Genomic DNA, 72,089 nt, shown 5'->3' with positions numbered 1-72,089 from the left:
CCTTCGATGTGGTCGCTGCGCAACACATTCATACTTTTGGCATAATGTTACTGCCGAATAGGGATGGGTGTTTTGAAGCGCACCACAGTTCCGGAGCTGGCTCCGTACAAACAGCCCCGGAGCCGGCGACGAATCAAAGGCTCCGGATCAACGGCTCTGGACTAACGTTCATTGTATGATAGCCTAAAAAACGAATCTATCTTCTCGCAAGTGTAGAAGCTAACACCCGATGTGATTGTGTGATTGTTGAACAATGTTCAACACTTATCAATTTTTTTATAGATTCCTTTCAACATTATTTACTCACCTATTTATGGATCTTCCCGATTGATACTTTATTCAAAATGATTTTTTTGGTGCAATCTGTAAAAACCGGCTTCAGAGCCATGAGTGCGGAGTCGTTGGTGCGGAGCCGGTTCCAAAGCAGCTGGAGTGGAGTCAGCTTCCGAGCCGTACGGTACGGAGCCGACTCCATTGGATTGGAGTGGAGGAGGTTCCGAAGTTGTCTGAAGCCGGTCGGAGCCGGTTTTTAATAAACATAATGAGCATATTTTAACTTTTGAACTGAACTTTTGAACTTTTTCTGAGAACTTTTGAAAGAAACGTAAGTAAAACTTAGAAAAGACTAATCATCCACATAAAACATGCGGCCTGGCCAGTATGGTGGTGGAGTTAGAACATATTTTTGATAGAAAAAAATTTCGATAGGATTTTCAAAATTCTAATTTTACTACGATGTGTTATAAAACATTATTATGAACCTTTAAGACAGTTTTCATTCAAATCTTACTAGAAATTCAAAAGATATACTCTTTTAACCACAAAAAACATCATTGTTTCATACAAAATGTATGGCCTACCCGGGTAGGCGGTTGTCCGATTACGTAAAGTTTTTTGGTCGTACACAAGACGGTTAACCAAGAAGATACAGACAAAAATCCTTAACAGCTCCATTTTGCCCCGCTTTTCCCCTACCACACAATTTTGTGGTACCGCGCTATTACAGGGTTTCGAGTCATATAATGGAATAGTTCAACCAGTTAAGGGAATGTTTCAGCCGGGTAGTGGAATCGTACAAGCATTTTGCCCCGTTTTCTCCTACCAGCGGCGAATGTAACGATAGGCGGAATAGCTGGTCACCTTTGGCCCCGTCGATTTGGGGGCCCCGTAGATCGATAGTCAATAGTAAGGGGAAATGTGGCAAAATCGATATGTGGGGAAAAAAGGGCACCCTCTATTTAAGTATTCACTACAAAGATACTTTCCTATACTCAAAATGTATTCATTAGACTGTTCTTTGAACACCATGTAAGTTTCATAACCCTTACATAACAAATAACCAAGTAAAATGCAAAATAAGATTTCGTAGCATATTGATGTAATTTTTGCCACTTCGAAAATAAGTTTAAACCAGTATCACAGGAAAGCGTTGAAGTTTTACATGACATATTTTTAAAGATATTGTATTTCTACAAAATCTGTCTGAAGAAAGGCTATTGAATGCGTATTTTACTAATATAACAAAAAATACAAAATTGCTTCACGTGGCGCAAAATGGGCAGTTACGCTTGGGGCAAAATCCCGACAGTATCAGTCTGTTTGCCGACGACGCAAAATTTTTAACGCCTATTCACAACACAGGTGATTGTACTTTCCTGCAAGACTGCATCGACATTTTCTGTTCGTGGTGCAAGCGTAATGGACTGACTATCTGCATCAAGAAATGCTACTGTGTGTCTTTTAGTCTATGCAGGAGCCCAGTGACTGGGACCTACTTCATGGACGGCACTGCAGTTAATCGACAGAATCATGCCAAAGACCTGGGCGTTCTGCTTGACTCTAATTTGAACTTTAAACAGCATATCGATGACGTTGTAGCCAGAGGAAATCAATTACTTGGCGTGGTTATCCGGACAACTAATGAATTCCGCAACCCCATGTGCATCAAAGATATCTACAACTGTATCGTTCGTTCGGTTCTGGAATATTCGTGCGTAGTCTGGAGCCCAACTACCGCTTCTTCAATTGCTCGACTTGAGGCGATTCAACGTAAGCTCACGAGATATGCCCTACGCCTACTTCCCTGGCAGGATCGCAATAATCTTCCTCGGTATGCTGCGCGGTGCCGTCTTCTAGGCCTTGAACCTCTTTCGGTTAGAAGACGCAATGCACAGTGCTCTTTCATCGCTGGATTGCTAAATGGCTCTATCGACTCATCGCCTTTGTTGCATCGAGTCGATATCTATGCACCATCCCGAACACTTAGGTCTAGAGAAACTCTACGGCTCGCTCAACCCCGTTCCAGTGCTGGTCGGTCTGACCCTATGTTCCGCATGTCGGCTGTCTTCAACACTGTCTCGGATTGCTTCGACTTCGACTTCTCAACTCAGTGCTTCAAGGAACGTCTCCTGCTTTTGCCGTGGCCGCAGTGAATTGCGATGCAAATCTTGTTTTTGCTATGTTTTTTTTTTTTAAATTGAACTGTTACATCTTAATTAGGCCATACGGCCCGTTAAAGATTAAATAAATAATAATAATAATAAAATGGGCAAATGCTTTTGACATACGGCGCTTGGTGAGGCTATGGTGTTGTATTAGTCGCCTCAATAATGATAACAGGCCCAGCTTCAAAAGATTCGGATTTGTAGATTTAAACGTGTAAAAACTGTTTTAATTTTGATAACATGTATTTGGTAGAATTTACAGGGCTTTCCAGACCAGCAAAACAAAAGATAGAACGAAAATACATTTCACGAAACGTGCGCAAAAACATAGACCATTACCTAAGCGCAGATGTTGTGGCCCATATTGCCCCAGTGTTTTAACGTTTCACAGTTTGTTTACATATGCCCATTTTACCTCAGGGCTATGTCCATTTTACCCCGTGTGTCAAAATCTTCTTCTTTTTTGGCTCAACAACCGTTGTCGGTCAAGGCCTGCCTAGCACTTGTGGGCTTGGCTTTCAGTGACTTTTTGATTTCCCCCCATAGCAGGATAGTCAGTCCTACGTATGGCGATACGGTCTATTTGGGGCTTGAACCCATGACGGGAATGTTGTTAAATCATACGAGTTGACGACTGTATCATTAGTTCGTATCATGCGTGTCAAAATAGCTTCTCGTGAAACATCATCTTTTATTTTACACTGTTGTCATGTTTAAGATTCTATTTGGTAATTTTAATCCATAAATAAATGGTGGAAGCATACAGTTATGAAATAAAAACTATGTTTTGTGGTATATTCAAAGGAATATTCAGTGAACTGTGAACAGTGAACGCTTTCCCTTAAGTAAGTATTCTCATCACTAGTATGAATTTGTGTGTTATCTTTCAGTCAGCGAATTCTATTTCGTTTTCTTGTAGTGGTTGGTATCATTTTAAACGAGATGATTTCAGTGTTATTTTCAATATATTGTTACACAACAAGCAATAAAATTTAACTATAATACAACATTTGAAAGAAAAGAAAAAGGCATAAGCATCCTCTCAAAACATCCGGCAAGGCCGGTTAGGGTGTTGTAGTTACAGCACATTTTTGATTGAAAAAAATATTGATAGAATTTTTAACGATATGTTTACTACGATTTGTTATAAAACATTATTATGATCCTATAAGACAATTTTCATTCAAATCTAACGAGTAATTCAAAAGATATACGCTTTTAACCACGAAAAACATCATTCTTCCTTACAAAATGTATGGCCTACCCGGATAGGCGGTAGTACTTGTGAAGGGTATATAAACTTAAATAATTTAAAAAAAAAATATTTAAGAACTTTTGATATTTTTTAGGTTTTGCACATGGGTAGAAAACATCTTTTCTGCCCAATGTTATTTTGGAATAAAGATGCGAAACTTACCCGGGTAGGCGGTTGTACACATGACGGTTATAGTTTCCAAGGTATTTTAATTGAGTGTTTGCTTAGCTTGTTCATTACATTTGTCGTTCATAGTTACGGGACACCTATAGAAAATACAGGCACAATATTTAAAAAAAGTTATCATGCTACAAATAAGCATTACACTACTAACAAGTGTGGTGTCGATTTTACCCCCATTGGCCACACAAGTGACATTTTATGCTATATAGTTAAAAACTTATTTTATATTTAACGCTCCAAATAAAGCTTGAGTGGCTTTATCAGTTTCTTAAAGTCAGAAAAATTAACGACGGCCACGAGCTCGCGTCTGAGAACAAGTTTTGAGGGCTTGATAATGTTTTCTCAGTTTGAGAACGCCCCGAGGCCCCGTTGCCTAAGACTTCTTTAACCCAGTTGGAACATAACCTACCCGCAAATTTCCATGAAATGTGTTCTAATCGCCTTGTTATTGCCGGCGAATCGAAGGCGATTAGCAGTAGTGATGGGTAAAGTTGGCAAAAATCCGGAGTCGACTCCGATCCGACTCCGTTAAATTCGTAATCGACTCCGGAAGGTAGGTCCGCGCTGCAATATCCGGAGTCGTTCGGAATCGTCCGGAGTCGTACGGAGTCGCCCGGAGTCGCCCGGAGTCGTCCGGAGTCGGAGTCATCCGGAGTCATCCGGAGTCGTTTGGAGTCATCCGGAGTCGTCCGGAGTCGCCCGGAGTCGGAGTCGTCCGGAGTCGTTCGGAGTCGTTCGGAGTCGTTCGGAGTCGTTCGGAGTCGTTCGGAGTCGTCCGGAGTCGTTCGGAGTCGGGTCGTCGGGAGTCGTTCGGAGTCGTTCGGAGTCGTTCGAAGTCGTTCGGAGTCGTTCGGAGTCGTCCGGAGTCGCCCGGAGTCGCCCGGAGTCGCCCGGAGTCGCCCGGAGTCGGAGTCATCCGGAGTCATCCGGAGTCGTTCGGAGTCATCCGGAGTCGTCCGGAGTCGCCCGGAGTCGGAGCCGTTCGGAGTCGTTCGGAGTCGTCCGGAGTCGTTCGGAGTCGGAGTCGTCCGGAGTCGTTCGGAGTCGTTCGGAGTCGTTCGGAGTCGTTCGGAGTCGTCCGGAGTCGCCCGGAGTCGCCCGGAGTCGGAATCGTTCGGAGTCGGGATATTAACCCGCACAACAAAATCGAGCAGTTTTTGAGCTCGCTTTCTAGCTCGCTTTCCGCCGAAACCGATCGAGAAAGCGAGCAGAAATGTCCGAAGAACCGATCGAAGCTCTTGATCGGTTGAAGCGTTTACGGTATTTCGAGAGAGCGCGCTGTATGTGTATGTCTCTTTTTGACAAAAAAGCTCCGGTACGCGACCGTGTTGGCGAAAAATGATAATGGGCGAAAAATAGTTCACACCCACGTTCTCTTTCTTCTCTCTTTTCCCTTTCACCTCGCTTTATCGTTATTGGTTTTTGCTCTCTAGCTATATTGAGCGAGTGGCTGACAAGTTTTCGATCGCTTTGCGCAGCGGGAAGATGGCGGCAAGCTATCTCTTTTCGTTTAATTCAAAATTTAAAAAATTTCGATGAGAACCCGTAACAGTCGTAAAAGTTTCGGTTGAAATCCTTATTTGCCCTCTAAGGCCTTAAATGCCTTCAAACCCGTTTAATGCTAGTAGAGTTCGAGGGTAGGGGGTAGGGGGGTAGTAGGGTTCGGAGGGTAGGGTACAACAAAATAGAGCAGTTTTTGAGCTCGCTTTCTAGCACGCTTTCCGCCGAAACCGATCGAGAAAGCGAGCAGAAATGTCCGAAGAACCGATCGAAGCTCTTGATCGATTGAAGCGTTTACGGTCGTTCGAGAGAGCGCGCTCTATGTGTTTGCCTCTTTCTGCCAAAAAAGCTCCGGTACGTGACCGCAAACATAATTATGGCTGAAAAATATTTCACACCCACGTTCTCATTCACCCCTCCTTCCCCTTACACCACGCATTATCGTTACAGGTTCTTGCTCTCTAGCTACATTGAGCGAGTGGCTGACAAGTTTTCGATCGCTTTGCGCAGCGGGCGGTTTCTGCGTTCCCGGCGAATCCGCGTAACTCGAAAATCCGCGTAAGTCGAATTTAACGTTTTTTGACAAAAATATTATTGATTACTCAGAGTTTTTGATTTAATTTAGTGCTTTTATACTCTGTATCATTTTTTTGATATGATTTGTGTAGAAATTTCTAATATTGGGGGCCTTCACGATTCAAGTTAGTTTTTTTTTGTATGGAGTTTGACAGTTGGAGGCTGAAATCATGTAAGCACTCCATACAAAACCACACAAAAAACTAGCTTGTAATTTTCAGTCTAGATTATTCTAGCCACTAAGCTAGAATTAGATTCAAGTACCAGCTCGAAAACACGGTGTTGTTTACATTTATCCCAAGGTGCATTAAAGAGGTAGTAGAATCTGGAATCAAAGTGTATGTAGTCTAGGTGGTCTCATAGCATTTTTTATATTCAATTTTGAACATCACTTTTTGATACGATGGGTGAGAACTTTTGTTCAAACAAGCTTTCTTGAGGCTTGACGAATACTCAAGATACTCTTTACATTTTCATTCAGAAGCAGAAGGGATAAAAATTAGCCTTCTAAATTCATACACCTTGGGATAAGCCCACCTGTATATTATACTCACTTAGATAGCTGCTCGAAAACTGCTATACAATTCTAACAGCTGACAGGCTGAAATTTTAGCCTACGAACTTCATTTCTGGCTTTTAAGCGGTTTCAATTTGTTAGCAAAAACGATAATTAAACCGAACTTGAAGGAAATTGTACTGATTTGACATTTAATCTGTCAAATTTAGAAAACCGCGTATCTCCAAATCCGCGTATGTCGAAAACCGTGTATCTGGGGACAGACTGTATTTGGAAATTCAAATTCTAAATCTTCCTAATTGGTGATCCATACATCAATTTCATTAAATTATAAATTATCATAAAAACTGTACAGAGGGCTTCTTTTATTATCCTCTAAAAAGGTGATGTGAAATGAGAATCAAAAATAAACTTTCAAATAAAAATACCGGGAGAAACTGTTAAAATTTTTCATGGTAGCAAAAGCGTCAAAATTCGAAGCGTACGAGTTTGAATACCCAGTAGTGCAGTTTTGTTGGTACATTCAAATCCTCAGGACATGCTGAACTTCTGTAGTGTGCGTGCATTGTTTTCGTACTGAAAGTGCAATAGTGTGCGTTTGGTTGCTTCGGGCTGCATCATGGTGTTCGTGCAAACAATGGACATACACAGCATTACCAGTTAGATTCAACAGCACAATAATGGCGGGCAAACGGCCAACCGAGTCTGGCTCGTGCTATTATAACCCAACAGCAACGTATGTGTCGGATGTCAAGTTTTTTTTACGAAGATTGAATTAGGTTTTTTTTATTTTGTTTTGTTTTGAAGTTATCCTCTTTAAACCCGGAACAACAAAAAAACATTTGAAAAAATTAGCAAACATATTAATAATTTTCTTTCTCTGCTATAATCCGAACACTTGAGTATAACCCACTCATGACCGTATGGTGTATACGAAAGAAAAAGAAGCCCATGTTGGCTAAGATTCGTATAGAAAGGGAATAAAAAATCTTCAATGGCTCTCATGCAATTCGGAACATTTTCAATACCCAGCAGTTGCAGTCTACAGATTGAAAATAGCGAAAAGAAGAAACGATGGAACCAGGTCGGGTCGGGCCTAGGGGAATGTGTATGTGTGCGTACGTCTATGTTGGCCAGAGAAAAAAGCCAACATTGCCGCTTCTTTGGCATCTCCTGTCGACTGCTTCTTTTTCTACACCACTTTACCAAATAACTGCCCCCCGACAGTGCGCGAGGTAAGGGACCTAAACCAAACCCAAACCCCACAAGCTGCCGCTATCGAGAGACCAACGCGACCAATAATAATAGCAGCACCAATAACAGTACTAACAGCAGCACTAGCCAACAACACAGACTGAAGAGAGCAGAAGGAGAAAAAAACACATTGGCGACGAAGCAATGGTGATGACGATCTTCCAACCGTTCCAAGAACCCCACACAACCGTTCGTCCTTGCTCATAAACCTCTCTCTTTGTGTGCTTCTTTTTTGTTGCTTTTCGTCGCATCCATCCCCACCTTCGTACAGCAGCACCGGATGGCATGGCACGGCATCGTCGTCATCCTCTCTAACCTCATCCGTGCGCTTTTCGCTGTAGCTCCCTTGTTCGACTTGTGTTTGTGTAGACGAAAATGGAGGAAAGGCAACGACGGTGATAGCGGCAGTCGCAGACACATGCAGGCAAGAAGGGTAGAAATAGAGGGCACTCCCGCCACTCTCCATATACCATAATATGTTGAGCCGAACACTGCGCCCTGATTGGTTGTGCTTGTGCGTACTAAAACATTTACTCCACGTGGAGTCTAGTCGGGTCGGTTTTTCGGTCGGTCGCTGTGGTACGCGCTATAGTTCGGTTGAACTGAAAAATGTTTACCTCACGGTTCTCGCTAACGCGCACCTACTGCCTTCCCTTTACCCTTCATCACACGCTATAACCAAAACCGAACAAGGGGAAGCCGCAGGAAACCCAAACCCGAACCGATTTCACTGACACGGCCATCGTTGTCGACTGTCGGAGTTTGAGCACCGCCAACCTTCCTCTCCCCACCGTACCACTTCACCCCTTTCCACTTCTTGAGCGCGTACATAGCCATTTCACACAACAGCCATTTGCCAAGAAACCTGTCTACTTCTCTCTCCCACCCTCTATAACTCATCTCTCCCTCTCTCACTCTCTCCCTATCTCTCTCTCTCTCTCTCTCTCTCTCTCTCTCTCTCTCTCTCTCTCTCTCTCGCATACATACTATTTTCATTCCCTTCATGAATTACTTCACCCTCACGGTTCAAAAACGGTTTCTGCGCGTCGTGTGTTTTCCTGCTTCTTTTGCCGCTTCAAGCAATCGACAAACGACATCCCATTTGGGGAGAACAGCCAACGTTCTCGAACTTGAAATCGGTTTGTCGCTTTTTTTTCTTCCTACTGTCGCTTTCGTTACGTTTCTATACGATGTGTTCAGTGCTTCGATCAAGGGAAGAGCTATTGAAATCGGCAGATAAAAAGTCAAAGGCAAGAGTGTATTATGTGAATTTTAAGCAAAACGGAGCAATATTAATGTGACGGCAAAATACACGTGCTTTACTCGCACGCGAACTCCGCTCGTTATTCGTTACATCTGCTGCAAAGATCCAATTTTCCCAACTGAATCGTATTCGTTATTCATCATGGACCCGAACGCCGGAAATCCTACTTTAAGTCCCTCTTTGGTTTCCTTGAACACCCACACGCGTACGTTGCTATCGATTCACGGCCTCGATACCTTCAAACCCTCTCGATTCCGGTCTTATGATTGGCGTTGTTTCTCTTTCTTCGGCTGATGCTTTTTCCGCATTGCTACATGTTTTCCCGCTTACTCCGCTTCCAATCAACAATTTTTTCCATGCAATCCTTTGGTTCTAACCATCGCTACTGCAAAAGGGTCAGGCGGTAGGGGTAGGGGCCGGCGCCGTTTCTCTTTCCAAAACCATTCAAACTAAACCAAAAAAAAATCCCTCACGTTTGCTTTTCTTACCACCTCGGCGAAAATTTACCTCTACTGTACAAACACTTTTGCGCATACATAAACACACATGCAAGCTGGCAAACACACTCATTTTTTCATTGTAGTTATTGTTTTTTTTTCTTCCCGCTTTAATCGACTAGATTGTAACAAAAATCATGAAATGAGACGTGAGACGAAACATCGAATGCACCTAAATGCAGAATCCAAAATATGTGTATTCACGCAACAGCAGTATCAGCTATATCTTCTTGTTTCTGATACTCTTCTTTTGGCGTTATTACCGGTGTTCTTCATTTCCTTCAACAGATTTACATTGGCCAAACTAAATTGCAGTAAAAAGTCAAAGAAGATTACCACTGTCTTAATCTTTTCGACCTTGATTACCGTGTTATATGTACATACTCATTGAATACACTTGGTACATTTACGAACGCGCAATGCAGCTATTTTAATTGCGATTTGAACATAACTGCTCGACACTCGACATTCATTTTATCTTCCGCACCGCAAGGGAACAGAAAAGATATGTAAGGGAAAATTTATTGGTATGAAAAATTCAAGATGATTTGAAATTCATTTTCGTAAATTTAGTCGAAGCCCATTATATTACGTTTAGATCGAGTTATATTTGAGGATACTGTTTTATTATATTGTTTTTGTTGGCTTCTAATCAATCGTAAACTAACTAATTCTACGCAATAATATATGCAAAAGATTATAATAAGAAAGGGAAAGTGAACCTACAGTGTAGTCTCACTAAGGTGAATTTTCAAGGGACCTAGAAGCTTAGAGAGAAGTTCATTTTAGGGTAAATAAATCAACTCTTTGATGTCGCGTATCCAAACAACAACGAAATGTTTTAAAAAATTTGGTCATTCAAAATTCACCATCGGTACTCTAGCCATCCAACACGCATATATAATGTAGAGAAACTCGTCTTAGGAAGAATTCATCTTGAAGAGACAAAAATTTACAGAATATGACTGGACTATCGCAATGTTAATTTTAAAGAAACAATTTGTCTTTAAGAGACTACACCATTGGGAGATTTTATTATAGTTGTAAAAAAAATGTATACTTAGCAGTGATAGGATCTATTTTTATACATAAACTGAATAATCGCCTGGATTTCTCTTTCTAAGCGCAGTCTTGCTTACCATGCGTGATAAATTTGTCAATCTTAACATTGTTGTGAAGTTTTCTGCTTCTTTTTTGTATATTTGTTATATAACGAAAGTTTCCCGGAAGATACTGCCTTCTTAGATTCTTCTAATCAGAGGTTTATCCACCGCAGGCTCAACCAACGTGCTCTTGATTTCATCATCTCCGTGACACCTTTCCTCTCTTCCTTTCGCAGTCAAGCGTGTTCACGTGTTTGGTCGTTTAATCGCCCTCTGCCATGCCTCATGATTTCCTGCCTGTTTCTTGTTGCTAGCGTGAAGTAAGTGAAGAGTGCCGTAACGAGTCCACGATTCTTCCCCTGCGCCGTTTTAATGGTTCTAATAATAAATTGTAGGCCCTCTCATTTCTCTTTTTTACCTAATGTAGATGATAGCCTACAACATACGTCTAAGAGAACAGAAACATTTATTTTTTCTCAATTCTAACATCCAAATGAGGAAAGATTTTGTTGGAATATTTAATCGGTATTTAAATGTTATCTTCAAATAATTTACACATACGCTCTCCCAGGACTGATTACAAGCACAAATTATACCGTGGGGACTGGTATAAGATGGTCTAGAAAAAGCATAGATCAGTAAGATGAAGTAGCGAGGCTTATGTTTGATGAGCGAATATTATGTCGGGATGTTTTACCTTTCCCATTTTTGTGCTATTTCATTTCAAATTTTTAGCATAATACTTTAGAAATATTTTTGTTTAGACCTTTGTAATTATTTGTTAGCTGTTTTACTTTTAAGCTTGTTCAAATGACGGAAATAAAGTAAAATCGAGAGTAAATTCGAGAGCTCTAATAGCGATAATGCGACTGTACAAAAAATCTATCATGCGATACTATAGCTCATAGCTGGGCATGGGAAGCTGGGTCCATTCTCGGGCTTGAACTCAGGACGGTCATGTAAAGTATATTGAAAGCTTTTAAGTTAGCATACCTTTTAGATTAATGCTCTATAGCTAGCTGACGGTTAGATCAGTGTTGTTAATTGTCGACATTTTTTTATGATATTCGCAGTAAGCGGGTCAATCAAAATCAAAATCATTTTTTGATCATGATATTCATGGTTACCATGACACGACTTTCCAAAAGCGACAATCATTTGTGCAATAACAATCAATGCTTTTGCGATGATATGATTGCAAAAAATGTAGAATGAATGTCATTTGACAATTTTTCATGAGACGCCAGAACTGCTTAATTGTGCGTTTATCGATACTTAGCCATTAGACCAGTTGATATTTTCACTCAGTCAACTATGAAAATGGTGTTATCTTACAGAAGTATAGAAATTCACGCGAAAACACGAAAAAGGACCCATTTTCGATGAAGATCTAGTTCACTTGAGGTACGGCAAAATCAAAAAGTCAAATGATTGTAGCAGTAAAAAATATCATCGTGTCAAATGATATTTTTTTCCGTGATTGTCGAATGAATGCTTGGATCTAGAATGCGATGCTTTAAAAAGTATCATTTTGTAAAATTTTATGTCGACGACTATTACCGTTCGCAACACTGGGTTAGATTATAAATATACGTATGTATGAAAAATTATTTCATGGCCAGTTGAGCAAGTTTTCAGAATACTTGTTGTATGGAAAAACAAATACAATACAGTCAATAGTTGAACAATTTAATAGTTGAACGCTTTTTGTCATGCTTTTTAGTTCAACGCTCGAAAGCTACCTGACAGTTCAATTAAAAAATATGCGTTTGTATGGTAAATCGGTTCTTAAAAAAAACAAATCACAAAAATCTCATAGTTTACCGAAAAAAATCAGAATTTTTTTGTATGGAAAAAACATGTCAACTAAAAAGCGCATACAGATGGTCCCCGAGCTGTACGGTTAATTGGAACAAAAAAGATCACAAAATACACCTGTATGAGAAACTCGTCTTAGGAAGAATTCATCTTGAATTCTTAATTTAATTTCCGCGTAAGTCGAATCTTGCGATTTTCAGACTGAATATCACTAATTTTCGTGTTAATTTGCAAAGTAAGGGGTGGTTTTAGCCACTTATATATTTATTTGATACGATTTTAAACCTTTTGAAATGGTTTCAATTTTTTTTTATAAAATCTATAAAAAATCTATCAAACAAATTCTTTAAAAATAATGTTTCATACATTTCATGACTCGGGACATGCAATCGTAGTTGGACAAAATGCTGTGAAATTCAAGCGCAAATCGTACCCTTGATTAAAGCATTATTTGAAGCATAAATTGCAAAACTATATATGCTAAACCAATTTTTTTGTAAAGCAACAGTAATTGTTATGCCTATTTTTTCTAAAAATTTGCGTACATTAGTGATTGTGTGGATAATCAGATACATCTGCAGGAATAATTCAACTCCAACTTGAGTCACAGTAACCAGCTATGGAGCATAGACGTAATGCTCATGATGTATCGTACACACTATGTACGTACACACGCGATATCACTACTACATTCAACAAGAGCGTTTCTGCCGGATGCGTACACATACAAGCGATTATTTGGAAGCTTGCCGTGGCCGAAGCAGGTAGCATCGCTCCCTATTCCGTGAATTTTGTGGAAACGTTAGTGTCGTAGATCCACTTTAGCAATTTTTTCGGTCCATCTGACTTATGGTCGGTAAAAATCAAGATAATCTCTACAAAGCATTTTTCTACAGCGTTTGCGTATCATTACGTAGAACTTCGTGATCGTGTTTCTTTGTGTTGTGTTGCCGTTTTGTTTGACCTGCCGAGAAAGATTGGTATTTATCTTCAAAGTTAATACCAACTTTCTTTTGCGAATGTTGCGGCATGGAAAAACGTAGTCTCAATGAGATTTAAGTATGTGCAGATTGCGTAGATTAGGTCAGTGCGAGTGGAATAAGTGATTACCGTGCCGACGGCGTATGTAAATCCAACAAAAAGAAGTATCGTTTCCCCAACTTGTTTTATTTGGTCAAAATGATGCGTGATTCGTACGGTGATCTGTACTTTCAACATTGGCGAATCTTGAAAGTAGGCTGGGTTTTTTTTTGTGTGATGTGGTTTCATTTTACAGTGACGTGTTACTGTGACTGAAAGTTCCGCCGTTGGTTGTTAAAAAAAAGTAAATATTTGTGAGTATTGATCTTATGCTAGCCATCTAGTGATGGATAAATGATTGGCAATTTAGTATGTGTTACTTTTTTCGTTGGAATAATGTGAATGTGTGAAGGAGTATGTGTGTGAACTTGAGTTGGTGCTATGCGTTTGAATTTATCCTATGATGGCCAAGATGTGTGATATGGTTGATACTTTTTTACGAGTCACTAGCAGTTTATTACCCCTCATTGGGAAAGTTCATCTTGAAGTGATGGTCCTAGGATGATAGTGCGCAGTGCATAATTTGTTTAATTTCGTTTACCAGTAATAGAATAATCGTTATGGTCAAACCACTGTTGCTGTGCAGGAAAAATAGATAAAGAGAAAATGGTGGCGCCCTTTGCGAGCACATATGAAACAACCGGCAACATCTCGTCATATCCGAAAAATAGCATATTACTTGAGCTGGAGTAAATGAGACAAAGCTTGAATCACGCACTTGGGCAAGAACGCTCAAGGATAGCGGATTTCCCGCTTTATTTGACCGTGAATTACTCCACCACCGAACGAGAATGGAATGTGAAATCGGCTGATAATTGAATTTGGTGTTTTGTGTACAAAAGATTTTGATTCCCTCTTATTCAGCTTTGTGAAACGGGTATCCCTTTTAGTCGGAGTGTGTGTTTGCCTCGTTCTTTTCCGTAATAATTTTCAGTGTGCGTTTGGAGTTTGGGTAGCGTTTGTAGCGTGTTGTTTTGGGTAGCGATGGCATAACAGAAAAAGGAGTGAAAGTAATGTTTAATAGAAGGTGGGAACGAACAATCCGACACAAATTGGATTAGTCGGTTGTCTGTATGTAGTGTCATGTGTATATGCAACATGTTTAGTCTAGGAATGCTGTGTTTAAATTTATGAAAATCATCATAAGATGCTAAAATTGCTATCAGTGTACAGGTATCCGCCGAGATACGACTGTATTTGGAACCGAAAAAATGTTCCAAAGCAAGGCGTAAGTCGAAATAGTCGTATGTCGAATATCTGTGAATATAAAGTTTATAACCGAAATGGAAAAGTCGGAATCTATGAAATCGTGTGTTTTATTTAAAATGATGTACGATAATGTATTAATTTTCCGCCAAAAGCCGAGCTAGATCATGTAGATATTCAAGACCGGGGATTGTGGTGTCTGTGGAAATGTGTGTGTATCGATTATCAGCATAAAAATTAAAAAAAAAAACATCAATTTCGTCTCCATGAAAACTTTTAACTGTCAAAATCAAAATCGGCGTATCTGCGAATCGTCGTAACTCGAGGGGATCGTAACTCGGGGGATGCTTGTAATTCCTTCCCGCAGAACTGTTCCTTAGTGTGACATTACTATTGTGATCCTCAATGAATTAGTTTTTGCTTATAACATATTTTAAACATTTCAATAAATAAAACTTCTGTATGTTTTGGTAAAATATTTACATTATTTATACCTTGCTTTCCTAATTAATTACAAATGCAGGGTTTACCGAGTCAATTTCCATTGTCTAAAACATGTTTCATTGCTTGCTACATGTTTTTCAACTAGTGGTGGGAGCTCGGAATCGGACCTACCCGATTCCGATTCCGTGTTCGGAATCAACTCCGGAGCCGATTCCGATGCTAGAATCGATTCCGATTCCGGAGTCGATTCCGGAGTTGGTTTCGGAGCCGATTCCGGAGTTGAATCCGGAGCTGATTCCGGAGCCGACACTGGAATCGATTCCGGAATTGATCCAGGATCGGAATCGGCTCCGGAATCAGAACATGACTCCAGAAATGGAATGGTTTGAATTGAAATAAGAAGTGTTGGAAGTGAAATAAGCCCGCGAATTTCGATGTGAATAGATCATTTACAAGTAAATTTTGATTCTTTGTCGTTATCAACACATAGCATCATTGACTCAAACGTCTATTCCTATGAAGATGCCCAAACCGACTCCGTTTCGAAGCCAATTCTGATTTCGGAGTCAATTCCGATGTTGGAACCGATTTTGATTCCGGAGCCAATTCCGGAACCGATTCCGGAGCTGATTCTGATTCCGTAGCCGATTCCTGAACCAATTCCGGATCCAATTCCGATTGCGGAACTAATTCCGGAGCCGATTCCGGAACCTATTTCGGAGCCGATTCCCGAACCAATTCCAGAGCCGATTCCGGAGTTGGTTCCGGAGCCGATTCAGAAATTGGTTCCGGAATCGATTCTGGAAACTGATTCCGGACCTCCTATCCGGAATCGATTCCAGAAAATTTCGGAGCTAGCCGGAATCGATTCCGACGAAATCTTCATTTTCCCCATCACTATTTTCAATAACTGTCAAATATTTTTTTTTTGAGTTGATGTTGATGATGAGAGTGATGTGGATTAACATTTTGCACGCAGTGAATAACCACGTATATATTTGAAATTGACTTGGAAAAATCGTGGTATAATATTTAAAACTTGATAATTGTGATTAGTCTAGTTGCGTATGTTTCCGTAGGTTAATTGAAGTTGAAGAAGTATGCACGGGCTCGTTAATATAATTATTGCACTACTTTTACACTTGTGAATAGTGAAGCAATTGTTGACCCCTATTTTAGTTTCGAAGAAAAAAAAACAAATACACACACTTTTCAGGTGTGTGATGTTGTAAGTTTGTGTTTGAAGCTGCGCAAACATTGTGGTGTGATAGTGTGTTAATAAAAGGAACGCCTAAAGTGGAGGTGTATATTGAGCGCAGTCAGGATAATTTGTAGGCGTCCGTGCACCCTCCGAGATGTATCCGAACTCAGGCATAAACGCGGCAGCGGTCGCGGCCCGCCATCCGGTAAGTGTGTTCTCAGTAATTTTAATTTACATAGCAATATGCCAAAGCCGTGCTTACATTTATTAGTTATATTGGCCCGGTTACAGGGCTATGCAATAAATCTTCGACGACTTGCGCAATGTCACTACGTTTGAGAAACAGAAAACATGTTTGATGATTAACGTAAGCTTTTGAACCCTTTTTGAAAGATTAATTTGTTTTAAATAGTTCCTATTTTGCCTTAGGTACGTTCGATTTTTTTCAGTCTATTATTTTTCAAATAATGCCTAATTTTTTTTCATTTTCAAAATCTCAAACCTTTCTTTATATTTGTTACCTATGCTTTTAGTTTTTTTTAACTGTGTTTACTATCAATACAGGGTTTTCCAAGTCAGTTACGAATGTAAACATTGTTTTTCTCCGCGTGCAAGATGATAATACACGTCAATCTGATGTTTCATTTCCATCATAATAAATTTTAATTTCTTCAGCATGATTTTCAACACGATTCAAGCTGGATAAGTTTGTGTTCTTTGTGATAAGTTTGTGATGTGTTACTATTTGACAGCCGTTGAAAAATATTTTGGATGTGGTGAATAACAAAGTGCTCATTCGAAAGTGAATAACTTTGTGCATTGGCTTGGAAAACCCTACGGGTGATTTTTAGGGCCAGGTTTTCTGACATGGTATTACTTGTTCGTAAAGCATTATACAAGTAGTCCCCGAGATACACGGTACCTCTAGGGTACGCGAATTCTGGGATACGAGGTTTTCTAAATTTGTGGCATTTTACGATTCTATGCAGCTTTTTTATATGGAGTTAGACAGTTCGAAGATTAAATCATGTAAACACTCCATACAAAACCACATACAAAACTATCCCGCACTACAAAATCGAGCAGTTTTTGAGCTCGCTTCCTAGCTCGCTTTCCGCCGAAACCGATCGAGAAAGCGAGCAGAAATGTCCGAAGAACCGATCGAAGCTCTTGATCGGTTGAAGCGTTTACGGTATTTCGAGAGAGCGCGCTGTATGTGTATGTCTCTTTTTGACAAAAAAGCTCCGGTACGCGACCGTGTTGGCGAAAAATGATAATGGGCGAAAAATAGTTCACACCCACGTTCTCTTTCTTCTCTCTTTTCCCTTTCACCTCGCTGTATCGTTATTGGTTTTTGCTCTCTAGCTACATTGAGCGAGTGGCTGACACGTTTTCGATCGCTTTGCGCAGCGGGGTGTTTGTCAAAAGCTGATTTAAATCTCATAACCATTTTACATCTTTTTCCTCACTCATAAATGAGTGCCACTCTTATGGGGCAAGACGGCTACCTGGTTAAAATAAACGTATTTCTTAGATCATTGGAAATTGTTCCGTTTGTGGCACTAGTATATATATTCCTACATTCCTACATTGAGTTAGCGGAATTTGGGGCAAGTGTGCCACCTTAAGCATTTCAAGTTATAACTCACTAAAACGTGTTTTTCAAAAGCTGAATTAAATCTCATAACCATTTTACATCTATTTCCTCACTTATAAATGAGTTTCGCTTGAAAAAAGTGCAAACAAAACAGTTTTTGAAGCGTTTTAAAAAGGGTCCAAAAAGACGTTGTTTTTGGGCTATGGGGCAAGAGTGCCAGTCGTATGGGACAAGACGGCCACCTGGTTAAAATAACCGTATTTCTTAGATAATTGGAAATTATTACGTTTGTACCACTAGTGTATGTATTCCTACATGTCTTGAGTCACCAATGAACCCCTTTTCATTACAAACAGTATCGCAATATGGGTTGTTTCTGGTCTGTTTTTCCGGAGTAGAATCCGCTCGTAAAAGCGCACCATACCACTAAACGCTACAACAATGTTTACATTTTTGACAGCTCGCGCCTTTGAAAGATGGTGGCATACTTGTCCCAAATAGAGATGGCTCTTTTGCCCCAAAAGTTGTAACTTTTTTAAAAGTGAATTTTTCAGTGACAAAAAGAAAGTTTTTTTCAACTAACCCTACAAAAAATTTCACGTTTTCTCAGCTATACGGTGGTGTAAATATTTTCTCGGTTGATTGTTCGCATGATTTTTGAGAGCTTATTTGGTTGGATTAAAAAATTATAATATTCTACTCAATTTTGAAACTCATCATAAATCAGTTCAAAATAATGGGAAATATCGATTGATCTATATGAAATTCGGCTCAGTAAACTTAGTCATTGGAAAGCAACCAACTGTACACTTGTATACTGTACTTGTATACACAATTGATCATTAAACTAAAGTTTTTTAAGGAAAAATGCTTGGTGGCACTTTTGCCCCGTATGGCACACTTGCCCCAAATTCCGCTACAAATGAACCCTTTTTTATCACAAACTGTTTCGGAATATGGTTTGTTGCTGGTATGTTTTTCCGGGGTAGAATCTGCTCGTATAGCGCACCATACCGCTGCACGCTACAACAATGTTTACAATTTTGACAGCTCGCGCCTTTGAAAGATGGTGGCACACTTGCCCCAAATAGAGGTGGCTCTTTTGCACTGAAAAAAGTGGATTTTTCAGTGACAAAGAGAAAGTTTTTTTTTCAACTAATCCCACAAAAAAATTCACGTTTTCTCAGCTTTACGGTGGTGTAAATATTTTCTCGGTTGATTGTTCCCATGATTTTTGAGAGCTAATTTGGTTTGATTAAAAAACTATAATATTCTGCTCAATTTTGAAACTTAACATAAATCAGTTCAAAATAATGGCAAAATCGATTGATCTATATGAAATTCGGCACAGTATACCTAGTCAATGAAACGCAACTAACTGTATTGACCATACACTTGATCATTTTACTAACGTTTTTATGGAAAAAAATGCTTGGTGGCACTCTTGCCCCTATGCCACACTTGCCCCAAGTTCCGCTACTAAGAATTGATCAATGGATTACTGTTGCCACATGGAGGTGTTCCGTATGGTTGTGATGGATATAATCCCTATATACCCTATATACCTGGGACCAATTTTTTAGATTTTCATAGAAAGTGAAGAAATTGTATGAAAAAGAGCATGTTTTAGGAAATCCCTCCATTTTGTCCAAAAATATATTATTGAAATTAAAACACGTTTTACACGTTTTAATCGACGAAATTTAATATTTCGAAGCTGTGAATGTAAACATTGTAAACAACACCATAGCCTCACCAAGCGCCTTATGTCAAAAAACCACGGTTCATTTTGCCTCAAGCATGACAGCTCATTTTGCCTAACGTGAAACATTTTTATATTTTTTTGTTATTTTAATAAATTTATGCCTTCAAATTCTTTGCTTTATTTAGACAAATTGTATAGAAATACTAGGGTAAGTGTACCAATTTTGGCTATATTATGTCATCAAGATACCGATTTTACTCCTGTATAAATAAGTATTGGGTACAATTTAGAAGTCTATATGTTTTCTTGAAGCCTTTAATGTGTAGAACATGAGAATATTCTTTTATTTTGAATCGGTGTTATCGAAATAATAAAAAAATAGATAAAAAATTGCATCTCAACATACCAATCATGGCTATAGTGTTCCTAGTTATTCGCCATAGCTGTACCAATTGTGTTTATAAGCCAAAACTAGTGAATATTTACACCAAAAGTTAATTTGTGACATTGTTTTAACTCAATCAAGTAATAATAAGTTCAATGCAGGTAAATAAGTAAGTGAACATAAATCAGTTCAAAATAATGGCAAAATCGATTGATCTATATGAAATTCGGCACAGTATACCTACCCATGAAATAAGTAAAATTAACAGTTTCTAATCTCCGTTTTGTATCACTAGTTGTATTGATATCCACGCCCAATTAATCGTACAATTGATGGGGCTCTTTTTCTACTGATAACACCGCATCAGGACACACTTAATATCTCCTGACAATCCTTCATATTCCTTCACTTGGAAGCTATACCGAAGCCAGCTACCGTTTCAGCACGAGACACAGTGGAGCTCAAATCTGAATGGTTTGTTTGAATTGGTTTAAATGAATAATCGTAGCCATTTCACAACTATCTTGAAGATACTTCCGACCAATTATCGTTCAGAGAAGAACGAGAGCGCATTTGGCAATAGACACGACACGTTATATTTTACAAGAAAACGATGCTTAAACATATATTAACTCTTTGAATTGCGAAAATAACAACGAGAAACCCGATTTGTTCACTTGCAAACTACGCACTACGACCAAACAAACTAATAAACAAAGCGTTCATGGTATACTGCGATGTTTGGTACACCGAAGATACTTCGTTACTTTCGATGAAATGATGGTAAATTTTGATGTGAAGTTGTTTATCAACTAATATTATGAACCAAAATTATAATTTTAAGATAAATTTATGGTTAGGTGCTTGGAAGTTGCTAATATATACATTATTTTTATATTTTCCTTTGATTACTTTTCAATGATTTTTCTTGATTCAACATAAGCAACTTTCCTCTCGTTAATCCATTACTAAACTGATCTAACTTTAATCGTAATTTTTTTTGTACATGTGCCTGTGTCTACCAGATTGTTTTACTCAATCGTTTCAACTATCTCATTGTCTGTGTCTATTTGTTTTTACCTCTTTTCAAAAAAACCTTATATTAAACAATTTCAAACATACAGTTCTACCCACTCTCATTTCCTACAATATCCTACAGTGCTGCTCTTAGCTAAATGGTAAGAGATACCAAACATCTTGGCAACACATTTTAAAAGGGTGATATTTAACAAACGGAAGTAACCAGCACGGAACTAATGAAGCACAAATGTTTAAAATATTCATATTTGGTGGTTTAAGGATGCAAATAGATCGAAAATAGTGTTCGTTATAGCCATAATTGGTGCTGTAGCCACAATTGGTACACTTACCCTATACCTTTAAAAATATAACATGTAAAACTTCCACGCATCCCTGTGGTATTGCTTAAAGCTTATTTTCAAAGAGATAAAAGTTACATCAATACGCTACTAAATCATTTTGTATTTTTCTTGGTTATGTGTTAATTGCGTATTATGAAACTTAATGGTGTTATCTATGCTTAAATAGAGGGTGTCCATTTTGAATGCTTATCCCGTTAGGAGTGCCCGATAAACAATGGGAAATTTTGAGTTCTAAATTTGCTCGAATATGATACAGGGTTTTTTACTTGATTTCGCAAGCGTAGCAACATTTAACGCAAAGTGTGTATTACTATGAAAACGTCTAATGGTGATGGTTTAATGATTGCTTCGAGCCGCAAAATCTGTAGTAAAATTAGTCCTAAAAATTAAACAAAATGGCTTTGCTAAATGTTTTTATAATGTGATGGATAACATGGATGCATCAGCATAGCCAAAGAGTTTCGTTACAGGGGTTTCCAAGTCACTTTCGAATGTGCACATAATTATTCACCGCTTCCAAGATGTTTTTCAACAGTTGTCTAATGTTTTATTTGCTTTATAATGAACCCGGTCTATAATGCAACCGGATAGTCACTCCTTGCTATGGGGGACGTTCCATTCCACTAATTTAAAGAACTTTTCAAAAAAACACAGTAAAGCTTCAAACTAAGTACATATGTGGCGTAATGTATAAGAAAAATTAGGTAAGGTGGCCACCACTGTTAATTCTTTCTTAGCAAAAAAAAAATTGAATCACAAAAAAATCATCACAGCATCACAATACATAGAAGAAGAGGTTATGTATATCAAGATTGTTTGAAGGGTGATTTTCATTTTTCACGCTTTTTATTTTTTATTTTTTTCCTTTTGGCTCAACAACCGTTGCCGGTCAAGGCCTGCCTGTACCACACTACTTGTGGGTTTGGCTTTCAGTGACTTATTGATCCCCCCATAGCAGGATAATCAGTCCTACGTATGGCGGCACGGTCCATTTGGGGCTTGAACCCATATTTTATATACTTGAACCCACGCTTTTTATATTGCTACTAATAAATCAGCCGGTCTCATGGTACAGTCGTCAACTCGTACGACTTAACAACATGCCCGTCATGGGTTTAAGCCCCAAATAGACCGTGCCGCCATACGTAGGACTGACTATCCTGCTATGGGGGAAATCAATAAGTCACTGAAAGCCAACCCCACAAGTGGGTTGGCAGGCCTTGACCGGCATCGGTTGTTGAGCCAAAGAAGAAGAAGAAGAAGACTAATAAATCAATCTTATATTAATAATGTTTTCTTATTTACTTCTATTTGTACAGGGTCCACCGCAGTCTGCACAGCCATTCAAATTCACTATAACTGAAAACTGTGATAGGATAAAAGAAGAATTTAATTTTCTACAGGCACAGTATCATAAGTAAGTACTTTTTTTAAATTGTCTTTTACCTTTTATGATGTTTAAAATTCGATTGCTAAAAATTCCTTGATGTGACGTATTGCGTGGATGCTCGAAAAGAATCCAAGAAGTCTGTTCGATTTCCACTCGTTATATCCATGCAAAACCAATTCGACCAGATTGCGAGCTCGCATTAGGCCTAGCAATCGCGACAACTTCATACTGTTAGAAACAGCGCAAGTTATGGCGCGAGGGCACGCACGCCGTACAAGTTCGCAGTCCTAGAGCCCTCGCATTAAAGAGCTTGCGAGCCTAGGCAGTTCTTTTTGCCCCTAGTTTTAGCAGTTATAATTAAAGCACCCTGAGAGCATGTATAATAGTGAAATTTATAGCATACTAAACACCTGAATTTTGACATTTTATTTTCAAAAAATCCACAAAAAATGAAATAGTGATCTTTTTGATGAATAACACCGCAAAAATTTTTTTTGAATAAAATATAAAGATTATTTTAAATACCATAAGATTTCGGGTAAATGATACCATTTGTTGCGAATGGTATCATTTATTCAAAATCGTATGGTGTTTGAAATGATGATTATTTTTTTTTAATAAATTATTTTTTCACACAAGGGATGCCCTCGCAATGTTTTGCAAGGATACTAAAGAGCTGAATTTTGACATTTTATTTTGCAAAAAATCACAAACAAATTTAAATGAAAAATAAAGATTGTTTAAAATACCATAAGATTTCGAGCAGATAATACCACTCGCAAGCCTAGCAATGTTTAACCGTTCTATTAGACATAGATCTAATCTAGACATAGACGTTATTTTATAAAAAAAATGGATATTATTTATTTATAAAATGAGAACATGGCCAACTCCAACGATAGGAAACATTATTTCCGAGCGAATTTAGAAGAAAGTAACGAAAAAGCCGCATCACAGTTGATTTTAAAGGACTTTTTCTGAATTCCCTTAAACTGATGCAGTTTAAGGGAAGGTTAAGGCTTCAGATTTAGGGAATTTGCTCGAATTCCCGATTATTCGTGCTCAAAAATGTCAATTGCCCTATACACCCGCACAACAAAATCGAGCAGTTTTTGAGCTCGCTTTCTAGCTCGCTTTCCGCCGAAACCGATCGAGAAAGCGAGCAGAAATGTCCGAAGAACCGATCGAAGCTCTTGATCGGTTGAAGCGTTTACGGTATTTCGAGAGAGCGCGCTGTATGTGTATGTCTCTTTTTGACAAAAAAGCTCCGGTACGCGATCGTGTTGGCGAAAAATGATAATGGGCGAAAAATAGTTCACACCCACGTTCTCTTTCTTCTCTCTTTTCCCTTTCACCTCGCTTTATCGTTATTGGTTTTTGCTCTCTAGCTATATTGAGCGAGTGGCTGACAAGTTTTCGATCGCTTTGCGCAGCGGGCAGTGATGCGGCTTTTTCGTTGCTTCCTTCTAGATTCGCTCGGAAATGATGTTATAGTTATAGATTGTTATAGTTGGTCATGTACTCATTTTATTCTTAAATAATGTCCATTTTTATAGAATGACGTCATTCAAAAATAGCTTATGTTTTTCATAAAAAAACCATAGCTATGAATGAAAAATGAGCTCGACGGCATCATCCATCGGTAGAAGAAAGTCTAATTTACGAACACACCAAATCTTGGTGTTTTCGACACACTTGATCACACAAATTCACAATTTCAAGCTTATCGAGTAGTGATGGGAGCTCGGAATCGGACCTACCGTGTTCGGAATCAACTCCGGAGCCGATTCCGATGCTAGAATCGATTCCGATTCCGGAGTCGATTCCGGAGCCGATTCCGGAGTTGAATCCGGAGCTGATTCCGGAGCCGACACTAGAATCGATTCCGGAATTGACCTTTGAATCGATTCCGGAATCGACTCCGGAATCGATTCCAGGATCGGAATCGGCTCCGGAATTGACTCTGGAATCGATTTCAGGATCGGAAACGGCTCCGGAATCAGAACTTGACTCCAGAAATGGAATGGTTTGAATTGAAATAAGAGGTGTGGAAAGCGAAGTAAGTCCGCGAATTTCCATGTGAATAGATCATTTACAAGTAAATTTTGATTCTTTGTCGTTATCAACACATAGCATCATTGACTCAAACGCCTATTCCTATGAAGATGCCCAAACCGACTCCGTTTCGAAGCCAATTCTGATTTCGGAGTCAATTCCGATGTTGGAACCGATTTTGATTCCGGAGCCAATTCCGGAGCTGATTCAGATTCCGGAGCCAATTTCGATTCCGGAGCCGATTCCGGAACCAATTCCGGATCCAATTCCGATTCCGGAACCTATTATGGAGCCGATTCCGGAACCAATTCCGGAGCCGATTCCGGAGTTGATTCCGGAGCCGATTCCTAAATTGGTTCCGGAATCGATTCTGGAAACTAATTCCGGACCTACTATCCGGAATCGATTCCAGAAAATTTCGGAGCTAGCCGGAATCGATTCCGACGAAATCTTCATTTTCCCCATCACTAGTATCGAGCACTAATCGAGCAGGTATGGGAAAACAATTTCGAGCAAATGTCATTTCCCGCTGCGCAAATTCGAGCAGTTTCCTGCGCAGGAAATGTACCAAAATCTGCGCTGGCCAGCGGAGACGGATCGCGACATGATACAGTGAACGATCACTTTCCCCGCGCTGTGTGTGTGTGTGTGTGTGTGTGTGTGTGTGTGTGTGTGTGTGTGTGTGTGTGTGTGTGTGTGTGTGTGTGTATGTGTATGTGTGTGTGAGTTTGCGCATGCGTGTTTGTGTGTGAGTTTGCGCGTGCGTGTTTGTGTGTGAGTTTGCGCGCGCGTGTTTGTGTGTTTGTGTGTGTGTGCGTGCGTTTGGAAACCCCAAAATTATTTGCTTCTGATGGGTACATTTTCATCCGCTGCGGCTACAAAGTCCATGCATTTTCGATTTCGCTACCTGAGAGACAACACAACTTTCGGATTGGCACCACGATCTTTGCCATCGGTTTTGCTGTGGGGGGTATTAAAAAGACACATGATCTAAGCAAACGTGCGTGTGATATATTGCACATTTATTTCTAATTCAGCTAGCGGACGCAAGTGGAAACAACATTTTGAATTGAATCCATACAAAAGAGGATTCTGGATTTGTTTATTACGGTGCGCGTATGGTGCTGCACCTGTCCGTCCAGAATCTGGTGGCTTGTTGGTTTGGAGTAGTTATCATGACGCCGGTTGATCGGCAATGCCTTGAAGTGGGTTCGGATCGGTAGGTTCATGTTTTGGTCGATTGCATTCCGTGTATTTGTCTCGTCACAGCGGTAGCCCAGCAGCAACAAAGTCAAGACAAACTCTTACCCGAGTGTGGACTGCTATGCTTAGTTCTTTTTATTATTATTATTATTATTATTATTATTATTATTATTATTATTATTGGCGTAATAGCCAACGCGATCATGCCGGCCTTTTCAGGACTTGAGTACCACGTAGCCGGAGCCGGTGACTAATCCCTTGCTACGGCGGACGGTTCATACGCGATTAGAACCCACGACGGGCATGCAGATGTGAGGGATGATGGCGGTGCCGCGGGTCCGCTCCTATCCAGTGTGCAACCTGCATACTGCCACACTGTCTCCTGCCCGGTGCATACGCAGCAGGCAGGGGGAAGGATGCACATCCACAGTAAAAAAAAAAACCCGTCATGAACCAGCGGTGGATCTAACGGTAGGCGGACTAGGCGGTCACCGAAGTTCTCTAGTCTGTAGTATGCCGTATGTCTACAAGTGGACAGAGTGTTAGCGACAAGGGCCCCCGGAAAGATGGTCATTGGGGCTCCGTGGCAGGAGAACCATTTGCACCTTCCCCCCCCCCCCATGGCGACAACAATTTTATGGCCTGTGACCGATGATCGTAGGGGTCCTATGGCCACCCCCCCCCCCTCCCCCGCCGGCAATATAAGTATACTGTTCTATTTCCCAACAGCTGTGTGCCAGTACCCCCTCCTCCATGTCATCAGTTACCATTTAGAGGCGCCTCAACTCGTCATTCCGCCCAGGGACCCCGTTTCCCGTAATCCGTCACTATCATGCACACCTTCCTTTCTTTGACCGATGGATCATAACATTCCGGAAGAAATTACATTTGGCGACAGTTTTGCATACACACGCACACTCACAACCATGCGCAGGATGCTTAGCATATCTATGTAATCCACAACAAACGAAATCAACAACTTAGTGTTATGCTTAATGCTTAGCACGTTCAGTTCGATGGCAAGCCCCAGGGACTGCCAGTGGACTTTCCAGTATGTCGGTTTCACAATCAGCTTGCGTTCTTGATGCTGGTGGAACGGAAAGTTGATGAAAATCAGCGCCGGGCTGAACGTGCCAATGCGAATTAGGGTTCTGCGCGTGAGCTGGCGTTTCCTTGGTCATTTTTACATTGCAGCAATTGAACTTATTGCGCTTTTTTTGTTTGATTTGTGAAAATACAACTTCATCGCCGCAATGTTTGTTAACGGCATTTTTGGCTCCACAACAGCTCGCGAGCATTGACCACACGCGAGAAAGAGATAGCGCTATGGAGGGAAAAAGCACGGACGATGTCTGACAGCGATTGGCCGTCTGACGCACCAACACATCCAAACCTTCGGCAGCGCGCTCAGGCGTGGGGTATGAGGCGGAGCCAGGGACGGGCAGCTCGACGAGCTGCTCGACAAATTTGCCGTTAGAGAGAAAAGGAAGGCATGATAAAATTCTCAGAACGCCATAACGCCTTCCGTCGCTTTGCACAGCGGGTGATTTGTGTCCCAAGTGACATTTGCTCGAAATTGTTTTATCATATCTGCTCGATTAGTACTCGATACGCCTGAAATTGTGGATTTGTGTGTGATCAAGTGTGTTGAAAGCGCCAAGATTTGGTGTGATCGTAAATTAGACGTTGCTCTACCGATGGACGACGCCGTCGAGCTCAGTTTTCATTCATAGCTATGGTTTTTTGATGAAAAACAAAAACTAATTTTTTGTGACGTTATTCTATAAAAATGGGTATTATTTAAGTATAAAATGGGTACATGACCAACTATAACGATAGGAAACATCATTTTCGAGTGAATCTAGAAGAAAGTAACGAAAAAGCCGCCTCACATTTGAATTTAAAGGACTTTTTCTAAATTCCCTAACACTGGTGCAGTTTAAGGGAAGTTTAAGGCTCCAGTTTAAGGGAATTTGCTCGAATTCCCGATTGTTCGTGCTATAAAATGTCAGTTGGGGTGTGATCAAGTGTGTTGAAAGCGCGAGGATTTGGTGTGTTCGTAAATTAGACGTTTTTCTATCGATGGACGATGCCGTCGAGGTCATTTTTCATTCATAGCTATGGTTTTTTGATAGAAAACAGGAGCTAATTTTGTTTGACGATATTTTATTTAAAAAAATCGCTATTATTTAAGTGTAAAATGGGTACATGACCAACTATAACAATCGGAAACGTCATTTCCGAGCGAATTTAGAAGAAAGCAACGAAAAAGCCGCATCATCGCTCATTTTAAAGGACTTTTTTCTAAATTCCCTTAAATTGATGCAGTTTAAGGGAAGTTCAAGGCTCCAGATTAAGGGACTTTGCTTTAATTCCCGGTTATTCGTGCTCGAAAATATCAACTGGGCAGGCTCGCAAGCTCTTTAATGCGAGGGCTCTAGAGCTGTGAACTTGTATGGCGTGCGAGCCCTCGCGCGCCCTCGCAAATCGCTGTCAATTGCATGGCGGGAATACACTGCTTCCCAGCTGGTCTGAGTCACCGGCAAGCAGGTACTTCGTCTTCGTCATATTGATTCTCAATCCAATTCTTGCTGCTTCGCGTTTGAGTCGAGTGTACGCCTCACACACCTTCGCTGTTGTCCTGCCGATGATGTCGATGTCATCCGCGAAGCCAAGAAATTGGAGAAACTGGTAGAGCATCGTGCCACGGATGTCGATGTCTAGCCCCGCGCCTCGAATGCGCCTTCCAGGGCGATGTTAAAGAGCAGACAGGAGAGTCCGTCACCTTGCCTCAGACCCCTGTGAGATTCGAACGATTCCGACGACAAGTTCGATACTCTCACCTTGCACTGCACCCCGTTCATGGTGGCCTCTAAATTCCCAGGGAAGTGGTATCGCTGCATGATGATCGATAGCTCCTTACGGTATATGGTGTCGTAGGTCCCCTTGAAGTCGATGAACAGGTGGTGCGTTGGGATCTGGCTCTCTCAGCACTTCTGGAGGATCTGCCGTAGAGTGAAAATTTGGTCGGTGGTGGATTTGCCTCAAAAAAACCCGGCTTGTTAGCTGCCGACAAAATTTGTAGCAAGGGGCGCAAGTCTGCAGAACAGGATCTGGGACAGGATCTTGTAGGCAGCATTCAGGACTGTGATGGCTCGGAAATTCGAGCAATCCAGCCTGTCACCCTTTTTGTAGACTGGATGAATAACACCTAGCTTCCACTCCTCCGGTAGTTCCTCCTGCTCCCAGACTTCACGATCAGCTGATGCATTTCGATTGTAAGCCTCTCCGGCCCCATCTTGAAGACTAGTCTGGCTCATAAACAAAGCGAATAATACGATTGTTTCGGACGAAGCAGGAATGACGGGCGAGACAAGAAGCTCTGTTTGCAAAATTGACCTACTTTTTGTAGCGCGAGACGTCGTCGCGCGCGACGTTGTCGCTTTATGTTTATTTGAACGGTAATGGGTCACAACTAAGTGATTGCCCACTAGGTTAAATCGAGCAGTTTCCTTGGCAGGAAATGGGGCAAATTCTGTGCAGATTTCACCCGGTGCTTTGGATGTGGCTAGGCCACTGTGACTTGTCAAGATCTATGCGCTGCGAGATAGCTGGGCCAGCAACCCTTCCGATAAGGCAGCGGTAATCGCTCGTGCGTTCGTACGTGTGCGTGTGTGGGTGGGTTGTGTGGGTTCTTCCAATTGGCATAACAGCCCACGCGGTCATGCTGGCTTATTCAAGGCTTGAAAAACAAGTGGCCGTTGCTACGGGGTATGGTCCTTACGAGATTTGAAGCCAAGAAGGGTTTGTTGTTAAGACGGGCGAACTAACTGCGTTAACATGGGACCGTCCCAACCCAAAGGGCAACTTGCATTGCGCAACATTGTCTCCATCACGATGCATACACTGCAGGCGGGAGGAAGGATGCACCTGCGAAACAAAAAAATAACACACACACCGTAATCAGTACCGCTTTTCTTTCGCCGAGGGATCATACCATAATGGATTTTTACTCACATTCGGCAACAGTTTTTCATACACACTTGCGTAGGCGGCTCAGCATAAAAGTGTTCTCTCCCGCTGTGCAAAGCGACGGAAGAAATTATGGCGTTCGGAGAATTTTATCATGCCTCCTTTTTCCCTCCAACGGCAAATTTGTCAAGCAGCTAGTCGAGCTTCCCCTAGCTGGCTCCGCCTCATACCCTCGCCTGAGCGCGCTGTGACAGTTATCGTTGTGTTGGTGCGTCAGACGGTCAATCGGCCGTCGTCCGTGCTTTTTCTCTCCATAGCGCTATCTCTTTCTCGCGTGTGGATAATGCTCATGAGTTGCTGTGGCGCTTAAAAAGCCGTAAACATTGCGGCAATGAAGTTGAATTTTCACAAATCAAAAATCAAAGCGTAATGAGTTCAAACGTAATGAGCCACGTAAAAATGACTAAGGAATCGCCAGCTCACGCGCAGAACCCTAATTCGCATTAACACGTTCATCCCGGCGCTGATTTTCATCAACTTTCCTTTCCACCAGCATCTAGAACGCAGGCTGATTGTGAAACCGGTATACTGGAAAGATCACTGGCAGTCCCTGGGACCTGCCATCGATCTGAACGTGTTAAGCATTAAGCATAACTTTGTTACACTAAGCTTTTGCTTTCGTATACACAGATATGCTGAGCCGTCTGCGCAAGGGTATGAGCGTGCGTGTGTGTGCAAAACTGTCGCTAAATGTGTGTTCTTCCGGAATGTCATGATCGATCGGTCAAAGAAAGGAAAGAGTTCATGAGAGTGGCGGTTTAGGGGAATCGGGGCCCCTAGGCGGAAAGACAAGTTGAGGCCCTTGTAAATGGTAACTGATGAATGGGAGGAGGGGGTACTGCCACACAGCTGTTGGGAGATTGAACAGTATACTTAAATTGCCGGCGGCGAGGGGGGCTGGCCATGGGACCCCTACAGTCATGAGTCACAGGCCCTGAAATTGTTGCCGGCATGGGGTGGTAGGGGGAAGGGGGGGGGGGGGGGGTTAGGTACAAATGGTTCTCGAGCCACGGGGCCCCAACGACCATGTCGCTAATACTCTGTCCACTTGTAACAAAACGGCATACTAGAGACTCGAGATCTTCGGCGACCGCCTAGTCCGCCTACCGTTAGATCCGCCGCTGGTTCATGACGGTGTTTTTTTTATTGTGGAGGTGCATCCTTTCCCCTGCCTGCAGCGTATGCATCGGACAGGAGACAATGTGGCAGTATGCAAGTTACCCGCTGGATAGGAGCGGTCCCGCGGCACCGCATTCCTCACATCTGCATGCCCGTCGTGGATTCTAACCGCGTATGAACTGTCCGCCGTAGCAAGAGCTGACTATTCGGCAACATGGTACTCAAGTCCTGAAAAGGCCGACATGATCACGTAGGCCGTAATGACAAGAATAATAATAAGAAAAAGACTTTATTTGTCTTGACTTTGTTGCTGCCGGGTCTACAGCCGTGGCGCGACAAATGCACGGAATACACTTGACCAAAGGACATCAACCTACCGAGCCTTACCCATTCCAAGGCAGTGCCGGCCGCACGGCGTCATGATACTGACTCTAAGCCAACAAGCCGCCAGATTCTGGACGGACAGACATTCTCTTTTGTATGAGTTTAATTCATTTTTTGTTTCTACTAGCCTACCTGAATTGGAAAGAAATGTGCTACGTATCACATGCACGTTTGCTTCGATCGTGTGTCTTTTTAACACCCCCAACAGCAAAACCGATCGCAAAGATGGTGGTGCCAATCTAATGGTTGTGTTGTCTCTCAGGTAGCGAGATTGAAAATGCATGGACTTTGTAGACGCAATGGATGAAAATGTACGCATCAGAATCAAACAGTTTTGAGGTTTCCGCACGCACGCATACACACACACACACACACAAACGCACGCACACATGCATGAACGCGCGCACGCCAGCACGCACGCACTCACACACTCACACACACACACACACACACACACACACACACACACACACACACACACACACACACACACACACACACACACACACCCACACACCTACGCCCACGCCCAGGCACGCACATGTGACCGTCCAAATAGACATAGAGCGACAACGTCGCGCGCGACGAAAAATAGCTCAAAATTTCACTCGGTGTAGATCAAAGTAGCTCATTTGACTCAGTCAACCAACTTGTTTTTTATTTGAAAACACACAAAAATAGGTTAAAATGTGTTCAAATTTTTTTTTTTGCGTTTGGCATTAATCTGGCTTGTAATCAAAGTAGATAATTCGATTACTTCGGATGAAGCAAAATTGTCGCGCGCGACGAGTAGCTCTGTTTGCAAAATTGTCGCTGTATGTCTATTTGGACGGTGAACGTACGCGCGCACGCCAGCACGCACCCCCGAAAGCGCGCACTCACCACCAATCACCCCCCCCCCCCCCCCTTCCGCATGATCGATTACGGCTACCTTATCGGATTGCTGGTTCAGCTATCTTGCAGCGCATCCTCATCCAAAGCGCCGGGCGGGGATCGCGACATAATATAATGAACGGTCACTTTCCCCGTGCTGTGTGTGTGCGTGTGTCAAGACCCGAAAACTAGAGACAGATTTTGGCACATTAAAAAAAAATATTTCCACTATACACTGTGCTACATGATGCTTAGATTGTCATTGAAGCATCAAACATGTTCAAATAAAAAAATATTAGATTAGTGTTAGGCGTTCTCCTACGCTTGTTTTAAATAGGCTTCTTCACCCTCAACTGGCAGGGACATCGAATGGTCTCATCAGCAGCAGCACGTAATAAAATAAACCATCAATACACCGATAACACTTTAAATACCAAACCAGCTTCTCCCGACGATGCGTCAAGGTCACACGCAAATTAATAAATGCTAACACCCACCAATAACAATACACAACCGCAATGCACATATAAGATTCAAAGCATACACCACAACACCCAATCACGAAGAGCGGACGAGAAAATTAGCGCCAATATTTTAAATTTCTGAATGTACATAAGGTACATTTAAATAAGATTCATCAAATATTTTTACATGAAATAATCTAGCACTTAACTGTTGTTATTCTACTTATTTTATTTTTCAGTCTCAAAATGGAGTGTGAAAAACTAGCTCAAGACAAAACGGAAATGCAGCGACATTATGTAATGGTAAGTTAATAGAAAATAAACTTTTATTTCAAAATCACAATTAGTTTTTATGTGCAATGCAGTTCTACAAAATTGTAGAGTACAATTTACAATTAAAACATGAAATGAAGGATCTTACTGTTATTCCAATTCTTATATGTTTTAAATGTATAGTGTACTGTCTCTAAGATGTAGTCCCTTCAATAAGAATTGTTTCTTTAAGATGAACATTTTGACGGTCTAAATAAAACATCGGTTGAGGTCTCACCATATTTCATACAATTTATGTCTCTTCAAGATGACTAATGCACAGGAAAGGAATTTCCTAATAGATAACCCAAAGCAATCATCTTTTATATGTGATTTCAATGAACTATCCCTTTTTATGGCTTTTCGTCCATCAAATTTCATTTTAATTGCGTTTAAATTATTTCCTTTAATTGATTTCAACACATATTAGTACTTATTTTTCGTAGCAGGAAACTGGAAAATTATACTTCAAAACTGCCAAAACATCGTTTTTGATCCATTTCCTGCAAGGTTTTTGATATCGAGAACGACGGGCTTGAATTGACTCTAAAATCCAAAGAATACAATGGCGCTTTTATAATTAAAACTCGCTTACTTGACACATTTCTATGGAAACCTAGAAACCGCTATTGGAAGCGAGATAGGTTAGTTGCATACTAAACCTGATTTCCTTAGCAATATTTCATTCGACGTCGAGATGTTGTTGTTAGTATTGTTTAGAGAGGCTTTGGCTCCTGCGGAGTTCTTTCGCCTCTTATTCGACGTCGAGACATCTCGATTGCGAGAATACAAAGTCTATATAACACAGATGTCGATGCATAGCTCGATTTTGGTCCACCATTTTGAAAGCTTGTTTTTGACAGCTAGGTGAAAAAGCGTTGACAAACGATCCCATACAACCAAACACTTTGAGCCAAAATTGTTAGGGCCAATTGTGCTATTTCTGCACAAAATCTAGAGTAAATGTACATTTCATTCTGATTTACGTGGCATGGAGTAGTTTTTTCCACTAATTCATCTGTTAAGAACGACTAAAATCAGGGAACAAGCCTATTAGCTTTGGTCCTTTTGAGCTACACATGATTTCGTCATATTTTTAGCATTGATCTTATTATAATCAATAATTGTACTATAATTCTTTCTTTTCTTGATATTCGCCAACTTTTTTAAGTATAATATTTCGAACAAACGATGTAAAAATGTCCGAAAATGCATCCAGACTACTGCATTGCATGCACAACAACTAAAACCTCAATACATCAATAAACCTCAAATTCAAAACTATTGAAGCTTTTTCATCCAGCTGTCAAAACTTTCCCAAGCTTTTTGATCAAATGTTGTGGATGACTCGATCTCTGTATTATATAGACTTTGGCAAGAATAGAAAGGCCTGTAAGAATCGTTATCGCAAGCGTTACAATACTAAGAATCGAATAAGAAAGTTTTTCCTAGGCGGGGGTGCATATAAGTTTGGAGGAAAAATGTAAAGGTGGTGACACATTAACGGTCACTGCCAAAACTCACAAAGTCATACGAAAATCGAAAAAAAATTTTTTGCTGTGTCACTGACATAGTCATGGCAAATTTCGACTGAAACAAAATAATATCAGCGTAACGAGTTCTACTGTGATGAGACTCAAACAGGTGATGCGACCATCACATGCTTGGTAACATTTTGTGCAATCAACTCTTGGTCAGTTTCTTGGTCGCGACATTTTCTGTCGCTGATCATCACGATAGTGATGAGAGATGGCAATGCATGCCAGTGGTCCTAAGCAACAAAATGAGCATGTTTTTTAGCTCTGTTTGACCCGATAGAGAGAGAAAGTATACTCATTTTGTTGCTTGGCACCACACACTCCACACCCAGTATATTCCAAGAATGTTGTGATTATCACCGATAGAGAATGTCGCGACCAAATAAGTGATCAAGAGTTGGGTGCTAAACCAAATGTCACCAAGCATGTGATTGGTCGATCAACTGTTTGAGTCTCACCTCTTATCATCTCAGTTGTGTGCGCGAGCTAATTTGAGCTTCGTTTCTTTGAGACTTTCTAGAAAATTCTTAAACATGTATCAGAATACCACTTATATCACTTCATTGATTAGGATACTCTTTAGCTACGGTTCTGCAAGAATCAGGCCGATATGTTTAAAAATCTCGAAAACCCAAGCAATTAAAAAAGGTGTGAAATTTATGAATCCGATTAGAATTTGGTAGTCTCTTATAGATAAAATTTCCGGGTTCGGGAAACCGCCGCTTAAGAAAAGTATCAGTAAATATAAACTGCTTTGCGTATTATAATTGTACAGTCAGAATTCAATAGTTGAACGCTTTTTAGTTGACATGCTTTTTAGTTGAACGCTCGATAGTTGACTGATTGTTCAATTAAACAGCATGCGTATGTATGAAAAAACAGGGCTTTGAAAATTTTACAAAAATCTCATGGCTTGCCGAGAAAAAATTCAGATTTTTTTTTTGTATGGAAAAACGTGCCAACTATTAAGCACACATGTTCAATAGTTGGCATGGAATATAAGTGAAACCAAATCTGAACTAATTAAAATCCATTTGTTTACGTTTTTTGTTATTGTTGTGTCTTGAGAGCTAGGGCTACGTTCATCCAGCATATTGTGTGCGTATTTTCACTGGGTGAAGCGTTAGCGTTGCGTTTGAATTGACGATGTATTAGTGTTAGGTCCGTTAGGCTAAGAACAAAATTGTCAACCATTGTCGTTAAAGGATTCGGAATATACTGACGCGTACGCCAAACGGTCACCTTTAAACCCTGAGCAATTTTCACTGCACTTTAACATAAAATATCACAACGTAGGGCCGATCACGAACACCATTTATGTATCACAATAATGACGTCGACGAGGACTCCAATGTATACTACGTATGTTTGTGTTGAGGTGACTAAACACATGTTTTTGATATCGTCGTAAAAAATAATAATCTTCTTCTTCTTCTTCTTCTTCTTCTTCTATATATATAAAAATCTCGTGGCACGGTGTTTGTTGCGAGCAACCTCCGAAACGGCTGGATCATTTTCAACGAAACTTTGCACACACCTTATGAGAATAGGTTTTAAGACTCACATCATTTTCAGAAGTTACACTAAACTTAATTCATTAGCAATTTTCTTATCCCATACCAAGAGCAGTATTGTTGTTGTTGTATACAGCGTTTTGACACTCGGTGTTAAGTGCAGTTTACACAGGTGTTAAAACCCCGCAAGCAATTTCGAGCAGTTTGCGAGCTATACGCCATATATATACGCCATATTTATATACGCGATATACGCCATATATATACGCGATTTTGGTATACGTTATGTTCTAAATTTGACAGTTTTTTTTAGCAAATTGTACAAATTTGACAGATCGAATGTCAAATGCAAAATAACCTTCCTTTGGTCGAATTTTAAAAACCATTTCAAAAGGTACAGGTATTCCTTGATGTACGCCATACACGATATTCGCAATTTCGCTATACTCGATTGTCTTAATTTGACAGTTATTATACTAATTTGACACATCAAATGTCAAACTCAAAATAAATTCTCTTTACGTAAAGTTTTAAAAACCATTTTAAATGGTACAAAATTTTAATTTTTTAGTTGAAATCAGATCAAATAACTAATTTAATGGCTAAAACCTACCCTTTCAAGCAGAATGATACGAAATTCAGCTATAATTTGACCGAAAGCATCGAAATTCGACTTACGCTGAGATTAGAAATACGCGATTGCCCTCCAGTCCGCATTAATATGATGTAGTGCCTATATATGATATATGGTATATGGGTCCAATAAACTCCGTGGTAAACCAAAAACTCAGTGGTACCCTAGCGGATGATTGTCATAGCAGATCTTAACACTAGAACCGCCGATGGGACTTTTTTGTCCCATCGCATTCGAGAAAGGTGTGTTATTCCGCTTGCCATCGTGACAACTCATTGAAAATTTCAGACTTTTATTTATTTTTAACGATCTATTGAATGCACCTATAAACAAAATTGTATCTCATATGGTAATTAAAAAAAATCATTTTCAACCTAAAACCGCCATATGGGACATTTTTGTCCCATAAGCAAAATTAATTGTGATGGCTGGCATCCCTGCCCTACAGGCAAAGAGAGCGAAATTTACAGGCGAGAGGCCCCTACAGGCAAAGAGAGCGAAATTTACAGGCGAGGGGCATGTAGAAACAGGGGGAAGGGGTTCGGTCGATTTTGTATTGGCCGCCATAGTCGAGCGCCCAACGGGACAAAAGTAGAAAGCTTGGAGCAAAATAATCGTTTGTCTCCCTCTATCCTCTATTCCGCGCTTGCTTGCACTCATGCGCGAGCGCTCGACTATATTCTCTCAGAACTGAGTATTCGCAGTTCAACCCGTGCAGTGAGAATGTATGTGTTAATGTGTAGCGAAATTTGTCTCTGTATCTCATTCCCCCACCCCCAAAAAACCACATTCACTCTCCGCGCACTCTTACAATTTTGGCGCGCACGCTACATACAACATAATACAAAAGGTCGTTTTAACCGCGCGCACTGATCAAAGTCGCGATGGTTCAATCGGAACGCCGACGCTCCAAGTCAGAGATATTTGGTCTGAAGAAAAAAGTTTTTCTGACCAAATCGACAACACACACGCGACGACACACATCGTCACATCGACCGCCGTCGATGGAAGTGAATGATGTTCTAAAAATAGATCTGTGGGGCGAGTGAGAAGGAGGAGGGGCGTAGAACAAGAGTACGCGTGAGAGTGAGTCGTCGCGTGCGTGTGTGTGGGGTGTACACGAGAGAACTCATTTTTTTGCTCTTTCCTGGAACCCAGATGTTCTACATTCTTCTGATTTTAAGCAACAAAAGTAGAACGGGAAGTAGAAGGCTACTTCATTTCTACTTTCCTTGCTACTTTCGAGCGTGTTGACTCGCTTGGGCGGAAGCGATTTTTTTCCGAATTGAGAGTAAGCGCGCGCAGCGCTCTCTCGCTTGCCTTCAAATTACACGGGGCGCTCTCGCGATACAAAACAGCTGATCAGCTGATACCCCCTCCCTCCCGTTTTTTCCTCTCCCGCTGCGCTGGATGCGCGGATCAGCTGTTCTTGCTCTTTCGCGTTTCTTTCGGTTTGCGCTGCGCTGTTGCCGCACTTGCGCGCTGCGCTGAACACCCCTTCCCGCGCGTTCTTTTCGGTTTGCGCTGCGCTGTTGCCGCACTTTGCGCGTAGCGCTGGACACCCCCTCCCCCTCGTTTCTTTCGTTGCGCGTTGTGCGCTGTGCGCTTTCGTTCACTTTGATTTGCAGCGTAATAAAATCGCATGCATCGAAATAAAACTTAAACACATCAAGCTCGGTTGATATTTTAACACTTTATTGAAACTTAAGGCACAGTTCCACACATCGCTAACCACAATCTTGCCACAAAACCACACATATTTTTTATTATAAATAATAAAAAAATCGTCACTTCAAGCACCCGCCTTACTGCCTGTATGTTGTGTATGTTGAATACTGTAAAAAAAGCATTGAAATAAAGCAGCATAATTTACATATTCATGTTGAATTATGAAAGATTAACGCTGCTTTATTTCAATGCGCACAACACTTCAACACTTGAAAATACGACCGAGGCCGTAATAATGTGAATTGAAATAAATAAAACTTCAACACTTCACTTCAAATTACATCGAGCGCCCGGGACTTAGGCTAAAACGCGCGCGGCCTCACGCTGCGAAGGCTTGAACTGTACTGACGATTTTGTGTGGTAGCAAGAAAGGGAACGCACGAGGAACACTCGCTGCACTAGTGCGAGCGAGACACCGACACCAGCAAGCCGCTGCGAGAAAACCAAACTGAGCGCGCAGGCTGAAAGTGAACGCACACATTCACACATGTGTGATTGTGTAAGTGCGAAAACTGTGTAGAAAGCAAAACACGCTCTCGCCTCCTAGCAATTCCGCGTATTTCCAGCCGTCTCTCCCTGCTTCTACATGCCCCTCGCCTGAAAGACGCACACTTTTACATTCTCTTTGCTAGTAGGGTGCTGTCAACGAGTGAGGGGTGTGCTTCTCCAAGTCTGGCAGCACTGGTGTGTACGCGTTTTCGTAACAAGGCATGTCAATACGAATATATATATATATATATATATATATATATATATATATATATATATATATATATATATATATATATATATATATATATATATATATATATATATATATATATATATATATATATATATATATATATATATATATATATATATATATATATATATATATATATATATATATATATATATATATATATATATATATATATATATATATATATATCAAATATTCAAAAAAAAATTATCATTAGGTTTCAGAGGCCACGGCTACGGGCGAAAGAAACAGCCAAAAACAACTGTTCCGTCGCTCCTAATTCACATATAAAAACACAACATACAAAATTAAAACATAACTAAAACAAGATAAAATTAACAAAACTATCTCCCATCAAATGAAAAATGTCACCAGTCTGCATCAACACTCGTTACCGCATTTATAAATGTAAACAACCCGCACAACAAAATCGAGCAGTTTTTGAGCTCGCTTTCTAGCTCGCTTTCCGCCGAAACCGATCGAGAAAGCGAGCAGAAATGTCCGAAGAACCGATCGAAGCTCTTGATCTATTGAAGCGTTTACGGTCGTTCGAGAGAGCACGCTGTATGTGTTTGTCTCTTTCTGACAAAAAAAGCTCCGGTACGCGACCATGTTGGTTCAAAAATGATTATGGTCGCAAAATAGTTCACACCCACGTTTTTTTTCTCCCCTCCTTCCCCTCTTCACCATCCTTTTACCTTTTATTGGTTCTTGCTCTCTAGCTACATTGAGCGAGACGCTGAGTTTTCGATCGCTTTGCGCAGCGGGAAACGAAAGAATTGACGCAAGATCAACTCGACAAGTTGACCGTTAAAGTTTTCTCAATCGAAATCGACTAATCGTATGCGATACCTATTTCGAGTCGATTTCGACCGACAATTTTGCTTCGATACTTATCAAATGATTACAAGGTAGGACTATAAAGGACACTATTTAAATATGTATGTTTAAATATGAGGAAAAATGTTGCTGCAGAGAATGACAAGTCGAGTAGATAATGTAACATTATAAGAATGTTGATACAGCAAATTCAATTTATAAATTTACTAGCTGATTTACCCGGTTTCACACGGGATAAAATTAATATCTCGTTTTAATAAAAAATGGAAAAATGTGCAATACAGGAAGTACAAAAACAACGATTGCAATGATTACTATGATTTTATTCCAAGCTTCGATTCATCTTAATAACAGTAATAACAGTATGTAATTAAAACAAGAACCGCCGGACTTTTCAATCTTACTAAATCGTATTGACATGCCTTGTTACGAAAACGCGTACACACCAGTGCTGCCAGACTTGGAGAAGCACACCGCTGGGAATACGCGGAGACGGCTGGAAATACGCGGAATTGCTCGGAGGCGAGAGCGTGTTCTGCTTTCTACATATATATATATATATATATATATATATATATATATATATATATATATATATATATATATATATATATATATGTGTGTGTGTGTGTGTGTGTGGTGTGTTGTGTGTGTGTGTGTGTGTGGTGTGTGTGTGTGTGTGTGTGTGTGTTTTTGGATATATATATATATATATATATATATATATATATATATATTAACGGCCTACTTTGTTGCAATTTATGGACGTTTATCAACATTTCCTACGACAAACAGGTAGCCTGGTGGAAACTTGATGAGACACCAAGTATGAATAATTTTGGCACTTAAATTATACCCACATCTAGCTTGCGCTGGTCGCCGCCAGATGCGCTAGTGAATATAAAAATTACACTTGCGAGTACGATCAATGTAGCCCGGCCTTAACGATAGGAAACATCGTTTCCGAGCGAATCTAGAAAAAAGTAACGAAAAAGCCGCATCACATTTGATTTTAAAGGACTTTTTCTAAATTCCCTTAAACTGGTGCAGTTTAAGGGAAGTTTAAGGCTCCAGTTTAAGGGAATTTGCTCGAATTCCCGATTATTCGTGCTATAAAATGTCAGTTGGGATAGGCGAAATTCGTTCAGCTAAAAAAATATTAATAACCTGTATTTTATTATAATCACATTTCATAAATCGCCATTTTCCATGTTATATTACGGCTGCTTTCTGTTAAGGCCGGGCTACATTGATCGTACTCCGTAGTGTATTTTTTGTGAACGCGTACGCCATCTAGTGGCGGTGGGTTGAAGCTAGAGGCTGGTATTGGGTCGAGGAGCCTATAATTTTACCCAATGATGAATAGATATTCGAAAATGCGGAGAAATGTTGCCCAGCGCTTTGTATGAATGACGATTTGTCCAACAACAACAATTAACGGCCTACTTTGTTGCAATTTATAGACGTTTATCAACATTTCAAACGGCATACAAGTAGCCTGGTTGAAACTTGATGAGACACCAAGAATGAATAATTTTGACACATAAACTATACCGACATCTAGCTTGCGCTGGTCGTCACCAGATGCGCTAGTGAAAATAAAAATTACACTACGAAGTACGATCAATGTAGCCCGGCCTTAACAATTTATATCCGGGTCCTATTGCATGGTTGATCTGTGAAAGCGGCCAGCATCCTTTTTCACATATTATCACACATATATTGGTTTCAGCTGGAGGTCGTCTTCAGGAGAATGATATGAAAGCTGACGCCTTCATTGAAAGAGTCAAAAATGCATTCACAGAACTGACGGGAGAGCAAATACCACAAATTGCAAAGCAATCACGAAATAGAGATATGCTATGGGAACAAATCAGTCCCAGAAATGATAATGAAATGCAAAGAAAATCCAAAGGGATGTCAGACTGACATTAGCTAGCAAAATCTTTAAGGAAATGCTAAATGGTAGATACCAAAATCACCATCATATCTACACCGATGGAGCCGTCGCCGAAAATGAGGCAGGATGTGGAATCATATCACTAAACGATACATGTGCCATTAAACTACCGAAATACACCAGCATGCGCGTGCCGCAACAGAACAATTTCTTAAAGCAACAGAAGAAGCAACAATTTCCACCAAACATAAAGGCCGGACTACATTGATCGTTCTCCGTAGTGTAATTTTTGTGAACGCGTACGCCATCTAGTGGCGGTGGGTTGAAGCTAGAGGCTGGTATAATTTATCTGTCAAAAAACGTTTTGGGTCGAGGAGCCTATAATTTTACCCAATGATGAATAGATATTCGAAGATGCGGAGAAATGTTGCCTAAAGACCGGGCTACATTGATCGTACTCACAAGCGTAATTTTGATTTTCACTAGCGCATCTGGCGGCGGCTGACCGAAGCATTTTGCCAAACAATTTGGAGCAGCTCCAGAAAATACGTTATTTTTCCATGTTTTTTACTTAAATCGGAGGAGAAAAGTTTTGTAAAACGTAGATACACATGTTTTGCACGCATTGCATCCATTTTTGCAATGGAAAACGATGGAAAAACTACTTAATTTTGAGATCCGGCATGACTATTTCCTCGATGACCAAAAAAAGCTTCCACCAGCCGCCGCCAGATGCGCTAGTGAAAATCAAAATTACGCTTGCGAGTACGATCAATGTAGCCCGGCCTTAACGCTTTGTATGAATGACGATTTGTCCAACAACAACAAATAACGGCCTACTTTGTTGCAATTTATGTACGTTTATCAACATTTCAAACGGCATACAAGTAGCCTGGTCCAAACTTGATGAGACACCAAGTATGAATAATTTTGACACATAAATTATACCGACATCTAGCTTGCGCTGGTCGTCGCCAGATGCGCTAGTGAAAATTAAAATTACACTACGGAGTACGATCAATGTAGCCCGGCCTTTAAAGGCCGGGCTACATTGATCGTACTCCGTAGTGTAATTTTGATTTTCACTAGCGCATCTGGCGGTGGCTGGTGGAAGCTTTTTTTGGTCGTCGGGGGAATGGTCGTGTTGAATCTTAAAATTAATTAGTTTTTACACCGTTTTTTTATTCGAAAACTGCTGAAATACTTGCACGACATATTTATCTATCAATTACAAAGCTTTTCCAATCCAGTTAAAGTAAAAAACACGGAAAAATAACGTATTTTCTGAAGCGGCTCCAAATTGTTTGGCAAAATGCTTCGGTCAGCCGCCGCCAGATGCGCTAGTGAAAATCGAAATTACACTTGCGAGTACGATCAATGTAGCCCGGCCTTAAGCAAATATCAACGGTTGTTGTCAAATTGGATCTCAAAATGGCAACATGCCAAACGCTAAGAAGACACCTCCTCTATATTCCACCTTGTGGAAATCGCACCTATTCAATTGAATAGAACGAGCCCGTTCGAACGGATTCGACAGTGTTCGCGATGTGTGTTCTGTTGATGAGGAAATCGTAGATCGCGGGGCCATGGGGTTTCTCAACGCTCATTCTCTCAAGCTCTCATGAGTGCTTTTGAGAAACTTACGTTCTCAACAATTGTCGAATCGGCACAAAATCAGTTTGAGAATCTTTGAGAATCTTTGAGAATCTTTTAGAAAGTTGCACGATGCAGCGATCGGCTTACTGAAATATAAGCAATTGTGCTATTCGTTTTTCGATAACCACTATGGAAAATGTATTCAATGTTAATAATTGAAAAAAAAAACATGCGATCAAAAACATATTTTCTATTAAAAGCTCCAAATAAAACTGGAGTGGGATTATCAGTTTCTCAGAGTGAGAAAACTTGACGGCGGCCACAAGCTCGCGTCTGAGAACAAGTTTAGAGTGCTTGAGAAACTTAAATGAGTGTTTGAGAATGTTTTCTCAACTTGAGAAAGCCCCGTGGCTCCACGAACGTACATATACAACTAAATTAATTGCGCGCATCATTTTGATTCATAATTACGTATATTATTATAGAATCCTTGAGTGTGTATTTTACGTACTAGGCATAGGCATAGGCCAGTTTAAAGAATGTTGGAGACATTTTTATGCGTACAAGTGTATGCGTACATGCTAGTCGGTTTTGCGAAAACTTTTGTCAATCAGACAGCAGATAGGCCGAGTGTATATTATTTTATAATTATTTCAATCTTAGAATGCGTACTTTTTTGGCTGTAGTATGCGTTTATGATGAGTAAATGAATAATAAAAATTGTAAATAATAATAATAAAAAATGAAATATAAAAAAGAACGAAAAAAAAACATCGTCGCTCACGTTCGGGTTTTATTTCAGCTTTTTATTTCACATAACTTAATAAACCGTATAACGAAATAAAAACTGAAAAAAACTAAAAAAATATGGCTTAGTGCATACGTTATGGCTTAGTAGCATCCTCTCTCGATGCTATTGTCCCTCCTGTGCTACTGTTCTATATATTTTTTTAATTTTAATGAATTATCAATGAATCTAAACCTTATGAACGATTGCTGAACATTCATTAGGTTTCGATTATTAGACATTATTATCAATCAATTTGCTCATCCACGACGGCGTTCAAAAAAATGCTACTTGGGTTTGTGGTAAACTGGCGTTACGCGTAAAGCTAGCGTAACGTAGAGGGCTGGGCCTTACTTTTACCTCCAACACATTTTGTAAATTCACCGCTATCAGCGATAACACCTAATAACCCTATATACCTGCACTTTTCTTGACCTAGAAGCAATTATTTAACTTTTCATACCAACTAAATGGAAAACCGTCTCTCTCATAATGAGTTTTGCGCATAGCGAGTGAGTCATAGGAACGGAATAACATAGGTTATCATAGATGATAGTCAGTTATGTTTCCTGGCGGGCCATGGCCATCATTTATGACATTTTGGAAAAGATGAACAAAAAGTGAAATAACTTTGTAATGTACATGGTTTATGTAAAATTTGGGTTTTCCTTCTTATAGAATAATTTTTAATGAGAATATGACTTATTTTTGTAATATAATAACTAAATAAAGTGTGTAATATTTTTTTATTTCAGTACTACGAAATGTCATACGGCCTTAACGTTGAAATGCATAAACAGGTAAGTCCAAAAAGTCGTAGCTTGGAAAACTAACCTTTTTTAAAGGCCGGGCTACATTGATCGTACTCTATGATGTAATTTTTATATTCACTAGCGCATCTGGCGACGACCAGCGCAAGCTAGATGTCGGAATAATTTATGTGCCAAAATTATTCATGCTTGGTGTCTCATCAAGTTTCGACCAGGCTACCTGTTTGCCGTAGGAAATGTTGATAAACTTCCATAAATTGCAACAAAGTAGGCCGTTAATTGTTGTTGTTGGACAAATCGTCATTCATACAAAGCGCTGGGCAACATTTTTCCCCATCTTCCAATCACTATCCATCATTGGGTAAAATTATAGCCTACTCGACCCAAATTTTTTTTTGACAGATAAATTATGCCAGCATCTAGCTTCAACCCGCTGCCGCTAGATGGCGTACGCGTTCTCAAAAATTAAGGCCGGGCTACATTGATCGTACTCGCAAGTGTAATTTCGATTTTCACTAGCGCATCTGGCGGCGGCTGACCGAAGCATTTTGCCAAACAATTTGGAGCCGCTTCAGAAAATACGTTATTTTTCCATGTTTTTTACTTTAACTGGATTGGAAAAGCTTTGTAATTGATAGATAAATATGTCGTGCAAGTATTTCAGCAGTTTTCGAATAAAAAAACGGTGTAAAAACTAATTAATTTTAAGATTCAACACGACCATTCCCCCGACGACCAAAAAAAGCTTCCACCAGCCACCGCCAGATGCGCTAGTGAAAATCAAAATTACACTACGGAGTACGATCAATGTAGCCCGGCCTTAAAGGCCGGGGATGTTTACCATACATGCTAGTTTAATTGCGATTTTCACTAGCGCCTCTGGCGGCGGCTAGTGGAAGCTTTTTTGGTCATCAAGGGAATGGTCGAGTCGGATTTCAAATTTAATAAGTTTTTTGACCGTTTTTTATGCGCTAATGCTAGTGCTACAAAATTGCTGAAATACTTGCACAACATATTTATCTATCAATGGGGCCCTTTCCGTTTGAAATTCGTAGGCTGAAATTTCAGCCTGTCAGCTGTTTGCATTGTATAGCAGTTTTCGAGCAGCTATCTAATTGAGTATAATATACAGATGGGGTTATCCCAAGATGTATGAATTTAAAAGGCTAATTTTTATCGCTTCTGCTTCTGAATGAAGATTGTAAGAGTATTTTGAGTATTAGTCAAGCCTCGAGAAAGCTCGTTGGAGCAAAAGTTTTCACTCGTTCTGTCAAAAAGTGATGTTCAAAATTGGTTATGAAAAAATGCTATGAGACCATCTAGACTACATACACTTTGATTCCAGATTCCACCACCTGATCTCTTTCATGCACCTTGGGATAAATGTAAACCACACTGTGTTTTCGAGCAGGTACTCGAATCTAATTCTAGCTTTTAGGCGAAAATTTTCTAGACTGAAAATCGCAGGCTAGTTTTTTGTGTGGTTTTGTATGGATTGTTTACATGATTTCAGCCTCCAACTGTCAAACTCCATACAAAAAACTAACTAGAATCGTTAAGGCCCCCAATGGAGGCCTTTCCGTTTTAAGTTCGTAGGTTGAAATGAAGGGGTTGAAAGCCTGTCAGCTGTTTGTATTGTATAGTAGTTTTTGAGCAGGTGGGCTCATCGCAAGGTCAATCAATTTAGAAGGCTGATTTTTATAGCTTCTGTTTCTGAATAGAGATTTTAAGAGTGTTTTGTGTATTCTTCAAGCCTCCAAAAAGCTTTTTTAAGCAAGAATTTTCACCCATCCTGTTAAAAGGAGATGTTCAAATTTGGATATAAAAACATTCTGTTAAACCACCTAGACTACATACACTTTGATTCTATATTCCATCACCTGATCCCTTTAATGCACCTTGGGGTAAATGTAAAGGTAAATGGACAAACAAAGTCGCACACGAAACCGGGAAGTCCTCGATCCCTTCTCGATACATTGCGTACACCACCACACAAGTGCTGCACGTCTTACATATACGTTGTTACAGCCGGTATAGGATTGGTTTGGGAAGGACACAATCTAAACACAGCTGCAACGGTCCTGGGAAGTTGTTAAAGGTAACTTCAGACCTTTCTACCGTGAGAGCTGGTAAACTGCCGTGTTTTGCCATTTTTTCGAGCAGGTACTCGAATCTAATTCTAGCTTTGAGGCTAGAATAATCTAGACTTGAAAATTGCAGGCTAGTTTTATGTGTAATTTTGTATGGAGTGTTAACATAATTTCAGCCTCCAACTGTCAAAACTTCATACAAAAAGCTAACTAGAATCGTGAAGGGTCCCATTACTAGATTGCTAGATTAAGTTCTTAGATCGTTGTATACTACGGGTTTCGTTTTGTATTTAAAAATGCTTGGCAGGTTTTATTGGACAACTGAATGAAAGGAGTGCTATGGGTCAGTCTAATGTACTCAGATTTTACCAAAGAGCCAAAATTTGGCTCAATCGAGAGAAGCTAACCACATAAACCATCTAAACCAAACTTAAGTCCTACGTTCATGTGCGGCTTTTGCTATATTTAGCCCATTGTGATTGCAACTAAACTTCAATCCATATCAGACTCAATTCTCAAAAATGGTGCTAATATCATGACTTCCGAATAATTGAAGGAGGAATGGTAGTATGAAACAGATTTACACTAGCTGTTTTGGGTGGTTGGTAAAAGCGTCTGTGTAAGCATGCGCTACAGACGTAACAATCCAGACTCTCGTTGCTTTCCTACCCTCCGGAACCCAGTGGTTTTCGTCTGTGGTCATATTTGTATCCTATATGATGCGGTCGCCCGAACCGCAACGTTGTGGTGGTTCTACATAGTACCTATCCGCCTTCTGCAGTACCTGCCTTCTGCAGATTAGTTGTCAAAGTGTACGTTAGTGAATCCTTTGGTCTCAACTATTTTATACCGTGCACCGCAAGCCATAAGCTCCTTCTCTTCCTCGCACTCTTGTGGTGGTTTATTTCGTTTTCATTCATAGCCACCCGCCTTCGCACGCATACATTAGATGTTTCGTTTAGTCTACAACGGTCCACAAACCCCTCTGCACATCGACCGTAGCGCGGGTGGCGTTTCTATTTTACTCGTTTGCATATCAGACGATGTGCTGTAGTGCTGTTCAACCTTACTGATTAGAAGGGTTGGATTTGGCAATGGTGAGAGTGTACGTTTTTGTGTGTTAGAGTAGTTAAATGTATCTCATTATCGGTGTGCGTATATGTTAGGAGTAGAAAGCATCGTGAATACCAGTAGATAAGAGCTTCCGTTCTAGTACAGCATCAGTGCTAAACAGTATACCAGCAGTACTTCATTCAAAATCTCGCTTGTTGAGTAACAGTTTTATTCAGAGCTTGAAAAGAATGAGAGAGGAATGAAACCTAAAGAGTAGCTAGAATACCATTAAAGTGGCGGTCTCGTCGTCAACTCGTACGACATAATAACCTGCCCGTCGTGAGTTCATTCCTCATATGGACTGTCCCCCCTAGCAACGACTAGCCAGCATCCGATAGTTATCATATAGGGTACCAGAGCCAGTCTTTTCGATTCACGTTCAGTGTAATATGTATCAAATACCACCAATTTCTCGATCAATAATCCAATAACTTGAGAGAAAAATTTAAATTTGTGCGCCAGTCGGGGCCGTACTCTATAGCCGTCAGACGACAGAGCAAACGACTGCCTTACATTATTTAACCACACCAATCTTAGAAAAATGAGGGTTTAAAACTGTTTTAATTATTGTTGTCTATCTATTTTCATCCATTAAACGATTTTTCGATCCGTATTCGCGTTGCCGAAAATAGGAGCACAGACTGCCGAAAATAGGACCAAATTGCCGAAAATAGGTACAAAAACAGTTTTTGCATTTTCACGAATATCTCTAAAAAAATACTTTAAAATCGGCAAAAAATAACACAACGTAATACAATAGTTTATCGGTCATAATAACGCCACTTTCATGAAAAATAATAAGAATTGTAAGTGTACGAGCAGTTTTTGTGAAACTACTGCACTAATCTGCCCAATACTGGTACATTTACCCTATAACTTCACTGTAAACCTCGAAATTCGAAATATCGAAATTTCACATATCAACTCACTTAACAATAGCCGGCATCGCGAAAGAAATTGTTAAAAATTGACAGTCATTAAAAATTTACCAGAGTCGTCAAAAATTGCTAGAATTTGGCATCGCGAGCGCACTGAGTTCATATATTAATTTTAACGACTGGTTAAACGTTAAACACACGATCGTCAAGAATGCATGCGATACAAATTAGCAGTTGTTTAATTAGACTGCTCGAATTTTGTCGCTGTATTTGCCTATATGCGATATCGAGCAGTCGTTGACTGTTTTGACGATAGTTTTTTTTTTTTTAACAGGAATGAACTCGATTAAATTAAAATATAGACCGACTGTTAAGATGTGTTCATTTATACGCGCTACCGGCTAACATTTACAAAGCTTCATGTTATCCTAACCTACTACTTACAAACTATTCAAATTTACTATTCAATTAATTATTACAATAAAATTCATCTATTTTAAAACACTTGTTAAAGAATTCGCATCCTAACGTTTTAGCAAACTCATACGTACACTTTCCTTTTTCTGTTGAACTTTGGAAAATTTGAAAAATAAATCTGAAAGATTTCCTGTAGCCAATTCATTAGTGCTCCTGGACAAAATATACAACTGGTTCTTGGTTGGTTTAGTTACACTCTAAAAATACTTATTATTTCTGGAGCGTTAAACGCTGTCCTAATGATTGTGCGACGAAATATTTGTGGAAATATTTTTACGCAGTTTTCTTACGAACTGTAGCCAACCTATAAAATTATCTGATTTTAAAAATATGCTAGTTTGATCGTAGGTATAAACTGACCATCGTCGCTTTCAGCCGAATGAGCTGACATAGTAGAATTGTTTAATTCTTCGAGAACTTTTACTCTAGATAATCCATCCGCCACAACGTTCTGCTTTCATGGCCTGTGACGAATTTCATAATCAAACTCTTCCAACCTTAGCTTGTATCTTATTAGCTTACTGTGGGGGTCTTTTAAATTCATCGTGATGTTAGAGGTTTGTGATCAGTGTACAAAATAGACTTTCTTGCGGAAAGATATGGTCTGAAATATTTGCATGCTCGATCTATTGCCTCAATCTAAGTTTTTTTTTCTCTATTGTAGTTGTAGAGTAGTTTGCCTCGTATTTCGAAAGTGTCCTTGAAGCAAAAGCAATGGGTTTATCATGTCCAATAGGCCCTTGGGAAAGCAACGCTCCAATAGCAAATTTGGATGCAGCCGTAGTAAGAACAAATTTTATGCAACACAAAAATTGCTCAATTTCGACTCCCTCCCCCCCTAATGTAACAAACTGTAACGTTTTAAGAAACTCCCCCTCCACCAAATTAAGTAACAGATGGACCCCACCCCCCGAAAATAGCTTAATTTATTAAACAAAATTAGATTTTTTTGAGTTTTCTTTGTTTTTACATTGTTTTGGTATATCCACAATTTTTTAAATAAACCTAAAAAAAAATTACCTTATATGTTATGTACAGCAATACACAAGCAGCTATAAAATTCAAAAAGATTCTGATACTCGGATCCTCAGCACGGTTTGCAATGTACTCACATCATCATCATCAGAAGCGTTTTTCATCCTGCCATCTTCCTGGTCTTCCATAAATGTCTTACAAACTACGAACAAAATCGGTAATTTTTGCAAGAGTTTCGGCTGCATTTACGATGAATTTATAAAATTGCGATGTAAATTAAAAATAGATTTGAAATTAAATTTACGATCAATGATCAACTCTGACGAAAAAACGACTGACTGCATCAACTCTATCTTCAATTTGTTTGAAACGAAGGTTGTGAAGTCCCCAAGAAGAATCATTTTTTACTCATTTGTTTCTCAAAACAAAACAAAAAATTGCGTTACGTAACAAAATTTAAACTCCCCATCTTCCCTAAGTAACAAATCGTAACGTTGGACGACACCTCCCCCACCCCCACCAGCGCTACATAATTGATGGATGACGCCTATAAACTTTCGATAGTATCCAATAACTCCCAGGAATGTTCTTAATTCTTTCTCAGTTTTCGGTATAGGTAATTTTAATACTATCGAGATTTTGTGAGGGGTGGGTTTAACGCCCTTGACGGTAACTATATGCCCCAGAAATGCAAGTTCTTTATGTACAAATTTGGTATTTTCGAATTGAATTTTAAGGTCATATCGTTATGTTTCAAATTACGGACAGCTTCAAATTCCGGACATTTGGAATGTTTTTTTTTTTAATTGCTTCAGATCTAGTTCCTGCCCATACCGCTTTTTAATTTTATATGATTGCCGTGATGTATTAGAATAAATTAAAAGGTAAGCCCTGATGCCACAGTAGTTAACTATTTTCTTAGTTCACCACCAGAGGCTTTCTTAGCAGTTTTGCTTCAAACCCACATAAGTGTTATTTAATCGACAATTCGAATTAATCACGTCCACGTAGATTGAAATACATAAGAATCTATTGTGGAAGTAGTTATCAACGCGAAAGCAGCAGTGTTCTATCATATTGTACTCTGAATTTCATTAAAACACGTATTTAATTCTGTCCAGATTTTGAAGCAAGATTGTTTATTTGGATTTTAATTCCGGACAGTCGAACTAATTTGTGGTTAATGGCATAAAAAAATATTTTAATACAGTGATAATTACAAGAAAACAACGACATTTGAATAGGTATGTGACAAATGTATGTGACCTTGATGCTCGTACGGGAAAGACCGTCAATTCGCGTATCAGTTCTTCGGTTATATGCATCTACGTCCTAATAAGAGGCGAAAGAACTCCGTTGGAGCCAAAGCCTCTATAAACTGTTCTAACAACAACAATATGCATCTACGTATAGAAGAGAAACAGCACCCAAACGCCGTTGTTTTAAGACTGTCGTCCTGTCGTTATAGGAGGACACCGACATTGAGAATCAAGTGTCCAGACTTTAAAACAAATTAAAAACTAAAAAAGTATAGTTAGTATGTGAATTTGAAAATTATTTCCGACATTTTGAGGCTGTTTGAAATTTTAATCAAACCTTCCGTAATATGAAACATGAAACCAAAACTGTCCGGAATCTGAGTCAAAATATTACTGTAATTTCATGAGTTATTACAATGTTTCGAGTAAAATTATTGGAAATCTTTATTTTTTCTCAAATTTAGAAAGTTGGCTCGAGTAAAGTGAGTTATACAGAGGCTTGACCGATTAAAATTGAATCAGTAATGTAATAGGTTTGAAGATAGTTACAGTCGCCACGTAATATGTTCGGTTTTAGATACGGTCGCCAAGTATTCTGATGAGTGTACATACGGGCCGGTCTGGTGGTACAGTCGTCAACTCGAACGACTTAACAACATGCCCGTCATAGGTTCAAGCCCCGTATAATAGACCGTGCCCTCATACGTAGGACTGACTATCTTGCTACGGTAACAAAAAGTCACTGAAAACCAAGCCCACTTCGCTAGTGGGTACAGGCAGGCCTTGACCAGCAGTGGTTGTTGTGCCAAAAAGAAGAAGAGGAAGTACGTACGGTACAACTGATCAACGCGTACCATCGTAGTAGGTCAGTGTTTCGCTGACATGTATCGAGGTGGAATAAAACTTCGTTCGAGCGGACTTTTCGACAATTGATCGTCCAGGCGATCATAGAATCCTGTAGGAGGTTTCCCTTACTGGAAACGTTGGAGTTTAGAAGCCTTACCTTGGGTAGGGGGACATAACTAAACTCTTTAAATGAGAAGTCGATAGATGTTGGATGGGTATAGTCCTATCCTGACAGTCCAAACGAATCTGACTTGCCACGGTCGGAATTGGTTTTATTTATACTCAATGGGTTTCGTACATTTCGGTTTTGGAATGTGTTTTTGTCCTAATTAAAGGTTATTGATATGAGGTGCAATTCATACATTGTATTGGAGTGAGGTGTCTGTCAATTTGTGCCTATGCTGCGCTTTTAGTGTTTTTACAAAGGTTCTGGAAAGTTTCAACTGTTCTAGACAAGGAACGGCTGCGTTGATCGATCTTTTCCTACGTAGCGCTTTTAGCGATAAGTTGCTATGCTTTCTCAGTTTATCTATTTTGCTACATTAACGCTTGATTTGCTTTGGTTGCGCGTTTCGGTTGTTTTCGATAAATGTGTCTCAATTGTTTTTTTCTATGGTCTGGTTGGTATGGTCTGGGTGTGTTGCTATGGTGTGGATTGATTTGCTGCTGTGTTATAATGAACGTATTGCAATGGTGTGATTTGGCTTTCCGAGGTGTGTTACAAAGAAAACTCGCTCGTACAGTGGCTAAAGTCTTACCTAATTAATCGCACATACATCGTGAACATTGATAAGCACATGTCCAAAGAAATAGTCAGCAGCTCGGGTGTGCCACAAGGAAGCAATATTGGCCCGCTTCTCTTGATATTGTTCATCAACAAAGTTACCCTCGCTTTACCTCCCGATAGTATCAGTCTGTTTGCCGACGATGCAAAAATTTTTGCGCCTATTCACAACACAGGTGATTGGACATTCCTGTAAGACTGCATCGAAGTTTTCTATTCGTGGTGCAAGAGTAATGGACTGACTATCTGCATCGAGAAATGCTACTGTGTGTCTTTTAGTCGATGCATGAGCCCAGTCACTGGTACCTACTTCATGGACGGCACTGCAGTTAATCGACAAAATCATGCCAAAGACCTGGGCGTTCTGCTTGACTCTAGTTTGAACTTTAAACAGCATATCGATGACGTTGTAGCCAGAGGAAATCAATTACTTGGCGTGGTTATCCGGACAACTAATGAATTCCGCAACCCCATGTGCATCAAAGCTGTGTACAACTGTATCGTTCGTTCGGTTCTGGAATATTCGTGCGTAGTCTGGAGCCCAACTACTGCTTCTTCCATTACTGCATTCCGCAATGCACAGTGCTCTTTCATCGCTGGATTGCTAAATGGCTCTATCGACTCATCGCCTTTGTTGCATCGAGTCGATATCTATGCACCATCCCGAACACTTAGGTCTAGAGAAACTCTACGGCTCGCTCAACCCCGTTCCAGCGCTGGTCGGTCTGACCCTATGTTCCGCATGTCGGCTGTCTTCAACACTGTCTCGGATTGCTTCGACTTCGACATCTCAACTCAGTGCTTCAAGGAACGTCTTCGGCTTTTGCCGTGGCCGCAGTGAATTGCGATGCAAATCTTGTTTTTGTTATGTATTTTTTTTAATGAACTGTTACATCTTAATTAAGCCATACGGCCCGTTGAAGATTAATAAATAAATAATAATAGTTGTTAGTGTGGTTTATAATAAGTTCTGTTTAGCAGATATGCTACAGTAAGAAAGTACTGAATGTCAAAAATGCCTTTAGTGTCCGTAATTCAAAGCAATTTATTTCCTTAGTGATTCAAATCATTCTCTGAATTTAAGCATGTGTTCTTGTAGACTGGTTAGAAATACGATTATATCGTTCATATACTCAAGACATTCGGCCGTATCGGGGAGCTCGTTTGTTCCCGGGAACGTTCGCCGCGATGCTCATTTTCACTCATTTCATAGCCCTCTATAATAAAAAATTAGAAAACCGTCTAGGTTTTGTTCTGCCCAATCTAGTGATACAACCCTGTCCACTCATGAGCGACGAAAGTTTTTCGACGAACGAGCTCCCCGATACGGCCGATTGTTTGCCAATTTTTATGTGTAATTTTTATTTCCAATAGCGCATCTGGCGACGACCAGCGCAAGCTAGATGTCGGTATAATTTATGTGTCAAAATTATTCATACTTGGTGTCTTATCAAGTTTCGACCAGGCTACTTTTATGCCGTTTGAAATGTTGATAAACGTACATAAATTGCAACAAAGTAGGCCGTTAATTGTTGTTGTTGGACAAATCGTCATTCATACAAAGCGCTGGGCAACATTTCTCCGCATCTTCGAATATCTATTCATGATTGGGTAAAATTATAGCCTACTCGACCCAAAATTTTTTTTTTGACAGATAAATTTTACCAGCCTATAGCTTCAACCCGCCGCCGATAGATGGCGTACGCGTTCACAAAAATTAAGGCTGGTCTACATTGATCGTACTCGCAAGTGTAATTTCGATTTTCACTAGCGCATCTGGCGGCGGTTGACCGAAGCATTTTGTCGAACAATTTGGAGCCGCTCCAAAAAATATGGTATTTTTTCATGTTTTTTACTTTAACTGGACTGGAAAAGCTTTGTAATTGATAGATACACATATTGTGCAAGTATTTCAGCCGTTTTCGCATCAATAAACGATAGAAAAACTACTTAATTTTGAGATCCGGTGCGACCGTTCCCTTGATGACCAAAATCAGCTTCCACCAGCCGCCGCCAGATGCGCTAGTGAAAATCAAAATTACACTATGGAGTACGATCAATGTAGCCCGGCCTTAAATCTGGCGGCGGCTAACCGAAGCATTTTGCTAAACAATTTGGAGCCGCTCCAGAAAATACGTTATTTTTCTATGTTTTTTACTTAAATCGAAGGAGAAAGTAAGGAGTTTTGTAAAACGTAGATACACATGTTTTGCACGCATTGCATCCATTTTTGCTATGGAAAACGATGGAAAAACAACTTAATTTTGAGATCCGGCATGACCATTCCCTCGATGACCAAAAAAAGCTTCCACCAGCCGCCGCCAGATGCGCTAGTGAAAATCAAAATTACGCTTGCGAGTACGATCAATGTAGCCCGGCCTTAAAAATACCAAAAAGCTGCTGGGATACCCAATCAGTGGAGCTTCCTTGCTTGGAGGAGAGCTTTCTCATTCCCTCTGTACTGTTTTATCGTTTCGCATTTAAGTTATGCATCGCTAGAACTAGAACGGCGATGAGATTGTTTAAATACTAAACTTGAGTTTGGTATTGGATCCAATGTAAACCACGAGCACTGAAGCAAGTGAGATTTGAGCAATGGTCGTTAGTGTCGATACCCACGTATCTGACCACACTATCTTTCATATAGATTTTTGCTCAGAAAGATAGAATTCTATATAGGTCATGATAAGATGAAACTTGTCGAAACACATTGCAAGAAAAAGACAGCAATATAATGATGAGTTGTAACACGCCATATATTGAGCACACCAATGAAGCTATGGAGCATTTGAATTTTTCTTCTATGGAAATTCGATTTTCCAGTCGTTTAAGCTTAATCTGTGGCGCTTGGGACGTGTTTATGCTGACAAGTTTTTGCAATTTTGTCCTGACTAAACTTTTTGCAGAAGTAAAATGTTGTAAGCTGCAACGATACATGAAGTGGCCCGAAACAATATGCCAGAAAATTTAAGAACTTGCATTTTAAATACCTGTTGGTTGAGTGATTTTGTAAAATTTCCAATTCTTAGTAGAAGCATGGACTTAGTATATATATATATATATAAACATAAACATATATCTAGACATATATATATATATATATATATATATATATATATATATATATATATATATATATGTCTAGATATATGTTTATGTTTATATATATATATATGTATATGTTTATTTATATATATATGTATATGTTTATTTACATATATATATATATATATATATATATATATATATATATATATATATATATATATATATATATATATATATATATATATATATATATATATATTTCTTATACATATATCATATATATATTATATATTATATTATATATATATTATACATATATCATGTTTTTTTAAATATTGGACTTTATAGTTCGCTTTTGTTTACGTTATCATATTTTTGGCCTTTTATGTAATTACAGACAGAAATATCAAAAAGATTAAATGCGATTATCACGCAGATTGTACCGTTTCTGTCCCAAGAGCATCAACAGCAAGTACTAACAGCAGTTGAACGAGCTAAACAAATTACAATGTCTGAATTAAATAGTGTGATAGGGGTAAGTTTTGCTAGATATTTTGTTTTAAGTTCATTGAAATATTAACTACTTTGTATATTTTTAGCAACAACAACGTCCTGATTTACCTAGGTTATTACAACAGATGCATGCTCAACAAATTCCAGGTGCCCATGGAGCGCCTCCGATACCTGTTGGTATGCCTCATCCCAGCCTTGGACCAGGAGCACTAGGAGGTCCATTAGCTCTTGGTAGCACGCCTCCTCAACATCCGTTGGCAATACTCAACAAACAGGAACTTCACAGACCCGAAGAATCCAAAAGCAGTAATAGTAATATAATGCCATTGGATGATAGACACGTATGTAGAGATATTTGAAGAATAACTATGCAGAAAAGGATTATATTTGTTTTGTTTCTTCTGCTCTTCTTCTTTCTTTTTTTCGTGCTGCTCATTAGAGAAGCTCAATTTCTCCTTCAGATCGCGATAAATATCGCCCAAGAACACCAGAATCTACACATGAATTGAAGAAGGTTAAGAAAGAAGAAAAAGACTTGGGACATGTAAGTAACATTATGATGGGAAAAAGGTGGAGTCACTCCTGCAAGTTCTTTCAATGAATGTATATTTCACAGTCTGATGGAGAAAAGTCGGATCAGGATTTAGTGGTGGATGATGCATCTGAGACCAATCCAATGAGTCCAATACCCAATCAACATCATAATGGTAAATTTTGAATTGTGCTAAAGCTTCGTTTGAATTATGAATTTTTTTTCAATTTTTTTAGGAACAGCATCGCCCCGTGAAAATGGTATGATGCAAAAGAAGCTTGACGTACAGGACAGAGATCGAATTGGGACACACTCACCGCGATCAGGTATTTAAGTAGTACATAAGATAAGGTTATAGCCACGCCAAAATAACCTGAAGTTTTTAATTATTTAGATTTACATTATTACGGATTAGTCCACATTTAACCCAAGGCTGCAATCGGCAAAGCACGGGTCTTTGATTTCTGGATGATGGCTTTTAGCCGTTTATATATATTGCGGAACATTTATAGTTTTTTACTCTTGTTTGATCTAAATGGCTTTTCACGTTGAACTCTTCGAACATTTTAGTAGAATTTAGCTGTTCGGCCGCAAATTTAAAATTTTCAGCTTATACAAAATGGGTAAAAAGTACTTATAAAGGACAGGTTGGGCGCAAATCTTAAAATTGCTTTCAAAACGACTGAAAATTTCGTCAAGATTGGACCACTTAACACGTTAAACTTATTTTATAATGTTAAATCATTAAATTTTTTAACAATTTTCATTTTATCATGCCCTATTTCCCAACCCTTGTGAGATTTGTAGTCATTTGGCATGCAAGATAAGCACTTGCGGCCAACCTGGTTTATAAGAACATTTTACGGTCCTTTTAACAAAAAATGTAAACATCGATTCGTCGCAAGTACGATCAGGTTAGCTCAGGTGTGCTTTTTGCTGAAGCTTAAAATATTGAATGAAGAACGGTTAAAAACCTGCTTGTATAGTAGAATGAAAAATAGACTTTGGGGCCCTTTCCGTTTTAAGTTCGATGGCTGAAATTTCAGCCTGTCAGCTGTTTGCATTGTATAGCAGTTTTCGAGCGGCTATCTAAGTGGGTATAATGTACAGGTGGGCTTATCCCAAGTTGTATGTATTTAGAAGGCTGATTTTTATCGTTTCTGTTACTGAATGAAGATTCTAAGAGTGTATTATGAAACACTATGGCAGTGTGGCAGTGTGCTCGTGAATTTGTGTTTCGTCTAATTTTATTTTTCCAACACACAACACAAACGGCTGTCATAATACAAATCTTCCGATTTTGACAACTTGTCTTTACAATTTGTGTTTTATAATCGGGCCTATTGTTTAAATATTTTTGTCTACCTATTTGCATTGATTAAAACATTTTCCGACCCGCATTCGCGTTGCCAAAAATAGGAGCACAGACTGCCGAAAATTGGTCCAAACTGCCGAAAATAGGAACAAAAATAGTGTTTGCATTTTCACGAATATCTCTAGAAAATGCATTTGAAACAGCAAATAAAAAATAACACAACATAATACGATAGTTTACTGGTACAGTTACCCAATACTGGTGTAGTTACTCTACTTAGGGGAAAGCGGGGCAAAATGGGCATGTTAATCAGTTTACTGAATATTCCTTTGAATATGCCACAAAACTCATTTTTTTTTAATTATTGTATGCCTCCACCCTTTATCTATGGAATAAAATTGCCAAATAGAGTGAAAACAACTTAAAACAGTGTAAAATAAAAGTTGATGTTTTACGAGAGGCTATTATGATACGCGGGGTAAAATGGGCATACACCTGTGGACATAAAAATAGGATCTTTTTTTCTGACCGAAAGACATAGTTCTTTTCATAATTTTTTGGTAGCCCTGAAAAGAGCTGATTAAGTGGTGGTTGGGAGGAGGTGTTGCGGTGTTCCACAGAGCGAAAACACATTCTAACGGTCAATGTGTTGACCATTATTGTCTTTCACTGCCTGGCAGCGAGTAGCCATATCCTTGATGAGATTCTGGCATCTTTCTGGAGGTATGCGTTTCCAAAGACTCAACGCAGGCCACGGTAGAACTTGCACATCTTGGTTTGCCAAATAACATCTAACTGTTCGTGATGTGTGCTTTGAGTCGTTATCATGCTGAAAGATGTAATGCTCTTCCTCGCCGAATTTTTGTCGAGCGTATTGCAACATCTTACGACTAAGTATTTTTCTGTACCCTTCTGAGTCCAGTGTCCCGATGATACGGAACAAAGGACCCGGGCCGTGCCAGGAGAAGCAACCCCACACCATAACGTGGCCGCCTCCGTGACTAAGGGTTTTCATCGTGTTTTTCGGATGATACGCCTCATTGGGAAGGAAGTATTTTATGCCGTCGGAACCATCCAGATTGATTCTGGACTCATCCGAAAAGATTATTTTCATCCACCAAGTGATGGATGCAGTTAGATGTTCTTGGGCAAACCGAATGCGCGCTTCTACGTGGTGCGGCTGCAGCTTCCGAACTTTTCGCGGTCTCCGAGCACAGAAGTCTCCGAGGTCTCGTCTTCGACGAAACTTGCAATCCAAGCTCTTGCTTGATGCGAGTGCAAGTAGTGAAAGGGTCCGCCCTGACCTTTTCAGCAATCTGCGCGTCAACGTCAGCCTTATTTTTTCGCGGACGACCGGTCGACTTACCCGTAGCTTCGCTACGAATGGCGTTGTCCACAAACGTCCGCTAACGGCCGAACGCCTTGCAGATTGTCTTTATTGGGACGTTCTCACGAAACAGCCCCTGAATGTGTTTCCGCTCCTCTGGTGTGCAGTGCTTACCGCGACCCATGATTTTTATGTCCAGCGGTGTACCTACTTCATGGACGGCACTGCAGTTAATCGACAAAATCATGCCAAAGACCTGGGCGTTCTGCTTGACTCTAGTAACTCAAAGAACTGTATCGTTCGTTCGGTTCTGGAATATTCGTGCGTAGTCTGGAGCCCAACTACTGCCTCTTCCATTGCTCGACTTGAGGCAACGCAACGTTCAACGTAAGCTCACGCGACATGCCCTACGCCTACTTCCCTGGCAGGATCGCAATAATCTTCCTCCGTATGCTGCGCGGTGCCGTCTTCTAGGTCTTGAACCTGTTTCAGTTAGAAGACGCAATGCACAGTGCTCTTTCATCGCTGGATTGCTAAATGGCTCTATCGACTCATCGCCTTTGTTGCATCGAGTCGATATCTATGCACCATCCCGAACACTTAGGTCTAGAGAAACTCTACGGATCGCTCAACCCCGTTCCAGCGCTGGTCGGTCTGACCCTATGTTCCGCATGTCGGCTGTCTTCAACACAGTCTCGGATTGCTTCGACTTCGACATCTCAACTCAGTGCTTCAAGGAACGTCTCCGGCTTTTGCCGTGGCCGCAGTGAATTGCGATGCAAATCTTGTTTTTGTTATGTATTTTTTTTAATGAACTGTTACATCTTAATTAAGCCATACGGCCCGTTGAAGATGAAAATAAATAATAATAATAATATTAATAATGCGCAAGCGGAGTAGATCCGCAATATTTGATATTTGATGTAGAAAATATCAAAATGCGTCTCGAATATCTGTATAAACAGTATAAACTTGTCCGCATCGATAGCAGTGTGGGAAAGACTGGTGAATTGTACAAGGTTCGAGGTTGTGGATGGGAAAGGTCTTGGGAAAGAAGTCATGTTGAGATGTGCCAATCTAGTTCCGTGTTATTGATAGTAGTGTTCGATAGAAAAAACATTTATTTCAGAGCTCTTTATTGTCGGTTTCAGTGTGTTGGAATGTGTGCAATAATTGGATACAAAATTGTGCAATAATAAAATGAAGTCTATATAATATATAGGTCTATGCATAGCTCGATTTTGTATTTTTCAAGCGTTTTTGACAGTATGATGAAAAAGTGTTTACTAACATTTCCACACAACAAAACACGTTTTAAAGCCGATTGTACTTTTACTGTACAAAATCTGGTGCAACTGTAGATTTTCTTATCATGAACGTTGCGTGGAGTAATTTAAAAAAAAAACGACCACGATCTAGACCATTAGCCCTGTATCATTCACCCTCTTGAGGCACACATGATTTAGTAATAATTGGATATTTTAGTGCGCTTTATTTTGAGAAATCGTAGAATTGTTTATGTTCAAAATGAGTACCTTTTCATTAGGGAAAACGTACCTCTAGTGGTGCTAGTACCAATAGTGGTGGTATTGCACTAAAATGCGTCTCATACGATAAATTAACAGTAGTTAAGTTATCTACGATAATGTGAAATGTTCTCTAGCCTTTTATAAAGGATTTAAAAATGAAATGGGGCCATTCCGTTTCTTAGTAACCGAAAAATCCATTATTTTGTGAAAGATATCAACATTTTTCTAAAATCCTTAGGATTTCATAACGATACTCATATTTTTGTTAACTTTCTAAATGACCAAATAACAACGAAATTATTAGTTTTTTAACATAATTGTTATCAATTGTTTTATTCAAATTTATTGGCTTTTGACCATATTTACGTACTTTAAGTGTTTTTACGATAGTGCCATTAAAGGTACACCAAACATGTATGTTCCTATTGTGGTCCTTGTTCTAAAATCAATAAAAACAGGTAATTTTAGCTTTTTTTCGACGACATTTTTGACATGTTGTACTGTTTTCATTAAAATAAGCAACAAAAATGAGTTTTCTGTAAGTAATTTTCCAAACAAAGGCCAAAATTCATTTATTTGGCTGAGTGGCAGTAATCCTTGCTATTCACACGAAAACAGCTTCAAAACTAAGTTATATTAATATTATACACTGTTTTGAGGCATCCTTGTTTACCACCACTATAGGAACACAATATGACGACTATAGGATCCATACCACCATTATAGGTACAACGAAGAAATCACAAAAATATGTATTTCTTCGTGTTGCGGCCGAGGGGCTCCGCCGGGCGAAGGTTCCGGCTCCTACGGCTACAACGGGGAATTCTCCAAGCCTTTCAGCTAGTGCTCCTCGCTGCCTCGGGAGTCTATGCAACAGAAAGGGGGATCGTTCCTTGAGAGATTCGGATTATTTCGGATGTTCTGACATGAAGCTCTTAACGCTTTGGCTTATCGTTCGAATCTGATTTGAGCCGCCTTTATATACGAAAAAATTCACAATTTTTTCTGCGCGATACTAACCCAAAATTCTACGCCTTTCCTCCCACTCCCATTCCCGTTTGTCCCCAACTCCCATCGCGCTCCCGGTTTCCATTGTCACTCCCGGCGACATCTGATCGCACCGGCGATTCCAGAAACTCCTTGTCGATCACGCTTTGTGTAGACGGTACCGGTGCTGCGCGTGCTGGTAGCGACGTTCATCGGGGGGTGCGGCTGGCGTTTCGTGGAAATTCACCGATCTTCTGTCTTTTCACTTTTATTTATTATTTTTTTTTTATTCTGCATGCATGCATGGATGTGTTAAGGGTTTAAATTCAACCAGGCTTTCTAAAGAGCTTAAACAGTTTTTCACGGTTGGCCACTTCATCTGTTTCAACGTTTTGATTCACCATAGATCACACATTTTAAAATGTATTTAAGTCCGGGATTTGGGGTGGCCATTCCAGTAGTTTGATACACGATGCGCGGAAGTAAGCTGTGGATATGTGAGCGGTGTCTTGGAGCGGTGTCGTTTTATTGATTTTAGCTTTACGTGCCGATTCTTAACGATTTGTTTTCAGAATGCTGATATAAATTGTCAGCGGTCAATTTCATCAATGTTGTCAATATTTACAACCTCAGACGAAGCAAAGCATCCGAATACGGTGACATTGCCATTTCCATTAGAGGTGGGCAATTTGGTTCTTTTAAGTGAACGTGAATGTATCGAGTCGTTCATCACAATGAACGTGAACGTGATCTCGGTTCATTCCTGCATTTACAAATAGCAATACTTTGGTCACCTCAACAGCAAGTCAATATTGGCAATGGCTGGTATAATTGAATCCGTTCATAGCGGGAACGTACGGCGTTCACAAGAAATTCTAGGGATGGCAACACATTTCTTGAGCCTGGTCCTACAACGCCGCGGTAAGTAACTATAGCAACCATCTAGTACGTTAGGAAAATGAGTTTCGGGACGTACGTCGCCGCTACGAACGGATTCAATAATACCAGCCAATATGTCATACGACGCTAGAACGTATTGCGCAGTTTAAAATTGACCGTTTCTTGATTTGCATATATATGTGCCGATGTGGAATTTTTTTTAAAAGTTATTTTTTTTTTCAAATGATCATGATCGAAGGCACGCATTTTTTATTTCAATTTATCAAATTTATTTTTATTTATTTCAATTCATGTGAACCGGTTAGTTCATATTTTCACGTGAACTGAATTAACCGAAGGGTCCTTGTTCATTTGGCACACCTCTAATTTCCTTGGCTGTTTTTTGAATATTTTCGTCCATCAGTTTCTCTATGGGTTTTGTTCGTTGTTTTCGCCTCGTGTCCGTTGTTTTCGCCCAAAGAGCTCGAACTTGATATCATCACTTCAGAGAACATGATAAGTTTTAAAATTTGATTTGGTTTAGAAATAAGGCCAGATTTCAATAGCTATTACCAATTAAACTATTTTATGTACTATTTATGACCTGAGAAAAATGAGCTTGCTGTGGATTGATAGCTATTCTAACTGTCTCTGCGGGGGTCCCATTGTACAGTCGTCGTCAACTCGTACGGCTTAACAACATGCTCGTCATGGATTAAACCCTCGTATGGACCGTCTCCCCGAAGCAAGGACTGATTATCCGAGTGTGTGGTACTGAATAAAGTCTCGAAAGCCTTATAAGCCGGCATGTCCCTTATAGGCCGGCATGGCAAGACGTTTACGCCAAATAGAAGAAAAACTGTCCTTGCGTATGCTGGAATGATTATACTGCTAACGATAAAATTGGTCTTAGATAATCATTGTATTGAACCGTTAAAAATAAAAATGCTTACATGGGGTCATGTGCAAGATAGTAGATACGTGTAGTTCACCTGAAACACGATAATGTAATGTCAGTTTAGCTTTGTGTTATATGTTTCCTATTCCTAAGCACTTTCCCCCTATAATTTCTTGTTTCTGACTGTATAAGCTATGCAATGCAGTGAAAAATGAGCCACAATCAAAACAATGAGGAGAGAAGCTTATTTCGGGCCCATTATAGTATAATATAACGCTGCAAATGTATGAACAACTTATAAATATGGAAATAAATCAACTAACAACAACTTAGCTTTGTGTTTTATAAGACATCTTTTTATACTTACAATTTATTCTTTTAACATAATAGGTACATCTTCGAATGCATCGACGCCTTCTAACAAAAAATTAGATGACAAACCAACCACACCTATTGCAAAACCAGCTACCCCTACCAACTCGGTAGCAAGCAACGGCGTTCCGAAGGTTGTAAATAAACCACCTGTTATAAATCCTGGATATCCACCATACCTTGCCGGTCCGTTGAATGGTATGATATATAGTCTGAATGATCTATATCGTGGTATATAATAATTTATGTCTCGTTTTTGTTTCAGGTGCCTCACACGATCTTCAAGCAGCTGCTGCTGCCGCTGCATATGGCGGCCCGGGTGTGCACAATAACCTTCCACATTCACTAAACAACTACGCCCGCGCTCCGTTGGCGTTTGATCCTCATTCTCAGATGCGTGCTCCTCTGGGTCCGATTGGAATTCCGGGTGGAAAACCGTTAGTATAAAACAATTGAAGCAACATATTTTATATATGGACACATGCATATCTTACAAATTAATTTCTCTGTTCCGCTAAATTGTAGTGCATATTCTTTTCATGTGAACGCTGAAGGGCAAATGCAACCGGTGCCATTTCCTCAGGATGCCTTAGTAGGACCAGGCATTCCACGTCACGCTCGACAGATTAGTTCTCTGAACCATGGTGAAGTTGTATGTGCAGTAACGATCTCCAATCCGACCAAATACGTTTACACTGGTGGCAAAGGATGCGTCAAGGCCTGGGATATTTCACAACCTGGAAATAAAAGTCCTGTTTCTCAGTTAGATTGTTTGGTAAGAAAAAAATCTAGTATGTACTGTTATAAACTATAAAAATACATTTTTTTCCTTTTTTGGTGGGTTTACAGCAACGAGACAACTATATACGTTCAGTGAAATTGCTACCAGACGGGAGAACGTTGATCGTTGGTGGCGAAGCGTCTAATCTATCGATTTGGGATTTGGCAAGTCCTACTCCAAGAATAAAAGCTGAACTCACATCCAATGCCCCGGCATGTTATGCACTTGCCATATCACCTGATTCTAAAGTATGTTTTTCATGTTGCTCAGATGGTAATATTGCTGTGTGGGATCTTCAAAATCAAACTTTAGTTAGACAGTTCCAAGGTATGAAAACATGAGGTAAGATCAAGTAGATATGGAACATGTTAATAAGTATTTGATGTCTACTTTTCAGGACACACTGATGGTGCATCGTGTATAGATATTAGTGCTGACGGTTCGAAACTTTGGACAGGAGGCTTAGACAATACTGTGCGATCATGGGATCTGCGAGAGGGAAGACAATTACAGCAACATGATTTTAGTTCGCAAATCTTCTCTCTTGGTTACTGTCCGACAGGTAAAAATGTTCAAAAATCGTAAAAACGTAGTATTTTGGTGAATTTTTACTTATATTTGGGCTAACCATGTTTCTTAATAAATTATTATTTTTTTATCAGGTGAATGGCTTGCTGTTGGAATGGAAAATTCAAATGTGGAAGTTTTGCATGCTACAAAACCCGATAAGTATCAGCTACATCTTCATGAAAGTTGTGTACTCAGTTTGAAGTTTGCTGCTTGCGGCAAGTGGTTCGTTTCAACGGGTAAAGATAACTTGTTGAATGCTTGGAGGACGCCATACGGGGCCTCGATTTTTCAGGTAGGAAAGTTTATTTTTTATATTGTTATAGAACTGTAATCAATTGTTTATTTTGAATCTACGTTTGTTTCTTCTGATTTAGTCGAAGGAATCTTCTTCGGTGCTAAGCTGTGATATTTCGGCCGATGATAAATACATCGTTACAGGTTCGGGAGATAAAAAAGCTACTGTATATGAAGTAATCTATTAAAGTTGATTCAATGTAGTATGTAATGAGTAAACGAGATTCGAATCGAGAGGAATGAAGAAAAACATAAAAATAAAATCAATTAAAAAAGATAAAGAGAGAAAACCCAGAGAACGCGTGCCACGTGGCAGCAGGGATAATGTTGAAATTCGGAATTCCAAAACAGTGCATTGATATATATTTCTTCGGTGCGATGCTCCTACTCCAAATCCAACTCCAACTGCTGCATCTGCTGTAAGGTTCCTCTTCCCGACTGAACTATGAATCTCACATATTCTGCTAGCTGTAAACATTAATGATTACATTCGTGACCGGTAAATTCAATTGAAAAAGCGTTACATTAAACTTCGTTTGTTATGATGATGAGTAGATGTACAAAATAGGATAAAAATTAAATATAATATGATTTTCCACATTGGTAGCAGAGATCTACGTTAATTCGCCTACCTCACAATTACCCCACCCCCTCCTCTTCGCTTTTTTTACACTTGGCTATATTCATAGATTCGTTCCATATACACTGGTTCATCCCAGCCGATTAAAATTCAGAGGAGCAAGACGAATTAAATTGGATTTAATCTTCGACATTCTTTGTATAAAGATAGTACGTGAATATTAGGTGAACTTTTTGATAAGTAAATATAAAAAAAAAATATTTAATTGAGCTATGAGTTAAAGTGTAAATTGCTTCGAAAAATATACGATTGAGAACTGTATGAATGGGATAGATTTGTTTGATTTTTTGTCGTATTAAACTAGTTTAATTTTAGGGAATATGCATAGCAGATGTAAACATAATACGATAGTAATTTGAGTTGCCTAAATTTAGTTAGAAGATGAAATAATAAGAATGGTTAATGCTTGACATATTTGAAACATTTAAAATAGCTGTAAACAATAATTTCTGTCGGATTTTTAGGACATGCATTTTATATAAATGAATCGTGAAAACAAAGTTGTGTCAAACTAATCGTTTTTTATTTTTTAAAGTGCCTAGCACTCATCTAACCACATGTAAACAGTGTCCATAGTTTTAGGAAGTAAAAATGTTTCGGGAGTTAACTGTTAAATAAAGGACTATTTAGTAATCGAGTGTAAGCGAACGTAAAATACAGTTTTTCATGATATATCGCAAAAAAGTTCTAAATAAAAAGCATTTGATACTACATGATAGGACATTATATGCCCTGTCTAATTGTATTTTTGAGACCGCTAAAAACTAATTTTCACCGTAAAAGGGTTGTGAAAACTTTTGTTTAGTTAAATAAATGATAATTATAATAAACGTTGATGATAAACAATATTACAGTCCGAACTCACTGGTTGAACGTTGATTCCCTGCCAACGATTGAATATGTGCTTTTTATTTGGCACGTTTACATACAAAAATAATCTAAATTTTTCTCGGCAGGCCATGAGATTTTTGTAAATTTTCCAAAAACCAGGGTTTTCCATACAAACGCATGCTTTTTAATGCGGAAATGTCAGCCAAGTATCGAGCGTTCAGCTAAAAAGCATGCCAAATAAAAAGCGTTCAACTATTGAAATTTGACTGTACCTGTATTTTTAATGCATATATTTGAGGAATAAATTACAGGGGTTTTCGAATTAATTTCCAATGTCTACAACATTTTTCATTTGCTTGCGAGTTAAGTCAGTTTCGAATGTAAACGTTGTTATTCACCGCGTGCAACAAGCCAATCTACATCAATCTGATATTTCATTTCCATCATAATAAGTTTTATTTTCTCCGGTATTATTTTTAACACGTCTCAAGCTGGATTGAGTACTATGTGATGGGTTAAAAATCATGTGTAAAAACTGAAATTTTATTATGAAGCAAATACACCATTTGACGGTTGTTGATATCGTGGAGGTGGTGAATAATTATGTGCACATTAGAAAGTGACCTGGAAAATCCCCTGTATGATACAAATACACCATTTGAGAGCTGATGAAAAACATCATGAAGGAGGTAAATAATGTGCACAATAATTGTGCACAAAATGTGAGCTATCATTAAAACAAATAATAAGTTCAGCTTTACTCGATCACTAAGGAAAACTTAACAACAAATAACTAACCTGTGAAAGACATTTTCAATATTGTTTTGCCGATTTCAAAATTGCGCAAAAAATATGACCAGAAAAGAAAAAAACATTCAAAAGTCCTTTGATTCTCGGGTGCGTATCAAGGCCAATATCAGAATGGGTAAAACTGGTATGTAATCTGCAGCAACTAATCATTCAAAAGGAAGTTTACGTTGTGAGAATTGATTGAAGTTGTACTGAGTTCGGAAGATATCCCGCCATGCAATTGACAGCGATTTGCGAGGGCGTGCGAGGGCTCGCACGCCATACAAGTTCACCGCCCCAGAGCCCTCGCATTAAAGAGCTTGCGAGCTTTGGTAGTTTTTTCACTCCTAGTTTTAGCAGTTATAATTATAGCACGCTGATAGCAGGTATACCATTACAAATTATAGCATACTAAACGCCTAAATTTTAACATTTAATTTTGCAAAAATATAAAAAAATGGAAAAGTTATCTTTTCTACACATAACACAGTTAAAAAATAATTTAATAATAAAAAATAAATATTTTTTTTTTAATATCTTAATATTTCGAGCAGAGATACCACTTGCAACCCTCGCAATGTTTGACGGGTAGTCGCGGTCGCCATGTAATGCGATGATCGTACAACTGTACCTCGACTACCGTCGCGGTAGGTCAGTTTTTACTAACATGAGCCGAGGTGAAATAAAACTTTGTTCGAGCGGACTTTTCAACACTTGATCGTCCAGGCCATTATAGAAACTTAAAAGAGGTTTCCCTTACTGGAAACGTTGGAGTTAAGAAGCCTTACCTTGGAAGGGGGACATAACTAAACTCCTGAAATAAGTTGGAAGGCGAAGGTTTTAGGCAGCGTAATGTCCTATCTTGGCAGTCCGAATGAATCTGACCTGCCACGGTCGGAATTGGTTTTATTTATACTCAATAAGTTTCGTACATTTGGTTTTGGAATGTGTTTTTGTACTAATTAAAGGTTATTGATATGAGGTGCAATTTATACATAGTATCGGAGTGAGGAGTCTGTCAATTTGTGACTATGCTGCGCTTTTAGTGTTTTTACAAAGGTTCTGGAAAGTATAAACTGCCCGCTGTGCAAAGCGACGGAAGGCGTTATGGCGTTCTGAGAATTTTATCATGCCTTCCTTTTCTCTCCAACGGCAAATTTGTCGAGCAGCTCGTCGAGCTACCCGTCCCTGGCTCCGCCTCATACCCCTCGCCTGAGCACGCTGCCGAAGGTTTGGATGTGTTGGTGCGTCAGACGGCCAATCGCTGTCAGCCGTCGTCCGTGCTTTTTCCCTCCATAGCGCCATCTCTTTCTCGCGTGTGGTCAATGCTCGCGAGTTGTTGTGGCGCCTAAAAATGCCGTTAACAAACATTGCGGCGATGAAGTTGCATTTTCACAAATCAAACAAAAAAAGCGCAATGAGTTCAATTGCTGCAATATAAAAATGACTAAGGAATCGCTAGCACGATAGAGGGTTTGCTGTGCAACGCGCAGAACCCTAATTCGCATTAACACATTCAGCCCGGCGCTGAATTTCATAAGCTTACCGTTCCCCCGGCATCTAGAACGCAAGCTGATTGTGAAACCGGTATACTGGAAAGTTCACTGGCAGTCCCTGGGGCCTGCCATCGAACTTAACGTGTTAAGCATTAAGCATAACTTTGTTACACTAAGCTTTTTTGCTTTCGTATGGTGTAGATTACACAAATATGCTGAGCCGTCTGCGCAAGGGTGTGAGTGTGCGTATGTGTGCAAAACTGTCGCCGAATGTATGCTCTTCCGGAATGTTATTATCCATCGGTCAAAGAAAAGAAGGTGTTCATGAGAGAGGCGGAGTAGGGGGAATCGGAGGTCCTTGGCGGAAAGACGAGTTGAGGCCCGGGATGACCGGGAGGAGGGGGTAGTGAGACACAGCTGTTGGAAGATTAAACAGTATACTTAAATTGCCGGCGGGGGAGGGGGGGGAGGGCTTCGGCCATGAGACTCCTACGATCATCGGTCACAGGCCCTACAATTATCGACGGCATGAGGGGGGGGGGGGGGGGGGGGGGGGGGGCAAATGATTCTCCAGCCACGGGGCCCCAACGACCATCTTTTCGGGGGCCCTTGTCGCTAATACTCTGTCCACTTGTAAACATACGGCATACTACAGACTAGAGATCTTCGGCGACCGCCTAGTCCGTCTGTGGTGGACAAAGGTTTCTTTACATCCAACTCGAAATAACTACACCGATTTAGAAATACTTTTTAGTCTTTGTATTTTCGGGCAGCGTTTCCTCTTAGTATACAGTTTCCTTAATGACCTAATTCCTATTCCTAACTCTTATTTATACTACTCCTTTTCGCGCCAAAATTTACCCTACGTTTTTCTATTGGCTAAAAGTATTTATCTTAAACATATCTTATGTGGCTATTAGCTTATCTCCCTATCCTGTTCTATCATATGCCCTATATTCTGTCCTTATCTAGCTAATGCATTTTTATGTAATTTACTTGCTATAATTATTCCTATCCTTCCTATCCTATCCTTCCATACCATAAACGATCGCTACCATAATTGCTTACTATAATTGATTATTCCTAGTATTATACTAATTGCCTAACTATCGGGCGCTACACCTCACCCCTTCAAAAATGAAAAGCGTATGCTTTTCATCCCTTAATCAATCTATTTTTATGTACCGTGCTCAATTTATTTGTAGCCTTGTTCATAATTGTACAATTAGATGTATCAAAGCTTACTACTGTATATGGGCCTATGTATACTGGGTCTAACTTTTTCCTATTCTCGTTTTTTAAATAAACCGCGTCTCCTTGCTTTACATCTAACGGTTTCACATTGACATTTGCACTATCCTGCCTTTTTAATTTTTGCTCAATTAAATTTTTACGTGCTATTTCATTTGACTTTTTCAATTTGTATTTCATTTCGTTATAATATGCATCATAATTGTACACTGGTTCAATATTACTACTCCGTAAATCCTGTGGAAGGTTAGCTTTTTTTCCAAATACCAATTCATACGGAGTATAATTTGTATCTGTGTGAGGTGTTGTGTTGTAACTGA

At 39.6% G+C, this 72,089-nt stretch overlaps 1 protein-coding gene and 1 long non-coding RNA gene across 3 annotated transcripts; one reads left to right on the top strand and one right to left on the bottom strand.

Annotated features, from left to right (window-relative positions):
* Positions 1-13,137: 13,137 nt before the first annotated feature.
* Positions 13,138-67,611, top strand: LOC121601011 (protein groucho-like). 2 transcript variants are annotated; one of them, XM_041929797.1, is made up of 17 exons: positions 13,138-13,263; positions 16,294-16,547; positions 22,731-22,828; positions 33,171-33,234; positions 45,281-45,325; positions 57,163-57,300; positions 57,365-57,619; positions 57,718-57,822; positions 57,895-57,985; positions 58,047-58,136; positions 65,136-65,315; positions 65,383-65,554; positions 65,643-65,892; positions 65,967-66,225; positions 66,296-66,460; positions 66,561-66,760; positions 66,843-67,611. In XM_041929797.1, the coding sequence occupies exons 2-17, from the start codon at positions 16,497-16,499 to the stop codon at positions 66,948-66,950; spliced, it is 2,271 nt and encodes a 756-aa protein (XP_041785731.1). In that variant the 5' UTR covers positions 13,138-13,263; positions 16,294-16,496; the 3' UTR covers positions 66,951-67,611. The 2 variants fall into 2 exon arrangements, with proteins under 2 accessions (XP_041785731.1, XP_041785732.1); XM_041929798.1 differs by lacking the exon at positions 45,281-45,325.
* LOC121601012 lies at positions 38,604-39,073 on the bottom strand. Its single transcript, XR_006005958.1, has 2 exons — positions 38,939-39,073; positions 38,604-38,764 (listed from the first exon to the last, which is right to left on the bottom strand). It is a non-coding gene; the product is annotated as an uncharacterized LOC121601012 (long non-coding RNA).
* Positions 67,612-72,089: the final 4,478 nt, after the last annotated feature.

Source organism: Anopheles merus, unplaced genomic scaffold, assembly GCF_017562075.2.
Source record: "Anopheles merus strain MAF unplaced genomic scaffold, AmerM5.1 LNR4000017, whole genome shotgun sequence".
Lineage (NCBI taxonomy): Eukaryota > Metazoa > Arthropoda > Insecta > Diptera > Culicidae > Anopheles > Anopheles merus.
Note: the sequence above shows the minus strand (reverse complement) of the source record. Positions and strands in the feature narration are given on the sequence as shown.

Excerpts from the sequence above, each read along its gene's own strand:
- LOC121601011 (XM_041929797.1), top strand. The coding sequence starts at position 16,497 with ATGTATCCGAACTCAGGCATAAACGCGGCAGCGGTCGCGGCCCGCCAT. Across the intron at positions 16,548-22,730 it reads CGGTCGCGGCCCGCCATCCG|GGTCCACCGCAGTCTGCACA; the intron begins GTAAGTGTGTTC and ends CTATTTGTACAG. Across the intron at positions 22,829-33,170 it reads CTACAGGCACAGTATCATAA|TCTCAAAATGGAGTGTGAAA; the intron begins GTAAGTACTTTT and ends TTTATTTTTCAG.